The sequence below is a fragment of the Neopsephotus bourkii genome, unplaced genomic scaffold, assembly GCF_033783945.1.
Source record: "Neopsephotus bourkii isolate Nb327-2 ecotype Australia unplaced genomic scaffold, CSIRO-AGI_Nbou_v1 NB_1630, whole genome shotgun sequence".
In the NCBI taxonomy this organism is placed as follows: domain Eukaryota; kingdom Metazoa; phylum Chordata; class Aves; order Psittaciformes; family Psittacidae; genus Neopsephotus; species Neopsephotus bourkii.
In genome coordinates, this window is record NW_026902105.1 from 8,957,672 (window position 1) to 9,029,760 (window position 72,089).

General features: G+C 40.8%; 1 protein-coding gene across 1 annotated transcript; it reads left to right on the plus strand.

Moving 5' to 3' along the window:
- The first annotated feature begins 3,125 nt into the window (after nucleotides 1-3,125).
- SLC30A8 (solute carrier family 30 member 8) lies at nucleotides 3,126-24,374 on the plus strand. The gene is given in 9 exon segments (XM_061373430.1): nucleotides 3,126-3,405; nucleotides 11,491-11,699; nucleotides 15,564-15,710; nucleotides 18,807-18,960; nucleotides 19,479-19,681; nucleotides 19,874-19,953; nucleotides 20,073-20,178; nucleotides 22,440-22,574; nucleotides 23,578-24,374. Coding segments are annotated over 9 exon segments (1,260 nt in total). The 5' UTR covers nucleotides 3,126-3,325; the 3' UTR covers nucleotides 23,724-24,374.
- The last annotated feature ends 47,715 nt before the right edge of the window (nucleotides 24,375-72,089 follow it).

Genomic DNA, 72,089 nt, shown 5'->3' on the forward strand with positions numbered 1-72,089 from the left:
CATGCTCTCACTTAAGTGCAAAAACCGTAGTCTTCAAGAACCAGGAATCACAAATGCCTGAATCCCTAGGTTGGAGGCAATGCAGTGCAGAGCTGCTCGAGTTGATGCCAGAGAAAGCTAGAGAAGAACTTTGTGGATGATCTCTAAGATGTGTCATGCCTGGTAAAATTGACTGACTTCACTGGCATTTTCGATTAATAGATGCACCAAATTTCGCTCTGTACATTTAAGCTGTCAGTATCTACTCCCATAATAACAAGATGAGAAGGTTTTTGTGATGGGCTGGGTTTCTTTTCACATTTAAAATGTGGCTTATTAAGGTTGAAATGGGATCAAGGATATGCTTTTTCACTGATGGAGATTTTGGATAATAGTGACGAAGAGCTTTCATTTGTGAAGTGTGATGCCTCACACGTCTGTGTTGGATGCAAATCTTGAGAAATGTCCTTGAAGAGGGTCATTAGAACTGGTGAGATTGGATATGTGACATTTTTAATGTAGACTCAGAAACAAGCTTCATTATTATTGAAAGCTGGAGATGAATTTATTGAGATGGTCTGAATAATTTCTCTGAAGCAGAAATTCACAGACAGCTGCTGTCTCTCTCTTAATGAGTTTCAGAGTCTGTATAAAGAGGAAACCCAAGTCTTTGTGGAAAGCTCTGAAGAGATTTCTTTCTATCCTGCCTCACAGTCTGTCTCATGAGAAGCATAATCATCAGTACTGACAACAATAAACACAAAACAAAGGTCTAGATTGAAGGCTGGGAATGATCTATGGCGTTGTTCTGCTGGTATGCACCTGAGGCTCAAGACTCTTTTGCAAAATGGTGGAAACTCATCTATCTCCCTTAAAAAAGTTACATGCTTCCAGTGATTTGAAACAGAAACAGGCTTTAACAGTAATCTTCTGGGCTGGATTTTAAATTTTCCTTAAGTTGAGGGTGCTTAGACCTGATAATTTTCTTATCACCTTAGGAAGACTGAGTTCCATTGTAAATCAGGTCCCAGGCCAAGATTATTTTTCAGGCATCCCTCGTCTATGATAGGATGTTCATAGAATCGATCATAGAATAGTTGGTGTTAGAAAGGACCTTAAGATCATCAAGTTCCAACAGCCCTGCCATGGGCAGGGACACCTCACACTAAACCATGTCACCAAAGGCCTCGTCCAACCTGGTCTTGAACACTGCCAGGGATGGAGCATTCACAACCTCCCTGGGCAACCCATTCCAGTGCCTCACCACCCTAACAGTAAAGAACTCCTTCCTTATATCCAATCTAAACTTCCCCTGTTTAAGTTTTAACCCATTACCCCTTGTCCTGTCACTACAGTCCCTAATGAATAGTCCCTCCCCAGCATCCCTATAGGCCCCCTTCAGATACTGAAAGGCTGCTATGAGGTCTCCACGCAGCCTTCTCCAGGCTGAACAGCCCCAACTTTCTCAGCCGATCTTCATATGGGAGGTGCTCCAGTCCCCTGATCATTCTTGTGGCCCTCCTCTGGGCTTGTTCCAACAGTTCCATGTCCTTTTTATGTTGAGGGCACCAGAACTGCACACAGTACTCCAAGTGAGGTCTCACAAGAGCAGAGTAGAGGGGCAGAGATGTTGGTGCTTTCTAACCAACAAGATAAGTTGAGAAGCACACAGGAACACTGCAATAATGGTGATATTTATGGGATGGGGAGCCAGCAGAAGCCCTTGTTGGGTATGAATTATAAGCCTGTGTTAAGTTCCAGGGTGCACAACTGGAAAGGCTACCTTCCTTGCCCTTCCTTCCTTCCTCTCTTGGCAGCAGATTAAAATGGCTACTTCATGGCATTTCTGGGATGGTAAATAATGTGGTACTTCTCTCTTGGAAAAATTCTGCAAATGTCCTGATCCTTACTATTCATCCTTGGACCTGACTCTCTTCTCAAACCAGCCTTGACAGTCATCCACATTGTCAGCTCCAGTAAGTGGCTGCAACATTAAAAAACATTAAAGAGCAAGTATTTGATGTCCAAAGTTAGGAAGTCTTAGGAATGAGTTAGAAAACCGATCTCTTCCACCAAAGGGTCTTATAAAGGTGCATAGTCAAGTATAAGCACCTGGGAAAAGGCTCTTGAGAAAATGACATTAGAAAGGCAGAGGTGTCAGCACATTGTGGAAAAAAAACACGTATTTCTGCCACTTGTCAGTGGCTGTTCAGGAAGGTGTTTGAGACACCATCCTCTCCTTGGCTCACAGCTTCCAGGGAGGTGTTTGTACAGCTGACATGCGGAGGCAGCATGTGGACCTCTAATGGCATAAACCCATTATTTTTGCATTCATATCACATACAAATGTGCACCCCTACCCACATATATCTCAGAGCACATGTTCTGCAAGTTAAGGGAGGGGGGATCCCAGCTCATCATACACGTATTAGGCTACCCATGGTAAAAAAAGACTGCAGTATTTAAACGCAGCACCCAGTGTTTGCTCACTGCCTATTTCTAATCTCCCCTGCAAAGACATGACACAGGTAAGGATCTCAATCGCAGTCTGCTTCTGCCATGAATACAGTAAAACAGACAGCACCAGAGCAAAATTTCCCATTAGAGCTGAAGAGCATGTATCGGGGCAGGCTGTGAGAGAGGTGAGGCTGGAGGTCTTCTCCTCCCCTCCAGGGACCTTGGCTGCCCACAGGACTAACAAACAGAATAAAGCAGAAATAACAACTGCCGTCATTCCTGCCGAAATGGAGATTTCAATAACCTGTGCCACAAAGGACAATAATAAGCAGACTTTTCTGCTTCAAACCTAGGAGCAAACATGCCGGGGTAGAAATAAATCTTCAGAGAGTTGACTTAGATTAAAAGGCTTGCACCAAGCTGGGTGAGGGAGGTGTACTTTCTTCCCAGGCCGAGGAAGCAGAAAGGCAAACAGTGGTTTGAATGTTTCCAGACAAATTGGGCTGTTTAATTACCTTACCTTCCTTCTCCCTTGACCTCAAGCCAGAGGCTGGGAGAGCATGCACCCCCCGCATGACTGGAGTGCGTATAACAGCATCAAACATGGATGAGAAAAAAAGGGAAAGAGGGAGGGAGGCCTGAAACGTCCAATCTGACAGGCTCAACAGGTTGCTGGTTGGAATGTTAGTGACGCCACCAGCGCTAGGAAAGCAGCTTTCTCTCACAGTGGGTTTATTGAGAGGATTATTAAAACCTTTTCATTTAAAAGCATTTGGCAGAGGCTTCTGCGTGAGTCAAGAGGACATTTTTTGCCCACATCTGCTTCCAAGAGAGAAAAGAGAGTTTAAGGGGGGGAAAAAACCCAAGCAAAACCCTACCAACTTTCCTCATGGCTGCCAAAAAGGGTCTTGAAAGAGCTTGTCTTGTGAGTGAGAGGGACACCAAGAAGTACTCCTTGGCCCTAGACAGGTAACACAACTCTGTTTTCTTCACTGCCATTGCTTTGTCTTTGAGAGCAATATGAGATCACCAATATGCCAATGGACTGCAGAAGTCAAAGTATGGGGTGTTTCACGGTGCATACTGGGAACATCTTTCAGTACTTTCAAAATGTTTTGTTTGATTTTTATCTTCCCAAACTTTCTTACTAAATGTGTGATGCATTTACTAGACAGCAAGCCTGATGTGTCTGCATCTGTGATGGATTGAAGCAATCTACTGTTGACAAGCGTCTCCTGCTATGTATTTCATAAGCTTAGCAGATTTATTGTAAGATGCAAAACCTCATGGATTATGCTGCAACTTTAGGCTGAATTATAATAGTGCTGTTGACACCACATTTGATTCAAGGCTCCTTTAAGCTTGAACGCCTAAATTATCTATTTGGTCTGAAAGAAATGTGATGGTGTTAAGGACTTGATCCTGCAAAACTTTATTCATGTATATGGTCTACCAGACTTGGAGCTGGTGTACTTCTCATTTGCCAGAGAGGTCCTGTGAGTAAATGCTCACCTGAGTGAGGAAGGACCCTCTGAAAACATATAACGTAGCTTGGGTTAAAAAATGAGTATAAATGTCAATCACAAACTAGTTTTGCAGCTGAACTTCTTTTCATTCTTCCTCTTGACTCAGACCAGAAAGTATATTTAAAAGAAAATAGCTGCTCAGTTACAATTTAGCACCTCTTGACATTTCCATTATCTCATTGGTTTTCAGGTTATTTATTGCTTGGCTCTCTTAAAATGCGTGGGACAGAAACTTGGCATAAACACTGTCAGTTCAAATGGAAATCTGTCTCTCCATGTTCTTATACTGGGGTCACTGCCATCGTATGTTAGTCATTTGAGTGTCTGGGTTGCTATTTAAATATTATTACATGCCTCCATAAATATACATGGCACTGTCCAAAATGACTTTTGTGGTAATATTTATATCTTAAAAAGATCCCATATGATTCTGCAATTTGTTCTGGTTAGTGAAGACTCTCAGAGCTTTTTTGATGGTTTGCAATTTTGTGGGCATAGCTTCAATGCTTGAGGTCCTTTGGCCCTTTGCCACCTCTAGATGCAAGGACATCTCTGGACAAACCCTTTACATGGTACGGGGTAGGGTGTCCTGAGACAGGGACAATTTCTAGGCTGACTTGTGGGGATGCTCACATTTTCCCAGGTTCACCAAGAACAGAGAATATCCCCAGTGAGAAGAGGGGTATGATGCACACTGGGGACAAGAATCCCTGGCAGCTCATCCTCCTATCTGAGAGCTGACTCACTTTCTGGAGGAGTCGATTTCTTTCTGATAATTATATCTCCATTTAGGATTGAAGTTATTTGGGGTGAATAGCTGCAGCAATTGCAATTGTTGGGCTGATTGCTGCACATAAACCCAACAACCCCTCAGCTCAAGGGTTAGTCCCAGGAGGGCTCCACAGCAGAGGTCCTGAGATGGCTGAGTTACTGCAGTGGTAACACAGCTCTCCAGGAGAAGGAGTTCTTGTCCAGGCATGTGGCTTTTGTGCCGCACCTCCTCTTGGCTTTTCTTACCAGGTGGAATTTGATTAACTACACAATCTCATTACTCTGTCCCAGCAATAACCAGAAACAGGGGCTGAGAACTGGGGTGTCCCTCCTGTTTGAAGATCTGGCAGCTCATGGCAAGCCCTCGTCCTGCTGCTCCTTGCAGCCAAGTGACCCAGGATGCCAGCCTTGGGGCCAAAGTGTGGCAGGGGGAATGCAACCTGCTGGGCTCCAGCTTGCACAGGCTGGCTGTGTGCACAGCTTCAGGTGCCTTAAGCCGATCAGTAGAAATAAGCTCATCTTAGCCTTTGGTATAAATTACCGCATTTTTCCATTCCCTGTGTGTAGGCTTAATGAACAGCTCTAATGCTTTCAACAGAATTTATTTTGCACACAAATTGCCAATTTCTTTGCCATCCCCCAGCCTCCTTCTTTTTAATAAATGCCATTATTACAATACACAGGGAACAAAACTGTTTTTATCTTAACCATGTGAGTAGGAAGTCTGAAAACAGACCCCCTTCCCTGCACACAAGTCTGTGTGTGGGAGAATGCTCTGTACATTCTGGACTTGCCTGTATTCACTAGTGGGTTTGGATGCACTGAGGTTTGCCATGCCAGACTTGAAATGCTTGCAAGAGGGTGAGTTTTAACTAGCCCCTCTAAAGAATCAGGTCAGCTGCAGGCTTTCAGGGTCATTCATGTTGTAAAGGAACTGAGGAGATTTCTCGTCCAACTTCCTACTCAAATCAGGGTCAGCCAAGAGATTGAACAAAGTTGCTCAGGCCTTTTACCTGGTTCTAGCTCTCAGGATGGAGACTGCACATCTCCGGCCAACCTGCTCCAATACTGAATCATCCTCACATTCAATTATTTTAATTAAGTTCAGTCTAAACCCCTCTTATTTTAATTTATGGCCATTGTGCACATTCTTCCTCCATGCACAGCAATAAAGCTTCATCTTCCTCTTCAAAAATACTGGCAGGCTGCTTCCAAGTGCTCAAGAACCCACTTTTTTCACTAGGCTGGTCAAGCCCAGTTCCCACAGAAGAAGGGCTCCATCCTTGGTCACCATCTGCTGAACCTGTGCCAGTTTATTGATCTTTCCTGTACTGAGCACTCCAAAACTGGGCACAATATTCTGGATGTGTCTCAAAAATCTGTCCCAGGTGGAGGACTTTGCATTTGTTCCTGCCAAATCTCAGAAGGCTCCTGCTGATCCCATTCTCCAGCTTCATTATGGCAGCATTTCCCTTCAGTGTGTCACTTGCATCCCTGGACTAGCATCATCTGCCAACTTGATCAGAGTGCACTCCAACTCCTTCCCCAGGTAACAGAGAAAGGTATTACATGGGACTGCTCCCAGGATAGGACATCACTTCTCACCAGCCTCCAGGAAGGGTATGAACTTGCATATAATGGCATCAGGGTCTGAAGCTGAGCACTCAGAACCTCCTTCTTAGTGCAAAACATGCTGCCTGTAAGTCATGTCAGGAAAGATTCATATAATGTCTCTTTAAAGTAGGTTTAAATAAGATGTCTGAATAAGGTGTCTGAGATAGTTTTCTATGGTCTTTTTACAGTCAATGCTGGTGGTGGGAGAGCATATCTAGTGGTCGAGATATCCACTTATCAAAGTCTAGGGAATATCTTGAGCATATTAATGAAGTTTCCATGAATGAAGGCAGGCCAGATGACTTTATTTCTTTCTGACAATAGATCAGAGCACTATTGGACAGAAATATTCAATATCCCACTGCATAAATCAATGGATTTGCATTAGATTGTACCAACTACACTGTGAACTAGATTTTGGCTTGATCCAGCATGGGTTTCTGGATCTCTGATTATGTTCTTTATATAACAGTATAGTGAGATTTGAATACCATCACACAAGAGAAGCTCAAGACTTCTGGTTTCAAGGTCTTTATTTGTCTCTGAGTCAAGAGACAAGAAAAAGAAATAAAGGACAGCAATGCTGAAAGCAGGAAAGATGTGTCAAACCTTAGGGCTCGTCTTCATGTAAAAATTTTCAATAGAGGACATTAGTGTGACTTGTAGTTATTCCTATCTGTTAGTGAAGCCTTAGGCTTGTAATTGATTCTTGTCTCCCAGGTTCATTCCAGTAGACAAAAAGTTTGAAGTGACCCTGGGGGACGATTTCTTCAGGTGGAGATTGATTTTCTATAACAAGCACTTAGGGAATATTTTCTTCTTCTTCTGCCTTCCTGCAGGCAATATGAAAACTCTTATAAGATCAAGAGTCCTCATCAAATAAAGACTTTCCAGCACTTCTTGCTTTGCAGAAGTCAGTGCTCAGGAAAACGTTAGGCATTTCTTGTGACTTTTGAAGAGTTTTAGCTGTGGGCTCTGTGGTTATTTTCCTTTGTACTGGCTTGCCAGCCTGTCCCAGGAGCATACAGTATCTTAGGGGACTCAGCAAGACCCATTCCATTGCTTTTGTCCTCAGGTGACATTAGTACCCTGTAGAAAGGACTGTGTCTACCCAGTACTGGCCACACACCGTCTCCATTATACTCACTTCAGTTATAGCCACTTCATCTCAGAAAAAAACATTAGAACCAAGATAGTAAGAAGTATGAAACAGAAATTAAATAACAGGGGTATAACAATGGTGCACAGCATCATGAATGATGTGATGAAGGTAAACAGGGAATAGTTATTCATTATTTCTGATAGTACCAGAACTAATTAAAAGAGCAGGCAGGCAGCTTAAGGGTAACAAAGGATGCATTAATTTTACACAAATCATAATTAAACTGTGGAACTCAACACCTTCGAGTCAGCCAGGTTTGTGGAAGAAAGATGTGTAAAAGGCTATTAGACACAAGCTTTGGTTCAGCCATCTCCCAGCCTCCAGATTTGGGCAAGCAGGGAGCAGTACTGCTCTGGATGTGTTCCTTTAATGGTACTTTGTCCTTGCATATTCCCTCATGCTCAGGATGGGGTTCAGATATTTGGCTACATGCATTTTGGTTTAACTCCATGCAGCTATTGTTCTACTGTTATGCAAAAGGATATTTATTGACAATACATTTATGCAGATGGCCAGGGTCTCAAAATGCAACTAAATAAAAGCCATAGGACAAATTCCCATCTATTAGTCATCTAAATGTGTGAAGATACATAAATGTTAGCCTTTGTTTTGTGCCCACAATAAGGAAAAGGAGAATCTGGACAGTCAGGCTATAAATTTGGAAATGTTCAAGACTGGTATACCAGTTGGAATCAGAGTGGTGCCAGCATAAGGGAGGTGACTATGGATTTGATAAATTTTCCTCTGAAGGCAGTTTTATTATCCTTTCAGGCACCAAAAAAAATTACTATGTCCCCTTGTGAAGGAGATGATCTCCTGCGGGATGTGCAGTGATTTTGTATTTTGCTCTTTTGACTGGGGATCTCATAATGGTCTGGGAGGATGGCAATTATTCCCATCAGCCTGCAGATCAAGGCACCCAACTGATCAAGTGAAAACAAACAAAAGGAAGTTGCAATCAAAAGCTCTTGCTAATGATTTGTGTGGAATCTGCAATATGTATTAATATTTCCTACTTCCCCCCTTCCAGGCACGACTCAGTGGGAGCCCTTCTGTGACATTCCCCTGACTATCCCTGTTACAAAGGAAAGAGAATTTGAAATGGAGGAAAGATTATTTTTTAATCTGGGACTCTGCTTGCAGTGTGCTTGTGCAGAGATCTGACGCTCAAAGGCTACGTGTTGCTCTAACACACTCAGAAGGGGTTTATGGTTTGACAGAGCTGATCTCTGCACCTCGAGCTTTTGATTCACACATTTATAAAACTGCCTCTTAGATTCTTTTAATTAGTGGCAGGCTGCTCTTGGAAGAGAAAGGTAATGGTTACGCATGGGAGCTGGCAGGAGTCTTCCTAACTCATCGGGCCAGATGCAGCTCTGGAAGTTCAAAGGGAGCAGCAAATGCTCACCACCTCTGACAGCAGGGCCACTTCTGTTTAGGTACCCTTTAGACAGAAAAAAGTGACATTTGTGGATTTATGCTGTCTCTGTTTGCTTTTGCACATGCTCAGCAAGATCTGTGGATAGTGGTTTCCTACCCCTCATGGTACTCTGAGGTTTTGATAGCTGATGGAGGGACTTGAAGATTAAAACAGGGAGGGGGATCACAAAGCGTCCTATTTTGATAACAGCAAGGAAAGGATTTGGTGGCTCAGAAATACGCAGGGGTAATTTTGGCATCCCTGCCCTGACAGGCTGTTGAGATGATCATGACTCATGTTGTTAAGGCGATTTTAACGTTCAATGCCAGCTGATGAAAATCGAGTTAAAGGGAAATTAATTTTACATTCAGACTATAGTAAAGTTAACTCCAGAGAGGGATCACGAGAAAGAAGAACTTGCATGCCCTGATTTTCAGGAGGGAGTGGAAGAACTACAGTATTTTATCCACCCATCTCAAAGGAATCAATTTGTGGTACCTTCTGAGGAGCCTGATGAATATAAAACAAAGGACTAGAGAAGGACTGGCTACTGGGAACCTCAGCTGCCAGATGGGCAGCCCATTCCCCAGGCGGCCCAGCTCCATTTGTTTATTGTTATGGGGAAAATAGAGGAAAACACTTACAAAAGAACTAAGAAAACTCAGTCTCCAAGCATCAGGCATTAAATCTGACCAGTTGTTCTTTCATGCAAGCTCTTCATATATGTACAGAGGGAACCAGTTGCCTCTACTGAGCAAACAGAGACCACATGCTACCCTGGCCGGGAAACAGGCTGACTCAGGGGGACATGCTGCATCCTTGGAACATCTCAATAATGTTTACAAAGCTAAATCCATGCTGATTATCTACAATTACAGGGTTGGCTGCTGATGTGGGTCAGCTCTTCTCCTTTTGCCAGTACCTCTGTGGTGCTGATGAGCACGAGGGGCTGAGGCATCTGCAGATGCCTCAAAGTTCTGGTGGGACATTGAACTCACAGAGCAGCTGCAGCACCTTCAAGCTGCCCAAAAAGGCAGCTGGAAAAAGCTTGTGATTTCAATGCAGTTTTTGTCTTGACAGGAAGATTGGCAGCCACTGGCATTATTTCTTTCCATTGAGATTTCAGGCATCTTGATACTTCCATAAACAGTGCAGAAATGCTACAAAAAGTTGCCAATATCCATGTACTTCCTGGAGCGCAGGTCTTTACACACCTGAAGAAACAATTCTTACTGGTCCCATAGGAAAGTCCTTGGTCAAAATGGGGAAAAGAAGCTGTCATTGCTGGGGCAGCTAAGCCCAGCCCCACATCATTCCTCTATGCTGATTGCAGACTTGGAAACAGCAGCGGAATTTGCTGCATTCCTGGGTGATGCATGTGGGCTCTGTCCCTGAACACACAGCTGTAGCAAGTGGATATATAGATGTTATGCATGTGCATCTGGGCAGGATTCACCTTTTGATGCCACAGTGCATCCCTCAAGTCTCAGTACATGGCAGTGCATGTTTTACCAGTGGAGCTATCACGTTAGGAGCAGCTGTGGCAATAAGTGTTGTATCTGGAGAGGCATAATGGTTTTCAGTTGAACATCCTGGGACAGGGTTTAGGGGTTTGTTTGGTTTGCTTGTTCCTATTTGGGGTCTCCTCAGTTGAGAGATGAGGAGGGAATGTCCTTGTACAAACCACCCTGGGGGAGCCTCTGTGCTGCTGTAGTGAAGGCACCACATCATAATCATCCAAGAGCTCCCGCTGTTGCAATGCAATGTGCTCCATCCTGGGCTTCTCTATTGCAATCCCACATTTCCTGCACATGATCCCTCAGAAGAACAGCACTGAGATCTTGTGGCAGAGCACATGTGGATGGGAAATCACCTTGTGATGGAGCAATGCTCAAAGAGCCACTTCTGAGGAACTTCTTGACTTTCTATGATATCAGTGTCAAAAAAGGGTCAGCATACTATGGAGAATTGATTTATTTGATATTGTCAAGTCCCTTTAACCTTTTTGGCTAATATTTTCTATGCCAGGCCCCTCTGGGAGATTGATAGTTTTTGTACATATGGGGAAATTTGAGATAAAATAGTTCCATATGCAAAGAAAGGAAAGAAATATCTTTAGTCACTTATACTTGAGAAAAATAAGACATTTCTTTTTTTAGTTGTCTTCCCAACAAATCTCTTGGGAATAAAAGAATGAACTTTTCTATAGAATTGTCTCCATGCTATGCTGAATCCAGCTACTGCTTGCATGAGGTATGACTTTATCACACAGTGTGCATAAAATACACAGCTTAAAACACCCCATGCTTCAGAAACTGCTACAGGATATAGGAAAGCCTGAAGATCTGGGATCTATAGCCAGAGCAGTCATTTCATGAGCAGCTCGCTCCTGCAGAGCTCTGCCTGTGCAAGCAAGCCTCTTCTATGCCCTGCTCTGCTGTTCCCAATGCTGCTTTTATCTTTTGAAAGCATTAACTACATAGTTTCTGGGGCTGCAGGTCTAGATGCCCACATCACCAGGGTTTTTCTGTTTTAACCTTCTCTTTCTTTCAATCCCAAAGGATGAGCTGGCATCAGAAGAATTTAAATGAAGAGAGGCAGCAGCAAGAAGCAGAAATTGCCGAAGCTAATCCAGCGTACCACTGTCATTTCTACTCACAGGCCTACGAGAACAGAAAAAGGGAGCAGCATCAAGCTAGGAGGAAGCTCTGTGTAGCATCAGTAATTTGCATCTTCTTCATGATTGCTGAGATTACAGGGGAGTATGTTTGTCCAAAGAGAGCTCAGTTTGGTGCCCAGCAGAGCTATATTCATGCCCTTTCATATGCACTCTGGCTGCAGGGACCCCTGGTGCACACAGATCAGCCTATCTGGGCTAAAACAACTCTTTTCTCCTCAGTTAAAAAAAAAAAAATGTTTGTTTTTTTTTCTTAATGTGAAATTATCAAAACATTTTCATATATTCATTTCATGATTGCATCTGTGTAGGAATACAAAGATCACTTAATGGTCTGAACTGTTCTCCCAGGTCTTCAAGCTGAGTTAAAAGTGGCTCGCATGTCTTAGAATTGTGTCAGAAAAGGTTTCTCATAAATTAAGCTATATTTTTTTGGTAGAGATTAAGAGATTTCTCATATTTATCCAGGCCAGTGAGACCTCAGCACTGATGAAGGTTGCTAGCAGCAGGGTCTGATACTAAATGCAACAGTCTTTGCAAAATCCATGGAAATTCAGGGCCAGATTCACCATCTGTTTTGCTTCAGTTAAGTCAATGTGTTTATACCAGGGCATGTTTGTCTTTTGAATTGGCCTGCTGGTGTGTCTCTGGATCAATGGAAGATTATTCCCCTGTCTAATTAGCTTTCACTTCTGGACCCATCCTACAATATCCAATTCAAGTATTTGGCTTATTCATAGAGCATTAGCTTTCATTTTGTCCCACCAATGTGCTTCCTGCATGGCTTCTGTGGTACTTATACCCACCTGATAGCTCCTGGCTCTTTAATTTCCCCTTCTCTTCAGTGAGGTGAGGAAGGGTAAGGCATAAGGAATCCCACACACTTTTGCCACTCCTGCCCCTGGGGATGTAGCAAAAATCAGGAAGGCAGGCCTCTGAAACCCGTGTTTTCACAGCTTCAACAGCTCTGGAAGCCCCATGAAAATAAAATAGGAAGGCTTTCTCTTCCCCACAGGCAAGAAGTGAGACTCTGAGAGAGCCATTGCATTTCTTTCTCCTCCCCTGGCTGTCAAACCCATCAGGGGCTTCTCCCACTCTTCTCTCCCAGGCACTTCCTCTTCATGAAGCCCTGTTGTTTGTAGGTCATCTGCATTTCCCCCACGAAAACTGGTGCATACCATTAATATCCATGCAGTCATTTCCAGTGCTAGAAGTGGTGCATTATTAACAAAACCATATAATCATTAGGCTTAAGTTTGGTGAATGCAGCAATGCTAGAGGATAATTGGAAGGACAGATGATACGTTAACTAAATGTTTCATTTTGCTTAATGAATCATACAGCTTTTTTGCAGTGACAGTTTAAGTAACAGGCTTGAAGACCATTTTGCTTCAGACCATTAAACTTTGACAAACCAGTTATTAACTGCCGTTACAGACAGCAGTCTATGGAGATTTTTGTCATTATGAGCCATATATTTAATTTTTGTAATTGTTAGGCTGGACTGGCTCTGCCTGATGATTGACCATTGAGTGACTGACAATTTCTGCTGCTTTGTGGTATACAAAGCTATAAACATCCACTGTAGGCAACAGTAAGCCATAAAGGCCACTTGTTGGGATCATTGATACACAACAATAAAAGCCTGTAACTGTTAGACAGCCTTTACTCTCGAAAATGAAGAATATGTTCCCCTTTCTGCTCCTCTTAAGGGCAAACAGCTTCTGTGGGCTTTATTATGCTAAACAGAAGAAACAAAGCTGCATCACTCCCAAAGAGGTTGAACAGTTGTGCTTCCTTGAAACCCTAGATCTTTCCATGATGTTTTTTCTCAAACCATCTGTGCTGGTCCTCACTGCTCTCCCAAAAGAGGCACTGTTGGCTGAGCCTGAAACACCAACTGTTGCCGAAAGACTATTATCTTCTGTTTTTCTAATGCAGATCCATCACAGTCTCCGTAGATCTGGAAATACTAGTCAAACTGATTACACCCTATGTACAGCCCTGACATGAAAGTGCTTTCCAAGGATTTTTAGTGGCTAAGGACTAAATGTGGATTTCAAAGTAGTTTATTTCCATGGACTCTAGAAAGAGAGACAAACCCTACATATGTCCTCATATCTAAAAGGAATATAAAGACTTGACCACGTTGCTAAGATAAGCAGACCAAGATCTCAGAAGCTCACCCAAAGCATTAATTAAGCCAGCAATACATAAAACAATAATTGCATAACGTTTTTGAAAGATGGCAGGCTGGAAGCAAGCTTTTGTAATGCTGTCCCACAGAACACGGAAATACAGTGTTGAAAACGCAATAGGGTTTTGCAGGCAGCTTGTGCTCTACATATTTGTTTGCTCAAAGATAGCTGATGCCTTGGTTGTTAACATCTGTGTGCTGTCAGATAAGCCTGCTTCCTTCTGCTATGCAAAATTGCTTCCCACTTGAGAAACAGCTACCCTGTAAACAGTGAAAGCCAAAGAGCTGTGCTGTGGGCAAAAAATACACGTGCATTTACATCTGCATGCTCTGGGAAATCCCTATTCTGTTGAATTTTTAATTTCACTGCAAGAAATGAGATGCCCCCAGATTCCACAGTCTTGCTTGCCCCCTTTTAGAAAGTAACTTTCAGCTGTAAATGGGATGGATATTGAGGCAGCAGAGAAAAATAATATATGTCCTGTATGTGCAATATACATTCTCCTGTGGTGACAAATCGTAGTGTTAGGTATTCTAATCTAAAATCTGTATGTGGGAGGAAATTAAACAGATAGTCCATCCTGCTGGCATGAAGACTTTCAATCTATAAGGAAATGAGAGATGTCTACATGTCCCTCTGGCAGAAGTATCTTGCTAATGGTTTGAATGAGGCATTTTATGATGTTTTTCAGGATTCATTGATTCTCATATGGGTTGTAGTCAGGAGAAACAGGTGAACTGAAATTAATTAAATGGCTGAAGTATGGAAATATATTGCCAAAAGCAGAAACCCAATGTTTTGGCTCTAATATTTTACATTTCCCTTTTTCTACATTGCTACTCTGATGAAAAGATTCCCCTCCTATAACAAGCTCACAGGACAGCTTCCTGCCTGTGATTCTTGTCATGTCCTGCAGCCATCAGCAGCTGAAGTAATTTAGAGCAATCTTTTAGTTCCTTTGGATTTGCTTTTAGCTCTGAACATGGTTAGAAAAGTTTGGCAAAATAACGCTATTTGGCTTACTGGGTAAAAGAAATGTGGTTTCAGACTGAAATGTTGATTTTTTTGTATTTTTCACAGAATTCACATGAAACCAAAACCCCCCCAAAGTAAAATTAAATTCAGCCACATTTTTTGAGCTCCAGAAGGAAAATTAAATCATGCATTACAGATGCAAAATGATAGATTAGTCCTATGAGCAGAACATTTTTCTCTATGCCTTCACCAAAATGGCTGGTTGTTTATCACAGCTTTCTACTGGGGCCTTTCCTTTTATTCCAGTTTTAGTGTTGCCTGTGACAAATAAACAGTTGGGCATCCATCCATACAAAACTCAGGAAGAACACGCATATTTTCCTATGACAAATAGGAAATTACTCCCATAAGCTAAGTCTGAGTTTCTGTACATAAATAAAAATATCAGTAATCTGTGAAAAGATAGTGGGAGGATACTGGAAATGTGATCACTAATACTTTCCTGAAGAAATCGGATATGAAAGTAGACACATTAAAACTGTCCAATAGTAACATCACTATTCTTATTGTCCTTCTCTGACAAAGAAGTTTAGTTTATTTCTTCCTGTTACTTCATACCTTTCACCACATGAGCAAGGTATGAAATGAAACTACCATTGAAGAGTTTTGAGTCATGCATTGAAAATGGAATGTTCCCTTTGATTCACAGCAAAGCAGGTCTCGAGTTTGATCTGATCAACTCAAATGTCTGACCAGAGCCATGATACAGATGTGTATTTCACAGGTGGGCACATTGCTGGGAGCCTGGCTGTGATCACCGATGCGGCACACATCCTGGTGGACCTGACAAGCTTCCTCATCAGCCTCTTCTCACTGTGGCTTGCCTCCAAACCTCCCACCAAACAGCTGACTTTCGGGTGGCACCGAGCAGGTAGAAAATATGTCGCAGTATGAACATGTGGAATGGGAAAGGGAAGTCATCATAGCCAAGGACTGGAAAATGTACTGATGTCCCACAGCTCTGCAGATAGAGATAGTGTACTACTGCTCTCAAAGACTCCAGGACACATGGCAAACAGACCAAGCTAGTAAGCTTCAAAGAAGTGAAGGGCACAGTCATGTCTTACCTACAAACATATATTTCAGTTAATTTATGTAGTTTTGGGGTGGTGCTAGCTTTGTCTGAGATAACAGCAACTTCCCTCAGTGACTTGAGTGTGAGGAGGGCTAAGTCCTCAACCTACTATGAAACACAAGTTTCTATAAAAGTAGTAATACCCATTAACATAAGGGTCTACTCCATTTATAGAACAATTTATCATTATTATTACTATTATTATTGTTATTATTATGTTATCCTTTAGACAATAATATTCTACTTGTAGAAAAGTGCTATCCTTTAACATTTACCAATTCTCAAATGGCTCTAGACACCTATGCACCTGAACTGAGGACTCAGATGATAAATGCTTCAAAGCTGTACACTATGAAGGTCCGGAAGCAGCCTCTGATGCAAGATGCCTGTAGGCCAAGGTTGTTTGTAGCTGCAGAATGTACCAGGGAACACATATGCCATAAGAATCATGTCTTTATATTCCTACATAAGTATATTCTACCAACTTTGCTGGAAACAAGCTGCTGGGTGAAGCAGGGGCTTAATATGACTGAAGCACAGCTAGCATTATATAGACAGCACACAGCTGAATTTTTCAGCCTTAGTAAACTCCTACTTGCCATCAGCTGACCTAGAACTACTTTTTGTGTTTATGTTCTCTTAGCCTGAGAAGAAAGGAAAACTTCTCTCTTGCTGACATGCATGAGGTTCATGATGTTCATGAAGCTACCTGAGGTTCAGCCACCTCATGCAGCTTCATCCTCAGTCTGTGTTAGATTTTTTGAGGTTTTGTTGTTGCAATGCAGAACTTCAGTCCCAAACTTTTATTGTCTTTTTATCCTGGTAGCAAAGAGAGCCTTGCATCAAATGTTAGTGGCTAGGTAATTGCATTCCATGATAGTTATCCTGTTTCTTGTTTATTTTCCCCTCTATATTTCCAGTTGAATATGTAGGTGCGTACCTTAATAGAGTAGCAGAGGGCAGTCAGGGGGCTGGCAAAGTCACTGTGCGATGACTACCAAGGCTTTGCAGCTGCAGCCCACCGTGACACTGGGAGCTGTTTTTTTACTTCTTTTCTCAGACTGATAGATAGGGTTTGTCAAGCAAAGAGTGTGTATGACAGGGCTCAGGTTTAGCAGAAACCACCTGAATGCCTCCTATGCTCTAAGCCAGAGCCAGGCAGCAGAAACAGTCAAGTGGTTAAAATTCAATAAAACCCTTTGGGTGTGCACATACTTTCAGAAACGTGGCTGGAAGCACAATATTGAATAAGACTGATAGTGTGAGCCAGACCTACCTCCAGGTAGGAAAGCTCTCTTCAAGCTCAATTTCTTTATTTCTGGCATGATTCAGAGATTCCCAAACAATCCCGCACTATTGTTTGCTCTGCTCTGTCAGTGTCAGTAGTGCTGAAGAAATGTAACAGAGAACATCATGAGTAAAGCAATTAGTACTACTGAACTGGTTTGTAAGCTTAACTAAACATTTGCTAATACACTACATTGAAAAGTATTTTTACCTATGTAATACTGATGACCTCTAACACATTCAGTTGTGGAGTATATGCATGTATGCACACAGGTTCACTCGGGTGTTCCCAAAAGCTGTTGAGTCCTTTCATGCCAATGATAGGATAACAATCAACACCTTCAGCTGGGCCAAATTTGCAGGGTTTTAACCTGTAACTTGCAGAAAATATAAATACCAGCTGTGCTTTATGTTAGCCTTCCTTTAAGCAAGACTAGATTGTCCTAAGAGTGTGCTTTCATTTGTTGTCAATTTTAAACAAAATAGTTATTTTGATAAGCGTTTGAAGCCTGGCCTGCTGCAAAAGGTGTGTCCCTCATAAAAATATATTCAAAGCCATAAGATGAGTTTCAGCTGCTTTCATGGACTGTGCCAGTGCAAGTTTGTGCAAGTGTTCTGCTCTTTATGGCTATCTACTGCATTTCACTTTACTGTGAGCTTTCATTTACCTAAGTATTGTCTCAGCTGCGCTCATAAAGTGACACATTTACCCATTCAAGTCACATGGCAATTACTAGTCCCACATTCTATTAAAAACGTGCTGCCCATCCATATGAGCATCCTTGGACCTCTCCTCTGGCAGTTCAATAAGAGGTGGCCTTGGGGACTGGATTTATTTGAGCCCAACTCAGAGCCAGTAGAGACAAAATTAAATTTCACTGCCCCAGGGAAAAGAAATAAATTCTTTGTCCTTTCATGCTGGTGGCACAAGAATGATTTTTTGCCATTGGCAGGATGAGTCCCAGGAGAGAGGAAGAAGAGGTTTTGCTGGCAGGACCTCACTGGGGGCTGTCACTGGCTTTCTGAGGTGTGAAGTGACAAGAGGTGTGCAGAAACAAGGGAGGCAATTGGAAAGGGCTCATGTCTGACCGCGCATTTGAGGGAGCCAAGCCTCTCTGTTTCCCTCCAACCTCTTCCCCCATGACCAAGACAATCTTGTTTGAGAAGGAGGGCTGGCTCTTGGGGTCTTCACACCAAACCAGCAGGGCCAGGCAACTACATCAGATGTAAAAGAATTGCTCTTTTATCTTTCCTTCCTATTACAGCTTCTTTTGCTGTATCCCCAAACTCCACAAATGATCTTTTTCATCTCTTCTATTTCTCCAAATGCCACATGAAATCAACACTGGAAAGAGGACAAAAGTAAGAGCAGATAGAACAGGGTTAGGCCATCACAGGCATAGGGCTACCTTTGGCAGCCACTGGATTTCCTATGAGCAGAAAGGGTTTTGGCCCCTTCCTTGTGAGCATCAGGGCTGCAAATATAGAAGAAGTGACTCTCCTGGCTATAAAACTCACAAACTTGGAGCCATTACTATCAGACTTTTATCATTTTTTGCATTTCTGTTATGATTCCTGCTAATATCAGATTGTTTTAATTCCTAGAAATTCTGGGAGCTTTGCTGTCTATGATAATCATTTGGATGGTGACTGGTGTGTTGATATATTTGGCTAGCTTGAGGCTGCTACACCCTGATTACAATATTGATGCTACAGTGATGCTCATTACCTCTGCTTGTGCTGTGATCGCCAACATAATGTAAGTTACCTTTCCTCTCCAGTATAACTTTTGAACTTTGAACCTGCTGCTGCATTTCAATCAAAAACAACAGAGAGATATTAATCTCAAAAATATTAAGTGTTTAGGAGCTTCATGAAGATATGGAAAAGGGTAGAGAAGAGACATCTTGCTTCTCATTGAAGGATGAAGTTGCTCTCTTCCTTCCTGTTAGCTGAGACACTGGGAAGGGAGATTATGAATGCACAAACTCCAGGAAAAGATTAATCTCCACCTCACTTTTTACTAGATGCCAGAGCATTCAAGAAATTTATAGAAAATGAGGCCTCATTAATTACCCCATTCACAGACTTTGTGGTTTGCATGCAAAGCACTGAAACACCTAGGAATTATCTGCTTAGCCATTCTGCATTTTTACTTAATGTGTCTGATTTTGCTGTTCAGCAATCAGAAGTGAGAGGGGTGATGATGTGTGTGACATGGCTGCTTTCAGAGGTGCTGTAACCCCACTGATATTTGCAGCTTTACATCTCTTGCAGACTAAGCCTGATTCTGCACCAGACTGGACACGGGCACAGCCATGGGGCACAAGCCAGGGAACATGTGTCAGCCCCTCTGGAAAAGCCAGCTCTGAGCAATGCCAGCCTGAGGGCAGCCTTTGTGCATGCCATTGGAGATCTGTTCCAGAGTCTTAGTGTGCTAATCAGTGCACTTATCATCTTCTTTAAGGTTAGTGTTATTGGTTCACTTGCCTTCTTTGCTATTAAGGATAACAGCTATATTTATAGAATTGTTACGCGGGGTACTATGGAAATGTTTTCTCTGTCTTATTGATATACATCGTAATTTAGTCAAAGACAACTACACTTATTCTTGGTAATTGAAATGGCTGCTGAGAGTAAAACAGTTGCTTCTTGATGTTTCAACTGCACAGAGAATACTTTGGAGTCTCTCCATTTCTTCATCTGTAGTGCCTTCATTCTCTGTGCTGAGGCTCCCTAATTGGCAAAGGATGTCAACACTCATTCTGGACTAGATGAATGGAATGTATTATTCTTTGAGATTAACTAATTTAAAATGGCAATAACCAACAGTAATGTAATTAACAAAATGATGTGTTCGTATTTTTCTAGCCAGAATACAAAATAGCTGATCCAATCTGCACATTTGTGTTTTCCATCTTTGTTTTGGCAACGACCATCACCATTTTAAGGGATATTTTGATTGTGTTAATGGAAGGTAGGACCTCATTCCAGAATCAATGCAGTTACATTTTGAGGTTTTTTTTTCTCTCTCTTTCTATGTAATGCTTATACTCCCTGACAAAAGCATAACAGCACACTTCTGTATCAGTTTCCAATATTCTTGTAATTCTGATCGTACTTTGAACCTAATTACAATTTTAATCAAAACTGTTTTCTACAATTACACTAGAAGTTTTATGCATATGGCAGTTTTCATGACAACTTATGTACTGGTGTTCTGTTAACGAACTCCCAATGTGTTCCTAAAGCTGAGTTGGTTTTGTTTGTTATATGTGTGACATTGCATTTTACCACCTCTCATATCTTTTGGAATATGAGAGGTCTACTCTCTTTGTTCATTGTGTAATTCCTTTACCCAGGTTGTGCTTTTAACTGTGCCTGTGAAATAGGCTGAGTGCAAGATGCAGAAGTTTAAAAGATTTTTAGTTATGCATTCCAGAAAAGCAGGCCAATGGAGCTTTCCAGTCATGTACAGGTATACGGAAGTAGACAATCCTCAGCACATCACAGCAAGAACTATGCTGAGCAATATTGAATTCTATCAGATATGGGCCTAATCACTTGGTTTGCAAGGCTAAATGACTTGAGCAGCCATAGATGCATGTTTTTACTTTCCTTACAGTGAATAACATAATGTAACCTCTTTCTCAGCTAGGAAGACATAAGAATTAAAGGGAAAAGTAATTGTAATAGAGTAGGTTTAGAATGGATGTGAGTTACTCAGTGACTGTCTGCCTGTTTTTTTACTTCTCTCTTTCACTTTGTATCTACTTTTGTTTCAAGACAGAAAATTTCCAATATTGTTTTTTTATTCTAGGTTTGGCTTGCTTTCAGTGATTGTGAGATAGAGATATATTTATATATATATGTGTGTGTGTATATATATATATATATATATAGCTGTGTACTTAGAGTGCAGCAACTGTCAGCATCTTGTCTGCCAAAACAATCAGAAGATCCCTTGATTACTGCAAATAAACACCAAAGCTCCACTGACACTCAGGGGTCTCTTTCTCAGGGCACTGATTCCCAGAAGTGCTTTTGTTCCAAGACTGGCAATGCTTAGTTCCCCTCTGCAGCAAGCCCTTACAAGCTGTGCTTCTGAGGAGGTCCCTGAAGCCAGTCTCCTGCCTCCTACAGAGCATATTGTGCCCAGAATTTTCTAAAGATAAATTGGATGCTGGAGTTGGTATTGAAGGTGGCCCGTACTGCAGACATCCAGTCTGTCCTGGGGTGTCAGCCACACAGCCCCTGCAACTGACTGTGTTATGCGGGCACTGACTGCCTGTGGTTTTCTCCAAAAAGCATGTAGCATGTTCCTGTCAGCATCAAATTCTTCTAAATCAATACTCCACATAGCATATCATTGTTGTCATAAATTGGTAGGACAAAGCATAAAACACTGAAGTCATTAACAGTTACAAATAATTTTCATTTATGGCATGACAAAGTTAGAGCAATATTGTGCTTGTCATTATTACATTTCATAACTGTTGGCATTAAAAACATCTTTCAATTTGCTGATGCAAGTGAAACGTGAGTGATGAGCATAACTGTTCATGAGGGCATAGAGGTGCATTTCCCCACTGCCAGCTCGTACTCCAGGGAAGATCTGTAGTTAAATTCCTTGGTCAAATTTGGATTTAGATTAAATTCTGACTCTCATGTTGCAGCTCACCCTGTCACAATTGTCCTCACTTTGAATGAGGGCCATCACCATCATCCTCTTTTGTAAGAAGGCTGATCTAGGAAAATCACTGATCTACTGAATAACTAGACCTGGGATCTAAACTCATCTAAGATTCCCCAGTCAAATCATTTTAATCTTTATGTTTGTCTTTCCCTCTCTGCTAAGCAGATGCTTTTCTATTGTATAAATGTATTGAGGGTAGAATCCCTGAGACATGTTAAGGTGATGCCATAAAATCTGCACTCACAAAAGATGTTGGTGAAAAACTAAGACAGTATCAGGCTAAACAGCTTACTTCCCTATGTAAACTGAGCCCTCAGAGTATCATCTCCTAAGACATGCATGAGTCTCAATCTTCCATGGGGAAGTATATAACAAGAGATATGATTAAATTTCACAGTGAACTCTGAAATGAAAAAGTGCTGAATATTTTTATTAAAATTATACATCTAAGTAACTAAAGGTTCATGATGCACTTTAGTCTAATGATCATTATTCTTATCTCTCACTTATTTTTTTTTTTCCCCACCAATTTCTCCTTTAAGGAACATCAAAAGGATTTGCTTATGATGAAGTGAAGGCAAGAATTTTAGCAGTTGAGAAAGTGGAATCTGTTCACAACCTTCATCTTTGGTCTTTGACAATGAATCAAACTATTTTATCTGCTCATGTCGCCACAGGTCAGTAAATTTCTCTGAATAGGGAGTAAGTATTCAGCTGCTGCCTAGTAAAGGTCAGCCTCTCCTGACTGGGATACAACTGACTCTATCACTGTTGCTTTTTAAAACAAATGTCATCATTTTGTTGGCAAAATAACAACAACACCAACAACAAAAGCTCTCAAATCCTTCTCACAGAAATCTTGCCAAAACAACAGGGGCAGCTACTTAGCCCAGAACCTGAAAACTGCAGAGACTGTGGAGCAACGAAGCAAGCTACAAGATATTTTAAATAAATAAGAACTAGACCCAGGCTGATTTTTTTTCATGATATCAAGCAGGGTTTGGAGTGCATTTGTTGAACTTGAAAACTGTTGATCCCTGTAAGAAGAATTTACAGGGCAAATCTGCATTCCTGATTCATCTCTAACTGTAAAACAATCTTTAAACATAGCTTGGAGTGTAGCTGTAACTCCAGGGGAACAGCTAGTCTTTAAATGCATTTTTTTAAATGTAGACCTTGTCCCTGCTGACAAACTCCCCAATATCTGTATCAATTTTCTTATTTATCTGTTTGCTTGCACATGGTATGTTTTATTTAAGAAAAAAATTCCACCCTGTTTGGCCAAAAATGGGGTCAGAAATTAAATCCTTTATGGAGTTTCCACTCCCACAAAAGACTGGGTCTATCAGCCACTTGTATCTGTGTGTATCACTTGGCACTGTTGTTACTCCCTGACTGGATGAACTAATCTTTATTAAGTAGTCCTGCTTTCCTCCAGCTTTCTGCCAAACTGATTGTTTTTGGTGATTACTCTTAGCTCAGCTCTTGCCAAAATTGCATGTTCTGACCATATTTGAATGAGCAAACTTCTGCTGATGTGCAGGTTCCTGAAAGGAGGATAAAAAGGACAAGAAACAAACTTATTAGGAGTTTGCTTATAGTTTCTGTCAGTAAACGCTTACTCTTCTTTAAAGTATTATATTATATGCATTTTGATTATTTTCTCCTTGCTATCTGTAGCAGACACAGAGGACAGCCAGGAGATTTTGAGAGATATTACCCAAGCACTGTTTGAGCACTACAACTTCCACTCCATTACCATTCAGATTGAATCGGGAGAGGATCAGAAACATGACTGCATCTTCTGCCAAGAGCCCAGGGATTAAAGGGAGCAGTATGCTATGCATCCCTCTTACAGGTCAGTGGAGACTATATGTGCTGGTTGTACATAATTGATTAACAACAAATGGTAATTAACTGAACTAAAAAGCCTTGCTGCTGCTAACAGTGGATGGACCTTTATTTGTTGACACCACCTAGCAGCAGAGAACATGTATTAGGTCCATCCATCAGCTAATTTACCTGTCCATCAGGGGTTACTTTCAATTACAAGAGAAAGTATCTAAATTATTCTTGACTAGAGCAGCAGATTGGCACAAAAGCAACATCAAGTGTGCCTGTTTGTAATCACAGGCAACAAAAAACTAATCAACCTTCAAATTACCAGCAGACCAATTAGCACAAAATGTAATGAAACGTAAGTTTGGTGTCACCAAAGATCAATGCTTACTCAGGATAAAAGAAAATTTAAATTAGCAGGAGGGATGAAAAGGTCTGGGAAAGAAAAAGATGGTGGCATGTGCTTTCCCTGCCTTTTGGCAGACACCCCTTCTCCTGCATACTAAGGTGAGTATCAGATGTGCACCATACTCTGCAGTGTAGATCACAAAAGAATTCCCTCCATTCTCATTTGGCAAATATTGCTCTTATTGGCAAATAAATTATTGGCAAGTAAAAACTCTTTAGTTTTTAGCTACCGCTATCTATTTTACAGCTACCATCAGCCAGCCATGGGCAGCATTCTCTACTATCAAGACAAGGGTTGGAACTGGATGATCGTAAGGGGCTTTCTAACCCAAACCTTTCTATGATTCTGTGATTCTATGATTTTGGGTTGTTTGTGTCACAAGGTACCTCTGGGTCATGACAATAAAATAAAGCAGAAAAAAAAGAAAAAATAATTAGGACAAGGAAAGACTGGGGGCAATTGTGAATATCATGTCTAGTGTCCTCCATAGCATGGCGTGTGGGGTGTCAGTAATGCTACATCCCTGAAGCTATATCAGACAATTAAAAAATCCTTTGGTGTATCACACAGCTATCCACTGTATCATGTTCCTTCAGGCAGCTGATACCCACATTTCCTAACAGGACGTGTTAAGTCTTTCTCTTCAGCATACCTGGTAATGGTTACTGGGGAACTGTGAGCAAAGAGTCAGATCTTCCTGCAGTGTTTCTATTTGTGTTCAACCACCTGAATTAAACTCTTACCTGTTAGCAAAAACAAGGGTTGCACTACAAAATGCATGCTCAAGTGGTTGTTCACAAAACAGCTTCACTTCTGCCCTTGACTATAACAGCACAGCTTCACTTTCCATGCAGAACTACAGGTAATATTTTCCTACTCCACAATCCTCACTGCTACAGCTGAAGGGCTCATATTAAGTAGCAAGTTTGTTAGAACAGAATAAAGTGTGTGGTACTGAGTGGTACTGAGTTTCTAGGCTGACAGCTGGAAAAAGCATTGCATTATTAAGCTATAAAAAGGCCTTGCTTTTGAGGGAATTCAGTTTTATTTGCAATAGGTTCACATTGGTTTTCTACTTTATCATCCTAAAGAGATTAGGATTTATTATTAGGGCTTTTGGTTATGGATAATAAGTAACTATGTGATGATAGATTGATGTATTAAGCAGGCATTTGTTACCTGGTAGGGAAACAGAAATTATTCTGCTTTGTGGAAGCATCCCAGAAGATTGTAGTCAGATAAACCTCCCGCTGAAATCAGATAAAGGTATTAAAACACAACACCCGCTAAGAATTTCATGAGTATCTCATTATTTACTGTCTTGAAAGAGCTGAGACCGTAGCAGTGGTATTCGGTACAGTGATAGAGACAGTTCTTGCCCTTTACAACTGAAACACAAGATGGTAAGACACAGATAAATCAAAGCACAGCAAGAAACATTAAATGAAGAAATTAACTTGCATTTTGGGCAGTTTCTCTGATGGTATATTTTAGCATAGTTGCCTCCTACCAAAGGCAAATCAGCTGTGCTTGTTAAGTAACCTGAGCATTCTTTTCTCTGGTTGGGGAGGATAAGTTAAAAGTGTTGCCTTTGTATGGAATAAAAAAGTATTTCAAAATGTTTTGAATAAGATGAGGGCACAGCATCAGATGTAATAGGGAATTCTGGGGAACAGACTTATGGTCAAGGACAATGTAAAAATACTGATTAGGTGACAGAAGCATCCATATAGGACCCAGATTCTGATCTGAGATTTAGGCTGAGGTGGAGGTAAAGACCAGGAGTTTAAGAGCAAGTCTTCATTTCTGAAAAAAGATTAAACAGACAAATGACATGGTCTACCAAGAAAGCTGTGCTGAGCAGCAGAGCTGAGGAAAAGCTGGGTGGAAGCAATACAAGGGGGGCTGGAAGAAGATTCATAAGCCAGGACAAGAGGACAAGGACTGATGAAGCTGTTGTCCAAATGAATCGGAAGGATGTGGAAGTCTTTCATTATGTTTTTGGAAAAAGGAGCATTGAAATATAAAGGTGGGAGGAAAGAAGGAGTTAATCCAAAATAAGGGTCCTTAATTACAGGGGGTGGGGGAACATTGTAAAATAGAAGGTTTAAGAAGAATAGGGGGTAGCAGCTGCCATCCTCAGTAATCCCAGTGGTCTACCAGACCCTCAGAATGGTAGCCTGTGTATACAAGTAGTAAAGGGCAAGGCAGAAATGAGGAGGGGAGAAGTTTGTGTTTGTTAGCAGCAGTAGACCTTGTATTTCAGGCAAAAGAATTCAACCATGTATTTTTAGTAAAAACTAGACAGTGCAATTGCCTTTACTTTCTGATGTGGAATTTGCTCTAGCAGACTACTGTAGCAAAAGTAATGCAATGGCTTATGAAAACCTAAGGGAATTTTACCTAAATACTAGGACAGACTGAAGATGAATTTAGAGCAAATATTTACCTGTAGTTATGAATACTGCTACAAGAAGCTGAATCTTTAATGCTCCCACTGTGTATCTGAATGTAAAATGCAGATTTGCTTTTCATCCCCATTTAGTTTGATCCTCAGGGATTTTATCTTGGTACAAGGTTGCAGAATACTGTCTGACTGGCTGGGAAGGATTTCTGCAGAAATGCTTCTGCCATACACAGAGGTCAGGGCTGAGAAGTTCAGAGACAATTTCTAGACTTCTCTGCTTTTATTAACTTTACATCCTTTAGATTGTCTGCAGAATAACTATAAGAAAATTGGCAAAATCTGCTACCTCTAAATCATTCTTGGAACTAGTGTGAAACAGAAGAGTATTTGTTATGCAAGTGGTCTGTTTTCCATGTCTGACTGGGTTTTTTGGTGAAGTTCTGTTCACATGGGCAAGTACATGGCTTTATTGACTAGCACTGAAATTTTAGGTACATATATATAATATTTTTCCTCTGATTTTGAAGTAGTCATTTTGCAGCTTGTAAATTATATAGTTCTTCTTTCCCTCTGAAAGCACTTTCTCACTTGCAACAACCAAAATCTAACACGCTGAGGAGAGCCTGAGGATATGGACTTTGTAGAAGCTCAAGATTTTTTGGAGCAGAAACCATGAAATGGGCAAATGCAAAGCTAAACTTTCCTATCCAGGACTGACAAAGGGCTGAAGTGCCAATATTATCCTGAGATCATCAGGTAGCCTGGAAAAGGATGGAAGAAGTATTTATAATTATTCATTATAATTATTTATAATTATTCAAACTGGAAACAGTTAAGGCACAAATCTGTCATTAGCATCAATGGAAGAGTCCCTTTCTGTAACTATAGCTGTAGACTTTGTTCTGCATTATCCTGTCTGAAATATGATGTGAACTTACAAGAACTGGATATGCAATTGAGGATTATATTGCCTACTTAATATGAGACATCACAGGAGTAATTCATCATCTCCACAGGAAGGCCAAACAAGATGTCCCAGTGTTGCCGATGGCAGCAAATGGTGACCTAAACAACGAGTACTGTGTAGGTCTGCAGTATCACTCTTAACAATGTCAAGAGGTTATATCAAACAATTCTGGCTCTGTTGTAAAAGCTAGCATGTTCCAACATGTTTTCCTCAGTGCCTTCCTCTCAGCTATAGCAGATGTACCCCTTCCTTTTTCATCCCCTTTGACTGCTGCACCCCTCTATCTCTGCTCTTCTGTTTTTCCCCATTTGTCTTTTATCAGCAATGCCTCAAACGGCTGCCTATTCAAATTTCAATGCCAGCATGAAATCTCTTACATATTCTTTCTGCTTACAGCCCTTCCCACTCCCCTTCAACCTGTGTGGTTAGATAAAAGCTCCTCAGAAATAAACTGCCTTTTGCTCTGTGTTTGTTGAAAACATGATACAATGAACCATCTTTTTTTTCATTTGAATCTATTGTGAGCACAATAATAACAGGGACTTAAAGTCAAAGAGCAACATCACATATTGTCCCATGTCAAACACCACTGTATATTTACTTTGTATTAAAGTTATTTAGAACTTTCACAGCCAAAAAATTATCTGAGCTGGCTCCAGCTTAAGGTACTCTTTCATGTTCTCAAGCCTGCTGATAATCTCTTTCAGCTAAGAAAAGTAAAATCCTTTCCCACCTGAGTACACACAGTTGAAGCAAGAAAGAATTAGAGACATCCAGTTGCTTAGCTGCCTCCTTTGACTTCTCTCTGCTCAGACTTCCTGTCTTCTAGCAAGAATACACTGCTGCAGGGGAAGCTTTGGAGCAGCCCATTGAGAACAGTGGCTGGAATGGAAGCACAGCAGAGAGTTGTTTCACGTGGTTACTAGTGCACATTCAGAATTCTCTATCCCAGGTGCTACGATGCTAAGAAACTTTCTGCTTTTCACTGCAGTCTTGGAATTAAAACAAGCAAACCAACCAATAAACAATGAAAATAAATGAATGAACAGTAGAATGTTGTGAAACATTCCTGGTGGCATCAGAGGCCCCACTGCTTGCACTCTTCCCTAGCAGCAGGGCTTTGTAGCTTTGTCTCCCAGACTGCACTGCACTGCACTCTGTCTCCTTACCACACACCATAGAAGCTGCCACAGCATGCAATGAAAGGTGTTCTGCTGTGACACATGCCATATGACTCCTTGCATGATGTAGCTATGAGCTTCTCAGCTATTCGGACTCCTCCTGAATTGCATGGACGGAAGAATCACTCAGGCTTTGGTGAAGCACCGACTCCTTTTTACCTGCTGGGTAGTTATAATCTACTAATTTTTCTCTTGGAGACTTAAGCTGACTGGAACAGTTCATATACCTTCTGTCTAAATGAGAAAGAGCAGGAACTCATTGATCATGGCCCAACCTGCTAATCCACAAAGAGGCACAAGGCACTCTGGGCTAGATCCTGGTGTCTAGGCAGTAATTCCAAGTTCAAAACACTTGGAATCGGTGTGCTTCCCAGCAGCAGTGTGCAACCCAGATCTTAAAACTCTGCCTTCTGCCCTGCTTTCTGCTTTGCTGACAGGCAAGTATTAGCAGTGCTTTGAAGGTTGTTCTGTGCTTTGAAGGATGTGGTGTGCTTTGAAGGAGCAGAAGAAACTGCTGGTGAGCTGGTGAGGATGTCGCATCCATCCCTCCTCTGCCATAGGGTTGTTTTTTGCAAAAGTAGGAAGCAAGAATAAATGGCAAAGGGATAAATGGGAAATCCTGTGGGCTTCAAGGCTATCACAGTACCAAGCATCTGGGATATGTCTGGGAATGAGCTCCATCACAAAGGGGTGCGTTCCCCCTCGATATGCCTGAAGAGCAGTAACAATTCCACAGGAGTGCCAATAGAAGAGTGTGAATGTGAAATGAAATTTAACAACTCCCTCTGCCTTCATATTACATTTATAGAATTACAGGCAGAATTGGGGATCATTCAAAAAAAAAGGAGGGTCTCTTAAAAAGAACAGGGTCTTGACTTTCCCTGAGTACTTTCTTCACTGTGAGTGTTTTTAATAACTGATCAGGCACACTCATTTCTGTAGTGTATAGAAAATAGTTGGTCATCTATTAGTCCCCTGCTGGGTTTCAATTGCAAATATATGACTGAAAGCTGGTATTAACTGTGACAGAGAGGCTTAAGAGCCATATAGGCTTCAGTATTGTATAAAAGATGTGAGTCAATAGGGCTTTTCAGCTGCAGTTTAATGTCATTAATTTGTATTCTTCTAGCCTGTAGAGTTTGTGACAGGCACAGCTCAGGTTCTTGTGAAAAGAGATGGTCTTGATCCTCAGAAGGCTCTGCTCTACCAGGAGTGTATAGGCTAAGGATAAGGGAGAGAACATAATGGGGAAAATCAGTGTGATTTTCCTGAGGTCTGTGGTGGAGGCTGTTATACAAACCAGCTTTTTCTGCATGCTTTATTGCCCTGCCCAGGAACAGACATATAATCGTATATATAAACATATCTGTTAGCACTTACCAGTGTGGATGGGGTTGCAGTAAACAGCTGCTTTAACATTAATTATGGGAAAGAAGAAAGGAAAATCAGAGAGGAACCATCCTTAGCAAAAACCACCAAACACAAGACACAAGGAGGAAAAATGCAAACCAAAGGTTTCTTTTACAGCTGCTGCTAGTGTGTATTGGAACACATTGCCTTAATTTTCTTTAAACTCTATTGTTCATATTTTATTGATGTTGAACAGGTTGACTCACAGGACAACCAAAAAGTGTGCCTTTTTGCCTTGGGAGAGAAGGCAGTCTTACAGGAGAAGAGATTTGCTTTCCATGAGCCTTGTGTTATGTCTCCCATATAACATGCAAGCAAGGGAGTGAGCCTGCACAGTTAGTCAAGGAGATAGACAGGAATGAACAATATACTTGTCGTCATCAAAAATTATAAAAACCATTTATATATTTCATGGATATGTCCCTTCCACTCTCTACCAAAAAGAAGTATTGCAGGGCTACCCAGATAGGCACATCACTGAGCCTGAGATGCAAGCATAAGTCACTTTTTTTTTTAGTAGAAATAAGAAAAATGAAGTTTTCTTTTTATGATCCACTAAATGGTGAGAGGAGACACCCTGTCATGGAACAATAAATTCAAGCTTAAATCCTGAGGCTGGAAAAAAATATTTTATCTTTCCTTGTGTAATTCTTCAAGCAACTTTTAAATTTCCCGAGAGTATTTTAAGCCTCAGCTAACACAGTCTTATTCCACACAGTATTTGCCTTCAGAGCGGTGCATTTTGTTTCATCTTTTCACTTCTGTAATTCCAATTCTTCTGTAGCATAGAATTACCTTTTAATCAGGCCCGGGTTATTGTAATGGAGGTGACCTCCTGCTGAGCACCTTGTAAGAAAAAACTTCTGCAAGGGAGAGCTGCATGAAATAGAAATATTGCCACCATTTTAGGGCAAGGAAAGGGAGGAAGTCAGAGTTGGCTTTCCAGGCACTGTCTGTGCACACCTTACACATGGACAGGTCTCCCTTCTCCAGTATCCCTGCATCCCTGAAGAGCTCATCTGTATGTGGTAATTAGTGAAGGGTGCTCAGACTCAAAGTGCTCACCCCCCAAATCCCTAGGGGTATTGGGATTCCCTGTTGGTATTTTATAGTCAGGAAGTCCCAAGACTGAGACAGCTTTCATTCCTTCTTTTCACCTCCTCCTTTTGTGGTGACCCTCCTTGGAAACGACTCAGGCATCAGTCATGGAACAAGATTTCAGCTTGTAGGAAAGCCACCACTGGGACATGGGAAGAATTTCTTCTCAAGCAGCTGCCATTTACAGCGAACCCCAGGGGTCAAATACATTCTGCATAGCCACTGCACTACATCTCACTTACAGCTTTCCCTTTTCGAAAACACTGACCTGGGTTAAGTGAGCAATGAAACACTGAAGAAAACATATTTTTTTTTTTTAATCAGTGGAATTTTTATTAACTAGTAAAAACCAGCAAAACACCAGGAAGCTGCTTTGACTATTTTTCAATTTATGTAACAAAACATTATTGAAAAGAAAGAATATAATCAATACTGCGTAGCATTAATGCTAGCTGTGCAGCAATTTAATGCTAGAAATGGATTAAGGTGACAGGAAAAGTCAATGCAGTCTTAAATTAAAGGTGAGAAAAGTCAATGAAAAGTCAAAGCTGAGTAGGACTCCATCAAGTAATAGGGGCTAGAGATCTGGTTAAGTACAAAGTGCCTCAGTAACCTTACCTTATCACCGCAGCTCTGTGTCTTACACATAGGTTCAAAAGAGTGACTGGTTGTATGTTTGTTCTCAGTTTGAACCACTAAACTATTTGGATTCTTTGAGTTGTTTAAAAGAGGACTTGCCAATGGGGAGAAACCTGTGGTTTTATCTTTTTGTTTAGGGAATAAAAAGGTGGATTTTTCCATCTGGTTTTATTTTTACTTTAAGAAAGTCTTTTTCCCTGAAAGAATCTGCAAACTAAACTCAATGGAGGATAAACAGGATTATAACGTTACTAGTACCAGAAGAGGTACCTTTGGTTAAATAAGGGGGAGATATTTTTTACTTGCAGTTTTAACTTAAATTGTGGCTTTGCTTTGTTATATTAAAGGATAAGGGGAAAAGTCTGCTCCACTCCAGCACCATTTCTGCCTTTAATTCCCCGGGGTTAGAAAGCCTCTGATAAGATGAGAAAGCACAAAATAACTTTGCTCTTTTTTCTTAAACAAAAAATAACCTGTGTCTCTGAATTCTATCATACTACCCAAAACTATGGGTATTCAACAACCCTGGTGTGCTCTTGAAAGGCTCTGATGATGAGTTCTTGAATTCTCATACTCATTTGGGGTTGCTAGTGTTCAATTCCAGTTTACAAACAATTCTTGAACCACAATAGCAGGAGATAGAAAGACTTCTACAGATCTATCCTTTCACTGTAATCTTGCCAACTTTGTTGACTCCTCTGATTGATGTGGTTGGGAGAACAACTGCAAATGATGTTGGCTTTTACTCCAACAGCCAGAGAGCTCGCTGCAGCATTGTGTGCTTAGTTCCCACAGAAAATTAGGGGAGAAGGTCTGCAAGGTGAAGACTTCAAGTCTCAGTTTGTTCGCTAATTGTTTTTCCATCATTCTCTAGATCATTAACAAGAGTACACACAGGAAAGGCAATAGGCCACCATCAGGTCATAAGCACTGGTTTATTTACTTACTTTTGTTGTAGCAGAATATGTGAAAGACATTTGCTTGAAGATTGTTTCAGCGGTTGTGTTGTTTTCTAACAGAGAAATGCATACTGCTATCTAGAGGTAAATACCTAACAGAACGTAAGTAGCAACAGCCATCAGACTGCATTCATTGATGCTGGTTATATGAAAGAGTCTCTTTAAAGTGACTTATCCATAGCCACTTCTTTCTGCAGTGAAATCAGATCCAGACTTTCCTCTAAGTTTAGTCAGTTCATCACCTAACTCATGGGAAATTTAGGCTTAGGAGACCATCCCTGTTGACTTGTTTCTAAGTCTGAAAATGCGATGAAATGCATAGTGGGACCCTCAGTGATTACACTGATGTCCTTTATAGACATGACATTTGTATGGGAAACATGTTTCAGCCGGTCGTACATACCTCATTCACAGCTGGTCTAAGTAGCCTTTCAATGCTTTGGATGCCTTTAGTTTGGGGATGCCTGTGGGTAACAAATCTTACATCAGATATAGGACATGAGGCCTTTCTTGTCTGACTTAGAACCATAGAATGATAGAATAGTTAGGGTTGGAAAGGACCTTAAGATCATCTAGTTCTAACCCACATGTTGTGGGCCTAGACACCTCACATTAAACCATGTTGCCCAAGACTCTACCCAACCTGGCCTTGAACACTGCCAGGGATGGAGCATTCACAACTTCCCTGGGCAACCCATTCCAGTGCCTCACCACACTTATAGTAAAGAACTTCCTCCTTATATCCAATCTAAACCTTCTATGTTTAAGTTTCAACACTTTAATTCTCCGGGGTCCTATCACTACTATGACTTGTGTTTCCTCACTACCCCAAAGACAAAAAGAGGACCCAGGGGCTCAAGGACATATTCAGTGAGCTTCAGACTCACTGTTACTGCATAGCCTCTTCCACCAGTCTATGTTTTTGCCATGTTCAGACTAGACAACAGAGCATGGGGCCTGCCTGGAGATGTTTCCTTGTGTTTCTTTGGCAATGATATCACCAGCACAAAGCTGTGGCATCAGTGAGAGCTTTGTTCTCTAGACTTCCAAGAAGTACACATGAACCTGGGAGTACTCTTCTTGTAAGGGCATCCACAAGATTTGGCTTTGAGAAGAATAGATGGGGCTAGGAGCACTGATTACCAAAGTGTTTAGCAATTTTGGTTGCTTATGGAAGAAATAGAAACTAGATAGGAAGGACATGCCAATTTTAATGGGATGTTGCACCAAACCCAGTTTTGTAGAGATTGTAAAGTTCATGGTTTTTGAAGTGTCAGGCCTATAATTCTGCTAATATTGTTTACATTTAACCTTGCTTTGATAATCAGACTAAAATTGAATGAGTTTTCAGTCCACAAATCCATCACATATACATGCTGTTCTAATCTGACTCACACACCATGGGAATTCGTTTCTCTCACTAAATCCCTAACACAGCATTATATAGATAACTTGACAGCTTATGCACCAAACAGAATTTGGACTGCAAATGTGTATGGGGAGTGTAGAGAAAAGGAACAAAATAAAAAGTAGGTTCATATAGGAGGGAAAAGAGTACTGTGAATTATTCTGCTATATACATATTTTCTTGAGCTGCAAGCCTACCAGTGTGGAATGAGATGAAGCACTGAAATTAACTGAAAAACAGGGTAGAGTTTAGTTCTTAAAGGAAAACCCAGGTGAAATGCTCTTAGCCTTTATCTACTCACATTTACCTCACTTGCTATATTTCCTTCAGACTTCAGAAGTAGTCTTGGTCACAGCAGACTTTTATAATTTTGTATTTTATTATGGTTGTGCCAAGTGGCCTTAATCAGTTTCTTTGCTCCTCCTAAGGGACTGAACCAGCAGCTGCAGCTGAAACACACAGCATTTTACAGGACCACCAAAGACCTTACCCTTCACTTGAAAAAACACCTCAAGGAACAGCACAGAAACTAAGCTTTTATCCTCCAAATGCTGAATTCAGCTACCACCAATGATGCTGTCATTCAGTGCATTTCTTGTGCTTTAATGTGGTCTGGGTATTGCTTAGGACTATGAAGATCCAAGCAGTGGATGCTGGTACGCACTGTAGCAGAATGTGGGAGCAAGGATTGCTTGTCCCCCTCTGGTTTCCCTTCTGAAAGGCAGCATCTCAAATTGTGGAAACCACAAGCCATGGAATCAACCAATGAAAACTTCTTATTGACATGACTCATAAGCTCACAGAATAATTTAGGTTGGATGGAACTTGTGGATGTCACCTAGTCCAGCCTACTGCCCAATGCAGGACTAATTAGAGTAGGCTGCTCAGCTCTGGCTGTTTTAGAACTCTCCAAGGGTGGATATTCCACAGCCTCTCCAGGCAACTTATTCCGATTTGATCACAGTTACAACAAAAGTTTTCCCTATATCAAAGAGGAATTTCCCAAATTTCATATTGGGTATATTGCCTGCACACTTCTAAGGAAAGCCTGTCTCTGTCTTCTCTATACCCTCCCATTAGGCAGTTGCAGATAGCAGTAAGATCTCCCTGAGCCACCTCTTCTCCAGGCTGAGTAAACCCTGACCTCTGCCTCTTTTCCTATGCTATGTGTTCAAACCCCTGACTACCATGATGGCCTGTCCATTGACTCACTCCAGTCCATAAATACCTTTCTTGTACTGGGGAGTCTGAAGCCATAATTGCAAACAAGAACTTGACCAAAGGAATCAACCATTAAAGAATAATGAAATCTCAACAGAAACTTTGGGACCCTGTATCAATATTTTCTTTAGTCTTATATCAGGACATACCTACCCTAGTATAAAAATCTTAACAGGTTAAAAAGAGTATCTGTCATTGTGGAGCACAGGCTTTCAAGAAATATGAATTCTTATTGGAAGCTGAAATTGGGAAGTTACTCTAAATTTAATATAAAGATGAAAGTAACCCACATCAGTTCACTGAAGTTGTTTCTTTAATCCTCTTATGTTCATCAGTCCTTCTCCCTCAGGGGACACAACATGCACTCAGTGCTTCATTATCTCTATTCTTTCAAGCTTAAATGAAGTAACCTATTCACAGATGAGGGCAGAGTCTTTTCCAGGCGCAAATTTGCTGAAAGGACTAGAGGGGGCCTAATGCAGCATGCATGCCGTGCCTGCTTTTGTAAAGCAGAAGTTGATTTTGAAGGGTACTTGTTCGGAGGATGCTGTTTCGATTTTTTCACTAATATCATTATCAATTTCGTCAATGTACATCTTACATGCAAGCAGCAAGGTCAGTGTTGTGTGTTACGTCTTAAGAATCAAAGAATCATTTAGGTTGGAAAAGACCTTTAAGATCATCGAGTCCAAACATTAACCCAGCACTGCCAAGTCCACCGCTAAGCCACGCCAGCTGCATCTTTTAAATACCTGCAGGACGGTGACTTCATCCCTGCCCTGGGCAGCCTGTTCCAATGCTTGATAACCCTTTCAGGGAAGAAATTTTTCCTAATATGCAATCTAAACCTCCCCTGGTGCAGCTTGAGGTTGTTTCATCCTATCACTTGCTACTTAGGAGAAAAGACAGACCCCACCTCACTCCATCCTCCTTTTAGGCAGTTATAGAGATTGATAAGGTCCCCCCTGAGCCTTCTCTTCTCCAGACTAAGCCCCCCCAGGTCCCTCAGCTGTTCTTCATCACTTGTGCTCCAGATTCTTTGTCAGCTCCATTGCCCTTCTCTGGCCCTGCTGCAGCACTTCAATGTCTCTTTTGTAGTGAGGGGCCCAGAACTGAGCACAAGATTTGAGGTGCAGCCCCACCAGTGCCCAGTACAGGGGAATAATCACTGCCAGCACTTCTACCAGCTCCTTCAATAGCCTTGGATAGATCCCGTCCAGCCCCATAGGCTTGTGTGTGTCTAAGTGGTATAGCAGGTCACTGATCATTTCCCCTTGGCTTATGGGGGGTTCATTCTGCTCTCTGTCCCTGTCTTCCAGCTCAGGGGACTTGGTATCTGGAGAACAACTGGGTTTACTATTAAAGACTAAGGCAAAGAAGTCATTTAGTACCTCAGTCTTTTCCTCATCCTTTGCCACTGTGCTTTCTCCTGCAACAAATAAAGTATGGAGATTCTCCTTAGCCCTCCTTTTGCTGCTTTCTAAACACAAAAGGATGTAGAGATTGCCTCTCTGAGGGTCCTGAGGTTTGGTCAGGTTGGAGCTGACAAAACTTCTTGTTCACACTCAGTAAGCTGTGTTTGATAGCTCATGTTTGTTTTTCATGACCTTTTCTTTTACACTGCATTCTGTAAATCTGAACAGTTTCAACATGCTCTTTGTCCTCTTTGCTGCAAAAACCCTCTCCACAGAAATATTTTGCTCTTTAATTATAAGGACGCTTTTCATGACTTCCCATGAGGCACTCCAAACCACAGCAGCTCTTCAGGACAGCTCGAAGATCTCTATGATAAAGTTTCCCTTTACCATGGAATAGAATAGTTAGGGTTGGAAAGGACCCTAAGATCATCTAGTTCCAAAAAATTAAATTACGAATCCAACAAAATGGGGTTTTGTTCTAATTTTAAAACTTAAACTGCCAGTGACAAACGATTATCTACCATAGTTCCCATTTCAGGAGGAAGTACGCTTAACACAAGTTAAAAGAATGATGCCCATTTCTTGCCCAATGTATCTTTTTTGATCTTTATTTTCATTTTAAGATTGTTTGTTTCTCCAGTAGAAAAGATGGCTTCATCTGAGATAACACAGACAGAACTGATTCCTATTTTTCTTTTCTTGTAGTTTGTCAGCTATATTCAGTAATTCCAGTGCTGCTCTCTGCACTGATCCCTTGTCTACTGGGAATTTTCTGTGTACTTGTATTCAAAGGCTTGCAGAGTCAGTATGACTTCTGTGTTGTTTCCCTTTCTTTTTCTTTTCCTGACATTAAGAGAAAGGCAACTTTACTTCAGATTGCAACACACTTCAGAGTGTGGTGGTTTTAACTGTTAGCACCTCAGGTAGCATGAGGCCTGACCCAATGGGTAACCAGAGTGGTTTGGCATTTGTGATGGAGAACAGAAGGCAATTACTTTGTCCACAGGATCAGAGCAGGGTGTTTTCTGCTGTCCTGGATCCTTTCTGGGATTTTAAATGCAGAACACTTATTATTTGTTTTATCACTGCATCTAACCATCTGCACACAGCAAACCCAGAGTTTTGCTGTGGCTTCTCCCATGTAGCCATCATGTGGTGGGGATTTAGAACCCTGGCACTTATTTGCCCAAATGTCTCTTGGAACATGTCCATTAGGGAAGGAAAAAAGAAGCAATCTGTATGAGCCATTTGTCAAGTACAGGGGAAAAGAAGGAGCCAAGGGGACAGCTGTGACCTTCCTAGGTCTCTTCCATGCCCTATGGTGTAATGACACTAAACAAGTCCTGTGCCAGTTTCATAAGGTCATGAAGATGACTTTGTCAGACAAGCCTGCAACAGCTGTAAATGGCAAAGAGCCACACCACAGCACTGAATGCATCCTAATGATTACGTATGGCACACCACAGTCATACAAAGGCTTTCAGATAATCTTTTCAACAGCAAACTTAGGCCTCTAGAATGTTCTGGAAGACGACTAAATCTTCATTGTTGACAACGCATAATTGAGTTACGTGTTTGCTGGCTACCTTGGCTAACTGCAGTGCAGATAAGCAGATACTCAGGCACCCTTGCATGCTGTAGACCAGACTGAATTGTGTAAATCTTTATCAATGTATAATTTACATCAAAGAAAAATCAACAAATTCTTTATCCAGAATCTTCTTTCCCTTTCAACTGTGCCTTGTTACACTGATGAAATGAAGTCCTGCTACCGGCTATATAGGTCAATGCTGGGTACCTAGAAAGCCTTCAGTTTCTGAAATGAGTTAGATCAAGGCAGAATCTGGCTTAATGTTTTAGAAAGGAGAAGGGACTCCATACCAAAGACAGGGTGAACAAAAGTCTTCAAGTCAACCAGGGTACAGATTGACCATCTTGGGAAGAGTCTCAGCCCAGTCATCCTCTATGACTGTGTCTAAACATTGAAAGAATAAGAAATTTGCTTTGGAACAAACTGTTGGTGAAATACGAGTTTACCAACTCCATCTTAGCTCAAGGCAGCGGTAGGACTCTTGAGCTGAATAAGAGTGTGAGTGCCACATGAACTCCAACATATTCATTCTTACCTTTAAGGAGTTATTATCCCTGCTTCAGGTTACAGACAAGTGAGAGACAGGGAGAATAAATGATTTGCTCAAGGTCACAATCAAAATATATGGCATGGGTAGGAACCAAAACCTGATCTATTAAAACCAAGTTCTGCATTTGAACTGCAAGATGACCCTTTCTTCATTTATGGACAGGTAGTTAAGAGGACTTACCAATGAGAAAATAGTTCAGTAATCCCTGCAAAACTGCGACAAATCCATAGTTGTTGTATATCAATACGTCTCAGGTATCACTGCATATCCCAATCTTTCATTCCTTTTCCTGATTCAGCAAGGTGTCACATAAAATTACACTGAGAAGTTAACACATTAAGCATCTATTGATCTCAATAAGTTACAGTCAAGTATGATCAGTGCCTTAATGAAGAAAAATAAAAGGTCATCTATAATGCTCACACAGTAACTGTGATGAGGTACATAATAGTCATTTATTGAAACAGAATTTGAAAAGTATTAAAGCTTTTAACTCTTACAATACCAAATAATTAAGGTCAAGATCCCAGACTACCCCAACTTTGTCTGATCTACTTGTAAGACATCCCACATAACTAGTACATGGTCTGTTATCACTATAAAAATCCTTCCCTGAAGTCACTTACTTCTATAAAAAAAGATATTTCATTCTAAACTAGCAGCATCAAACAGGCAGTAGTCACTGCTGTGCCCTTTTCTTGAGAGGGTATCCAATAGCAGATTAAATTAGCTTTACAAAATGAAGCTTTTTTTTTTTAATAGAAAGCCTTTCTTCACTTTGGTTCCCCAGGAAGCCTGCCCTTGCCCTCTCTGCACACATTAGCAGACAAGAGAAGTCTCAAACTCTGCAGGTGAAATCTTTACTTTCCTCAAGGTGATGGCAAAATATCGATCAATTTAAAGCTGCAGTTTCACTCCTGGTACTTAGTGAGAAACAAGAGAAAAGCAGCCCATAATGAAGATCTCCTCCTTATAAATCCCATTCTGACATCTGCATTTGGATGGCCATCTAATGAAGCTACATGTTTTTGCCAGCTGCTTTGTGTGACTGGGAGCAAGAAGTATCTCTTGCCAAAGACAAGGAAACTCCTGTTAGTCCTTAGATGTCCTTGCTTCGATCTAACAAAAACTTTGGAACTAGGAGTGATGCAGTACTTACTGACTTAAAAACCCTTGAAGAAAGCCTGGGTGTAAGGCAGGACAACTCCTCTTCACCCCCTGAACCTTAACAGAAGGGCAGGTTAAGTTCTTTATTCTAAATGCTCAATTTAGTTCAGGGGAGATATGGCCTAAACGGCAACCTGATGACACTCAGTTTTATATTTCTACCTCTGAAAGCTCGATGGATGTGTTTGAGCACCTCAGGAAACCTCCTGGTGAAGAATTGGATGAGAATGAGGTAATACTAGGATAACAAAGAATTTGGGAAGCATAAAGGGGATGTGAACAAAATGATGTTGTTTTATACTGTTTCAGTTGCACTCAGTCTTTTACAAGTTTTCTTAGCACTGAGAATTCAGGTCTTGATCCTCAGAGCCATGGGTTTCAGTGAGAATTAGGGACCTGCTTGCATTTTGGAGAGCTCATTCTCTTCTGGCAGGTCCAAAATGGATTCTTGCTTGGAGGCTCTCACCACATGCTGCAAAGTTTCCCTAAAAAAAGGTACCCTGGGGACATCAGTAATGACATGTCTTGGTGTCCTTTAAGCTTCCTTGCAGCAGCCTTGCCCTGCCTGTTCATTAACATATGCCATAACACCATCAACCCTGTGGCTCTTCTTGACTGGAAGCCCCAGATAAACCCTTCCAGGTTTCCATTTCCCTCAGTGCTAGGGAAAGCAGGCGAGTGATGAACACTCTGTCATTCCTGCTGGCAGCGGAGATGTCAGAACTAATGAAAGATATCTTCACAGTAACCTGGTCATTTAAACTTTAATAAACCTTTTGTCTCAGCCCTGCCTTTCGACTGACTGCATCCACAGACAGAGGGGAGCTCAGCCAGTGTTGCTGCTGAATGCAAGTGAACTTTGGCATCTCATGGGGCTCTGCCATGCAGGGCTTCTGCTCAGGTAAAACTCCTGCTGCAGCACATGAGCAGGACTCTGAGGGCTGCAGTCATGCTGAAAGGATACATAAAGAATAAAACAAAGAAATTTAAAGTAAGAGATTTGTAGATGAATAGGAAGTGGCATTAAATATCTTTCTTTACACCAGCGCATCAGTGCATTCCACTTCAGCAACACTGTTTTGGGCTCACACCACAATCACTGAAAACACATCTTAGCCCACATCTGGCAAATAATGAGAATGGGAAAAGGTATTATTCTGTCAGGGCAGCCTTCTGTTCTAAAGGCTGTGAAATGTCATTATTGTATCACTAGATATCTACTTAAGACTAAACTAAGAAGTCTGTGGTAGCATTTATGTTAAACAAAACATCTTCCTCTATGAGATAACTTCCATGGACACAGAGAATCTTTTAGATTGCAAAATTCCTCAGCAAAAGACACTTGGCAAGTAAAACTTGATGATAAAGGAGAATATTCTCTTCCAACTACCCAAAAAATCCCATAACCAATAGAACAGTCTAAGACAGGCAGTTGGAAATGCAGCCATCTGGGAAGTAGGAGGGAGCCATGGGGAAATGAGAACATGAATCTGAGAAAAGGCCTTCTTGCCCCCAGTCCTGCTTGCTTTGAAATTGCACTTTGTATTATTTATTTCTGCAAAGCCAATGTCAGATTACTGCCACTTTCCAGTATAGCCTGTGCTGACAACTGTCTACATGTCATTGGTTCTTGCAGTGGTTTATGGGTTATCTCTGGAAATTTACCTCTGGAAATAAGTGACTCAGCACCAATCTCAGCTCCTTTTGCTAAAGGAAAAAAAAAAAAAGGCAGCCACAAGGTCCAACCCTAACGGTCACTGGGAAATTTGGCAATGTAACACAAAAGCCTCCTTGCCACCAGGCTCAGAAGTCAGGTAGTAAATACAATAAATCTAACCTTTCATTCAACCTTGACAGTTTCAAGCCAGTCTCATATTATTTGAGGCTTCAGCGTGACCTTTGAGCGCCTGGGGACGGGCAATAATATAGTCTTCTTGTCTGCTTTGACAAAAGTGGTGCCCTTTTGTCCTTTTGTTCTTCTGAGGACAATTTCTCTTCCAAGCTGGCAGCTTATCCTTGGCCCATGCGGCATTTAATGGAACAACTGCATTAAAAAACATCAGAAAAGTCCAGGCAATTGCATGGGAGATACCCATTTTCCTTCTGATTTAGTTTCTTCTCTCTTATTGTAGTTTTCTTATTCTGGTAGTCATGCAGCTCTGCTTACACACGAAGCTAGACCAGGATAATGGCAGGTTCTGCTATGGTGTGGGGGGGTTGTCCTTATTTCATTACTTCTATTCTTGCTCCCACTTTTTGCTTCTGTATAGATGTGCTCCACCCTGCTCCAGGGTGCTGTAATGCTTTCCTTTTGGATGTGTATTGCATACCTCTAAAAAAGACGTAAACTATTTTGGCAACCTTCCTCAGAAAACAATGGATATTTAACCAGTATCAGGCACACCAGCTTAAAATTAGCATTGGGAGAGACAGACATTTATCTTTACTGAAAACTGACAGCTATGATTCTGGATATTCATGTTTAAATTTATTTCTACTTATATTTGTTGTCAATTTCATATGTTTGAATGACACATATTTACCAGAATGGGAATTTATCTGACCAAGTAATGGCAGAGTTACTCATAAACTTTCCAAGAGGAACTGATGAATTCCTGACAAGCGTGAACACCATGAGCACTGGCAGACCACTCACTGGCAGTTCAGGAAGAGATCGTCTTCAGGAACTGATTGCCTTCAGGAAATTATGCTTGCTCATTATTCCAGTAATGAAGTGCAGTTTTCCCTTTATTTTCTGGTGCAATTACTCCTATGGAGATATTAAATATAATTTTCTTTTCTGATAGTTGCTTCAAATTGTAACCATTAGCACTTTGTGTAAGTGTCTTTCAACATTTGTATTGAAGCCCTTACCCAAAATACTTTTTCTCCAGTTCTGGAGACATTTTCATCTTTATGCTGTATCAAATGCTGCCTTCAAGACTGTATAGTAGCTCCTTATCAGTTTATTCAATACTCTTCGTTACTTGGAGGACTTTACCTTTCCATTTGCAGCTGTACCTGGAAAACTATCAACTGAGCAAGTATTTCTACTCCTAGTTTGAGGATGCCCATTAACTGTTGTAACTGGGGAAAGTGACTGCTCCTCATTTCTAATGAAAAATACAATGATTTTTGATAATAGAAGGTACAAAGCAAAGCCATATCCAAACATAACTTTCATTTTTTATAATCTCTGAGCAGATGATCTTAAGGTCCTTTCCAACCTTATTCTATGATTCTATGTTCTCCTGCTGAAGTGAACAGCTTTGACTCAGGTGTGTTCTGCAGCACAGCAGGGAAGAGAGGGGTTCCCTAAGCCAGGGAAACCCCAGGGGAGTGCTGAGACCTGCCAGGAGCTTGGGACTACCACGAGATAAAGCCCTGGAGGGAAGAGGGCTCAAGGAAGCTGGCTAATATGAAAAGATTACTTCCTCCAAACACCAGAACAATGCATACCAGCAAAAACTAAGTCAGGCAAAAATGCCTGGACACCTTAATGGGTGAGCAAGGAGCTTCTGGACAAACTCCAGCACACAAACGAAGCACACAAAGGATGGAAGCAAGGATGGGTAGCCTGGGAAGAACACAAATTGTCCAAGCAAACAGGGTTCTGGTTAGGAAACCTAAAGCTCTGATAGGGTAGTGAGACATTGGAGAGAAGCTGTGGATGCCCCATCCGTGGCAGTGTTCAAGGCCAGGTTGGATGGGCTTGGAGCAACCTGCTCTAGCAGAAGGTGTCACTGCTCATGGCAGACGGTTGGAACTGGATGATCTTTAAGGTCCATTCCAACTCAAATAATTCTATGATTCATGGATGTTCAAGCTTCCTTGCTTTTTACATGTGTTAGCTGATTCCTCTACAGTAAAATTATGGTAAGTCTCCCCTTTATTGTGTATACATCATGCTGACTGCAATCAGGAAACTCTTCACTACAGCTGGAAATACACAAATCCTTTGTGACAACATCATTCCCCAAAGATCAAAACAAGAACAATTTGTTGCCTTAACAGTCTTGGACTACATCAATAAGAAACACAACAAATATGCAACAAGGGAAGATGCTCTTGAAACAGATCTTTTGCAAGATCCTATGCTCTGGGATGTTTAATTCCCATGCTGTTGTACTGACCAATTAGGCAATTTAATAGTACGAGGCTCTGAGTACTGCTCAGCGTAATACTTTCAAGAGCAGAAGTGTGCATTGCGAGAAGAAAAGGACACGTTTTATACAAAAATACAACTAAATAATTCTCAGTGTTTGTTTGGTGGGTTTTCTTTCCCCATCAAAGAATGTAATGAAAGACTTAAGTGTACTAATTGACTATGACTGATTAAAATGGAAACCCTGTGAGCCTGCTTGCATGTCCTTTGCTCTATAGATGTGGTAGAAAGATGATGTTCGTGGCATTCTTTCACTGAGGAATTCCCAGCTACACAAAGACACACAGTCTCTTCAAAAGTTAAACCATGCCATGGGATAGAGCACGGTTATGCCTGTGTCAGGTCCATTCATGTCTTGAATCTGATTTGCTTTGTCCTGCTTTATGTAAATAACTTGATAGTTTTATACATACAGGTGGGTGGGGTATGTGAGGCTTACACATATGGGAAAGACGAAAACAAACATACTGTTTCCCAGTATAAAACATACTGTTAAAAACTGCTTTTATGCAAACTAAAACTCAGGAAAGCTAGCATTCACACCACAATTTTGCTGGCGCTTACTGAGAAATCAGACCTAAATACAAATGACACAGTGTATTCCTGCTAACGACAGTCAACCAGAGTAAATAAAATCACGTTCAGTTCTTTCAAAAGGTATTTGTTGATTAAAGATTGTGTCAAAGTAGCATCATGAACATGGGAGAGAAATCAGAATGGTGGAAAAGATAAATCAAAACAGGCAATAAAAAAAACAACACCAAATGTAAAACCAGGAAAGATAAGAAGTTTTTGTCATCTGTATTCTCATCAGCTCCAGAGAAGAGCGTGTCCCCTTAGCACTTAAACTGCTGGAAATCCCTACTGCAGTGGGAAGGTTATTCCACATACAGGATGTCAGGCTGAGAGTGTGGTCTTGATGCAGGGGCTCTGGCAGTCATCAAAGCAACAGTGATGGATGGATTGTTGACTACAGATGACAGCAAGAAAATAACAAGAAGATGCGGCAGAAAGCAGCAATCAAGGTTTATGATGACAGAAGCTGCGGAACTGAAGATGTCTCGTACCCATGTGTCATGAATCAACAGCAATGAGGATAGTAATTCTATGGGACATGTTAATATTGAGTGTTTATGTAGTGTCTTAAGCCTATGTATGTTAACTTCGTGTAAATATATGCCAGCATAAATCAGATGAACTTTGGATTTCTGGATTAAAGGGTTTTGAGTATGAATTTCATTTCCTGACAAAAAACAGGCTTTGAGGGAAAGCAGATGTTTTCCACAAATGTTTCTGTTGTAAGATATTTTTGTTAAAAAAAGAGAAATGTCTGAAAGAACTTTTTTAGGACTCTTCCGAAAAAATAGACCAGGGAAAAAGATTATCCCACAGATACAGTTTTTGTAGTGTAAGAGGAAGCAGCTTGACGAAAACATATATGTTTGCATAGAAAAGAGATGCAACAGAAGCAAAGTTCACATCCATGTTCAATATTTTTTCTCTTCCCAAGATTTCCAATTATTTCACATGTATTTCACCTGTGACACCAGAATAAGAACACCTCTGCAGGTGTGGTGTTTGATTATAGCCCTGGAGTTTTATTAGAACTGTTGTGCAGGTTTTCCAAAACTTTGAATGAAAGGAAAGGTGAAGCCAGACAAATTTTACTTACACCAGCACATTATATTTTTTCCTCCCCTGCATTGCAGTATAACAACTGCTTTGGTTGGCAATGTGACATTTCATTTCCTAGACATATGGGAATTGAAGTAAAAAATAGCTAAAGAATGAAAGTACCCAATTAATAGTAATAGTTGAGCATTAATTCCCAGTGACTGAAATTTTTTACTAAGTCACATAAGTATGAACTGCATATAAATCCATAATGACTATCTGCCTACACTAATCACATGGAGGAGTTTCTAACCTACTCTTTTTGATTACTAGCTCAGGATTTAGACTTTTTATTCTACTTCTAAATCGCAAATGTCATTTCTTGTCATGCTGCAGCATCCCTGTGGTAACTGCAGAAGCAGCACAGGTCTCTTGACAACGAGACTGCAGGAGTTTCCTTTTTTCTGTATAAAATTTTGCGAAGCAGGGCTCCATCTCAGCAAACTCTTAAAGGGACCTGTGGGAATAGCACTTCAGGTGTTTTGAAGGGTAGGGAAGAGGAAAGACCTAAAAGCAAATCCTCTCACTCTTTTCATATGTATCTAGGGTGCTGGGAAAGGAAAGGTAATATTTAAAAGGAAATAGGTGCTTTGTATAATCATTGTCTAGGAGGACAGGGATTGGATAAAATTATTAACAACTGAAAAATAGTTTTCTTCACATCTGCCATGAATTTGCATAATGTTATCTTACTAGTGTTCAAATCAAAGCCAGTTCAAGTAAACAGAAAACTCCCTGATTCAATTATGTACAAGTTTCAGAGGCAAGAAAAGCTAACCAGCAAGTATTTTACAGGTTTACTTTGCAAGCATATTGTAGCTTAAACCACAGTGCAGTGAAAAATGTTCTGTTCATGCACAGTTTTTATAATTGCCAAAATGGTTGAGTATCATTTTAGTTATTAAGGCACTAATGAACCTTTAAACGCCTGCCAAGTCCCAGTGATGTTATGGATTTACTCACAGGATAAGGAGTGAAAACCTTTTGTATGTTTGCTTTTCCCGGAGTAGAAATGTTAATACTTTAAGAAAGAAGTTATGTAATTTGACTTTGTCTAAAATAAAGGCATCTAGCCCAAGCTAGTCACTTCAGCGTCTTATAAAATCAATTGGAACTGATAAAATTCCCAGCAGCAATTCATAAGTAAATGAAAATCTAAGAAGAGGAAGAGGAAAAAGACCACCTAGTTCTGCACTGTGTCTCCAGAGTGGTCAGCATAGGTGCCAGGTGGAAAGTACCAGAACTGCTCTAGGAAGCAATCAGACTTGCCCACAATACCACCAAATCCTGCAGCCCGCAGGCTGTAGGGCTCCCAAGGCAGCATCTCATTCCTCCCCTTGAATGACAGAGATCCAAGAGACAGAGCACAGCTCAGCCTCCTCCAGTGCTTCTCTCCTGCCACTGACCATGGGAAGAACACAGCTGCCTACAAAGTCAGTCAATTGTGATTACATTTGTCCATGCCCAGCCGTTTCCCACCAGGCAGCATCAACACAGCCAAGCAGCTGCTTTTACAAAGTTACAATGGTTATTAATTCAGCTAATTCAAAGTGCAACTGTACCACAAAACCTTCCACTGCATTGCCTGCAGGGTAGTCACTGTACCCACCATCCATCCCGCAGCAAACCAACACAAAAAGCCATCCCAAAAGACCATTAATGTCTGAACTCAGCACAGCAAGGGTTCTTTAATGCACAAGAAGTTACTGCAAGATCTTTACTGCAGCTGTGGATGTGCTCCCCAGCACATGATCACTGAATTGGCATATTATTTATGCATCCTTGACTAGCAATATGTATCTTTCACTGTAGGATGATCAGACTGGTTTGTTAGTTTTCTCTTGTACCTCTTGCACAAATGAATGTCGGTCTGCAGAAACAGTATCTATGATGTATGGCCATATGCATGCAAAAAATCTTACCAGATGCAGGGGGATGAATAGGGAGGTGCTAGATTCCACTAGATATATCCAGACACCTGGGTCTACTTGTGAGATGTCAGACTTTCACTCACAAATGGCTGTTGTGAGCTGACTCTATATATAACTTTATAATTAATTATGCTTTATCCTGATGGAAAGCTGAAGTTTTTAGCAAATCATTCCAGGTAAATAACAAACAGACCAGGTTTTTGGTTATTAAAGTATAAATAAAAATAGCTTTCCTTCAAATTATAGTTATTTTTAAGGTATTTCCTAACACGGCTGTCTGCTGTATGAGTAGTGACCTGATCCTGGTAACCTGGCAACTGCATTAGTTATTTTATATCTGGCAGCTCACACTGCTTGAAGAGATTGAACAGATTTTCTTTTCTAAAACCAATCTCATTTTCTAGTGTTGTTCTAATTGCCACACAAGTGAAGACTATTGCTCCCATCATTGAAGGGAGCTTAGCAGTGGCAAGGACTTTATACAGTCCTTGTTGCTGAAGTTGTGAATTTAGGAAAACTGCACGAAACAAGCATTTGTCCTGTTAAGAAGCACATCCACAAACCGCTCGAGGCACTGGGAGACAGAAGGATGAGTAAGGCCAGCAAATGTCTCCAGTTCGTGATTTAGGTGGAAGCTTAAATGTGTAGTTTGACAAAAAAAAAAGAAAAAAGAAAGAAAACGGGTGTTCTTTCCTCAGTCCCAGGCAAAGCATTGCCTCTGTCTCCAAATCACTCCCAAAACACTTTTCAGGCTGTCGCTGGGAGAAAGAATTATTTGTCAAATGAAGATCAGACAAATTTCAGACCCACTTGTTTCTCTGTTAAATGGTGAAGGCAATGGAATGGAGATTAACTGCCTGTAGCCAAGAATGAGGCTGGAAGGAAAAAAAGCAGAAAAGAAATAAATAGAGGAAAAGCTTAATGTTCTAGGAAACATGCAAGGTTAAATATCCTATCAACTGTCATGAGCGAATGGCAGTCCTGCAATTAACATTTAATCAAATCTGAGGAAGGGCCCCAAATGTATTGACTTTATGATCCCCTCTACTAATTTATTGGTTCTATCTATGAAGCGGAAATATTTTCTTGTTAAAATCAAAGTTATATCTACCATCATTGGATCTGATCTAACATTAGAGGAAATCTAATTATTATCTAAATAACATCTACATAATCTCCTGGAAGAAAGTTAGAAGAAAGATTAAGCACTGTTATATACACTCTGGAGATAATATAACTGAAGCAGAAATGGAGGAGAAAAAAACCAGAAAACCCATCTAGGCACAGTACATCTGGACACAGTGCAGTGTGTATCTTTCCCCTTCTCTGACTCCAACTGCTGAGATATGTTGTATTTTTCAAAGAATAAAGTCTGCATTGGCTGTGTCTATATTGCTAAATTGGACCGTGCCGAAGGTCCTGGGAATGAGAACTCATGCATTTGTAGTGGTAAACTCTTAGAACAAACTCTGCCATGATTTTGCCCTAAGCCAGTTAGTGTTCTCCTAAATATTTCCCAGGAAAGGGTCAAAACATGGAATGGCCAAGCAGTCATTCCCATAGGTGGTCTGCACATGGTTAATCTGTTTTGGGACTGCTGAATGCAGGGTATAGCATATCAGTTGGCTTCAGTGCTCGAGAAAACAGCCCTGGTCATATTTAGTTTACCTGTATGGTCACAAACTCCTCAGGGAACCTTGTGTTTCTTTAGAAATAATACAAACTGTAATTTCTGTTGATAGCAGTAAGCAATTTTAGGATCTCCTTACTCATTGCAGAAGCTACAAACAGACGCATTAGGGTGACAGAAAGGACTGAATTGTACTGGATCCCAATTTTAGATCGTGTTGAAAGTGAACGTAATTTTTCCAAGTGCCTTTCTTTGTAATGTTTCTGTTTTACCCAGCTAATTACATTTGCAGCACAGAAACTGCTAACAAAGAGCTAGTGGCTTTTTTCCCCATCCAGAATTGCTTTTTTTCTGCCCAACAGCCTTTGAACCTGACAGTAAAGACAGGTTTTTTTTCTGTTCCCAAATACAATCAATTCTAAGTCTAGACCTGAATTTATTTTATGACATTGAGAAAATTTATTATTTTTTCCTTTATCTCTGTTTCTGAAAATGTATCTCTTCTTAAATTAAAGTGTCTAAAATTTGCTAGTACCATTTGATTTATTCCTCTGGAAAGAGAGGGATACAGGTGTACAATGTGTAGAGAAAACCAATAGGAATGTTGTGACTGGTGTGAATGGAAATGAATGGAAACGTTTGACTGTGTTTTGAAGACACCTAGAGACTGGCAGCTCATCACAATCCTGGCATGCAGTGAAGTGCAGCTTCTCAGGAGAGCCCAGTCAAAGGACAGTGAGTAAAGCTTGACAACTCACAATGGTGGGATGAGCTGAGATAATAAATATCATCAGGCTCAAAAGGTTGCAGAAAGGCACATGCAGAACTCGGCACATGGATATCAAACCAGGAGACAAGACGAGGACTCAATAGATGGTGTCCTGCCCTCTAACAGGAACTGTGGACAGATCACCTGAATTCAGGCATTTTTGATGTTGGGCAGACTGCTTGTGTGTATAGATCCTGGTGCTGTCTGTGGAGTGTGAGACCACATGTCTGAAATCACTATTATTTTAAAGTAAATCACCTTCCAGACCCGTTTTCAGGGAGCAGTAATAGCAGGACAGTTCCATGAGGGAAGATGAGCCGGGAACTGAAAGTGACCATGCACAGGCAGCAAAAGACCCTAGTAGCCATGCTGTGGGCAATGGAATATGTATGTTGGTCTTAACTGTGCATAGCAAAATAAGAATGCTATGTCTAGATGTAGATCATACCTTGGCTACCAAAGATGCTACCTATTATGTGAAATATGCTATGATTCTACTATTCTATGCTTCTTTATTAGGTAGCACTTACGAGACAAACATTTGCATGCCTTTGGTTGAAATATTGAGCATGAATGCTGCCATTCAATGGCCACTTTATTGTGTGGTAAATCCAGAAAACCTACTCACTGTAAGCAAGACATCTTCTCTGGAGACCTCATATTCTCCTGGAAAAAGTGTAAGAGTTTGGATGCCTAAAAGGATACCCAGAATGTCTAGCAAGATAAGCCTTGAACAAGCCATCAGTTCTAAGATAGAAACTTATTGAAAATGACAACAAAAAAAGGCCAATATCCCATAAAATAAATAAGGTGGAGATTAAACAGCAAGCTGGTATTACAGAAAAAGTAGAAGTGAAATATATCCATTTTTTGTTCAATTTTGTTATTTATTTTAGGGCTTGTATTCCCAATTTAACACATGTAGAAAATAAATTCAGTAATATACAAGAAAATGAATGAAGAAAATAAATCTTAGTCAGAACTATAGCAAAAAGAATAGGAAAAGAACTGGAAACTTTACAAATAAGTCAAGAGGAAATAATAGATCGAAGTGTGCAAATATATGCTTATATATATCAACAGTCTGAGTGTGGGTGGTGAGTATGCCTGTTGTAAACATGCATGGATAAACAGAATGTAAAGCAAAATAGATTAAATCAGCAGAAGACATCTTAGCAAACAGAACTGTCAACTATTGTAAAAGGCTTCAGTATAGGAATAAATCATTAAAAATCCTATCCATAAAAACGGTGGGGGAAAGAGGAATAAAAAAGTATTCTTGGAAAGAAATACCAGTAGCAATATGCAAGATTTTATCAAATATTAATGCAGCATTTGACACATGAGGAGCTGTTAATATTAAAGCACAGCACTGAAATTACTTTTTTCCTTCTGATTTATTTTAGGAAAAATATTTTCTTCCCTTTTTTTCTTTTCCCTAGGGTTAATTTACAAATCAGATATCACATCTGTCATTCTGTGTCCAGTTTTTTGTACTTATTTAAAATTGGTGATTTGGGTTCGGGCCATATCTAGAATTATTCCTCGTCTAAGGTTTCAATGATGTGGCAAGTTAATTCACCCTGAACGTGAGCCCTGCAGAGCTCATTTCAATTTATTACTCATTTTAAGTGAACTAATCTAAATTAAAATCTCCTTGAATCAATACCTCATTTTTATCATAGGGTACTCTGACTATATCATACAAATAATTCAACTGGTCCTGTGTCTGGAAAAGCTAAAATGGCTTTTTGGTGAAGATGGGCTTTCTTCCTACCAGACTTATACACAAATGCCACATAAGGCAATTGGCTTTAGAGCAAAACTCTCCCCAGGCTGTACACTTCTCAGAACATTAGCTCTGTATGTTCATCAGCCAGCATATCCTATCATTTATTTCCACATCGTTACAGGATTATCCAAGTAAAACAGCAGTAAAATGCTAACAAGGTGCAGGAATTTATATCTGACACTGAAAAGAATTAATTTTTGACCCTTTTAGCTTCCCATTTTAGTTATCAAAATGAGCAGGCAGTTTGTGTTGCTTGTAACCAGCACCACTGTATTCAATTTGTGAGTGATTCCAATGCTTTTGTTGTGGGGATGGAGTGAAAGCATTTTCTGAACAGATATTTCTCTAATGTTTCATCTTTATGTAAGGGCAATGGCAGTTAGAAAGTAAGGGATGGGCAGGTTGTTCTCCTGGCAAAGTGCATAAAAAAACTTTTTAGAAGACTTAGTTGTGTCTTGTTCTTTTTATTATTCTTTTATGTTCTGCTTGTATTACATAGTCTTTCCACAAAAAACAGTGAAAAAAACATATTTTATAGACACACAAATTGGCACGGCTGCATAAAATAGGTGCTGCAGATACTTTATGTCTAGAATCCCAAATATCCCTGCATATTTCTTTCTCTGTTTTTTTCTCCTTTTTATTTCTTGATCTTCTCAGCCATGCTTGCAATTTTTGATGTGCAAAAAATATGAAAATGTATTTCAAAATGCCCTCATTCAGCAAAACACTTCAGTATATACCTACCTTTAATCATATGAATGGGTCCCTTGGACTTATATGCTAAAATATCTTGTTGTTTTCGCTCTCGGTACTAAGGAGAACTGAATACTCTGTGCACCAACAACACTCTTTCAGCACATCCTTAATCTAAGACAAGAGTAGTTCTACTTTAATTCCTAAAACTGAGCACATACTTGGAGAGCCCAGAGGAACCAGTGACTGATGCTACAGCTATGTTACTGCAATGAAGTTTTCTTTCCATGTCCAGGCATGCTTTAGTGAGGTCTTGATGCTCTGGGGAAAAGCCAGCCACATCCTTCCTCCCATCTCATGCACTCCAGGAGGTGTTTTCTGATTGATTAGCAGATGAGAAACCCAGCACACCTCAGGAAGTAAAACTCGCGCTGCACTGAGTGCTAATCAAGTTGCCGTCACAAAATCTGTATGTGTTAGAACTAGTAAGAGTCTGTTAGACAGGCATGAGGCTACAGAGGGAGGCACATGGACTGGCTATAAAATGCATGGGCTACTTAGCCCCACAGCTCACAATATGCAAGAGAATTCAAGGCCTCATTTTATAAAATGCCCATGCATAGCCCTAGGTCTGGGTTCCTTGCAGACCCTGCTACGTGGTCCTGCTTGTGCCTTTAGATCTGAGAAGGCAATGCGCTGTAAATAGACGTGTGATTGTGTGGTCACATTGCAAAAAATAAGTCACTTCAAAATAAATCATCCTAAGATTTAAGAATGTGCCATTCATGTCCATGAAAGTGTCTTCACTGAGAAAAACTATTGCACTATTTAGCTCTTAAAAGTACTATGTACAAAGTCTGCTCTTTTAGATTGATTGACTTGTTTTTGAGTTCTTCCCTTTAATAAAACGAATGGACTGTATAAAGCTAAACTGTGCCATGGTGTCAGAGTGTATGTAAGTCTTTAACTATATTCTGTGGTTCTTAGATTTCCTCCTCAGAGCACATGGGCATGCTATAAAAGAGAGACACTACTCACACCTCTTTAGAGCTTGTTTTGAAAGAGAACATCAATCTCTTGAACTGACAGGTTTTATAAGAACAAGTCTGGATCTTCCAACACCTTATTCCAGCTTTACAACTGTTCTTCAACACTGCCAACCCTTACCTCCTTTAGGGGAGAGAGTCTACTGGAGCTCAAAATAGAAGCATTTCCATCAGGTTTCTGAAATGCAGTTCCCCCCTGTAGTTGCCGTTGCCCCTAACAACTCTCCAAAATATGACAAGTGACAACACTTAGCTGCCAATCAAGCTATATTTAAAATTTGAGAAGACTAGGCTCAAAAGATACATGAGAAACACCCTGTGTTGGTCCACAGGTAAAGATCAGAAACAAGAACCTGCAAGTGCTTTTATGTTTTAATTACGGGATTCTAATAAAGCGAATTAGCACAGCCCCTTTTTGATAGACTAGAATGAACCACACCGTGAACTCCACTGTGCTTGTCTCTCTGCGTTGGCATTAAACTCAAGAGAGCAAAATGATTTCAGACATAACGGCTTTAATATAGGAGTCGTAAATAAGCCTATATGAAGAGAGCACATAGTTCTCCTGCTAGGTACGGTTGCTCTCTCAGCCTCTGCTTGGGATTCCTAATGCTGAAATTCCTAATTCCTAAATGTTTCAATGAAAACACACAAAAAGAAAAATAACATTCCCCAAGCTCTGGTGCCATAAGGAAAGGTGAAGAGATAACACACTGTCCACTCGGCATCAGCCTTTCTTTAAAAAAGGTATTTACCTTCCTGGGAGTAAGCGGGGTGAATGCTGGACCTTTAGTAGATAAATCTACCTGAGATTGGTTGTGCTGAAGAACAGGGAATATCGCATATCATGCACATTGTCACCAAGACCAGAATTCATAAGCATATAGGTTTTTTATACTGTAAGATAAAAATGCTTGTTTAGGCAGACATCAGATTTAGGCTCTCAAGGAGAATTTACTCTTCTGAGAAAGAGCCTGACCTAGATTTCTTTCCACATAAGTAAAGTTGCATAAAACAGAACTGAACCCGTTGAGAAATGTAGCAAAAGTGTAAAGTTTCATAACACATAAACCTTTGTCTGCAGAATTACAACTAAATCCTCTGAACAGCAGACGATGAAATGGACTGCAGTTTCTTTCTGTTTCCATGACACACACATTTCATTTTTCCATAAGCCCTTCTCAAAAATTCTTGGATAATCTGATACAGAAAAGTAACATATACCAAAGCAATGCACTAAGGAGAGCTGTTCTCCTGCATGGGGAATCTGCAGAATGGCTGGGAAGGATCTTGATTAAGTTCAGAAAGCAGGTCTCAAAGGAAAGGCACTGTAGGTTTTTGGAAAGGCAAGTTTTAAAGTGTTTCTGGTCCTGTTTATTTGAATTAAGTGTGGCTTTCCTCTTTGGGAACTGAAAAGTCTGAAGATATCTCTGTGGAAACCACCTTCACTCTCCTTCCCATATGCAGTATCAAAAGCTGTCGAACAGTGGGAGCAAAAGTGCTTTACAAAGTAAGAAACCACTTCTCCCTCATCTGGCCTGAGGTAAAAAGAAATGTCAATATACATGTAACTGCTAGCTGAACCTTGAAAGGCTGGGAGCACTGGTTTGGCAGCAGAATTACTCTAGTTCAAAGAAGCAAACGTGTTGTGGCCTTATTGCTTCAGGCAGACCTATTTATCGATGCTAGTGATAGGATCACACAAAGAAACTGGGCAGGCTTTCAAGAATCAGAGGCATTAACCATATCGCATTGTGTGAAACAGTGGCTTCTGAGGAGCAGTAGACAGGGATCGGTTGTCCTCTCCTAAATCTTCTGAGATCCTCCTCATTCCCAGTTGACTACTAAATATGCCTTTTTGCCTACTCTGTTCATGGAAAGAGTACTAATTACTCATTTTAAATCATCAAAAAGAACAATAGGTGCTCCTGTTGGAGTTTTGGCTTTATTCTACTGATAGAACAATGTTCTGAAACAAAACATTTAACGTTTCTGCTTGGTCTAGGAACAAAACCAGAGAGCAAACCAAAACCTGTGATCCAAGTCAACCTTGGGTATGAGATTTCATCTACGTCAAGAATGGAGCAAGGTCATCATATCCATGTGAGGATGGGGGTGAAGCTAAACCTAGAACTTGAATGTTGGAAGCTGACATTTAAAAGCATTCCCATAAGAGGTTTGAACTCTCAAGAAGAAAAATGACTAAGGGTGTAAATGTTAAGGAATATCAGGCAAGCCTACAACTGGTAATTCCATTGGAAGTTCTGAAAATCACACCTCCTACATCAGGGTGGCACCAGAAAACCACTTGCCAGCTGCTTCAGGGACCCCAGACACAGCCCGGGGCTCATACTTGTGCCCAGCCAGACCAGCAGATTTTCCTGTGCAGGACAAAGCCACATTGACAGTTAGGATGTATAGCTGCTGGTTGGGCTTCTTTCTAGTCCAAATATGCAAACCCCACTTCAGTGGATTTCAGTCTCAGATAAGAACCAATAAACAGCCTGAAATTTTGTCTCATACCAAATCTTGAAGCAGAGAGTTTCAGTTTTTCTACCACTGCTCAAGCTATGTCAGCATTGTTGATGCTTATTATGATGCTATTTTTATAAGGCTGTAGGCAACGCATGTATTTTAACTGGATGATTCATGTCAGCAGTCAGAAGTTTTTACTTTCTTCCTTCACCCATCATTCAGTACACACCACAAATCATCATCCCAAGTAATTGCAGCCAGACTTGATTTCTTACACAAAGTGTCATGAGTAAAGAACAAACTTGCCATTTGTTTGATGATCACTCACTGCTTTGTTATTGACAATTTACCCTACTGATTATTTGGGACTATGGCAAATGATACTGACATTCACTTCTGTATTTATATAAGCGAAATTGCTCAGGGACTGAGATGAAGGTTTTCAGTGGCTGAAATGCTTAAGGAATTGAAAATGAGAAGGTATGAAAACACATTGCCTGTCCTTGAGATACAGACAAGCTGTGCAAGTGACTGACTCAACACACGTCTTTCCTGTCTCTCACCTTCCTAAAGTAAGATTTAAGAGGGATTGATATGAATATAAATCTGACTTTGGTTCTCAGCTCTTACAGGATTTAGAAGATGTGTATAGAGAATAAACACTGATATTCAGGTGATCCTGTCTATGATTCTGCACAGAAGATGACTCTATTTTCACCTAAGAGGTTGTGTATGTGGACTGTTTGCCTCAGACAAAGATGGGAAAAGAACCAACGTCTTTAGACCAAATGACCTGAGCAAGGGCTCACCAATGAATTGAAAGAATTACTGTTCTTACTCCTGTCATGTTTTATAGAAACAGCTGATATCCAGGTACTAACTGAGGATACCCAAGGCATTGGAGTGCTGCCTCCATGGATCTTCAGTAGGCTTATTCATGATCTGAGTCCCTCATCACATTGCACAGCTAGCTCCAAGTGTATAAATGCCTTGAAGAAGACTTTGAGGTCCCCAAAAGAACTTCCTGATAACATCTCAGTACCCCAGTGGTCAGTGGTTGCTGAGTGGGGGCTCTGAAGGTATTGACACTTATGGGAATTTGGTGTCTAGCTGTTTTGCAGCTGAAACATCTATTGTGGTATCCTCATAACAATTCTTCCACACCAACAGTATCCCCCCTTTTATGGGAAGGACTCAGGAAATGGCTGTACCCATAATTCTCCACCTTTTATTATTTCCCAGGTTGCCAACCAAACTAATGATGAAAAAAGCAGCTACAATTTATGGTATGCCGAAGGCCCAGCTGTCGGAAGCTAATAGTTTTCCCTTAGCCACTTCCATATTTATTTTCTTTTTCATCATCTCTGTAACTGCATTTGAACCAGAGGCCATGGCAATCATGGCAACCACCCACACTGACAGCACATGCTTTTATTTTTCTTGGCAACAATTATTTATCCAGCTTGTCAAGTTGCTGATGACATTGAAATAGCATCTGTTTCACACTGTCTGCAGTACTTAATGCAGAAAGACACATCTCTCTGACCCATTTTATTGATTCTTGTGACGTCTATTTAAGTTTTCTGTTCTTGGCATCTTTTCATTTTCTTGGCCTTGGCACGTTAACTGCATCCTTGTTCATTTTATTAGCTTATTTGCTGCTGCTAAGTAACAATTTCATTCTTGCAACGAGCTCTTTCCAGAGGCCAGTTTCCAAATCTTTCCATTGTGCTGCCTTGGAGTTCTGCAATCCACACATAATTCCTGGAGCAATGATTTACTTGCTTTGTAATGAGTCTATGATAAAACACCAGATCACTCGGAAAACAGTATGAGACTACTGTGCAATAGGTAAAATTGTTGCAAAAGGAGACAGCAAGCCAGACCTGCCTGTCACCTTGCGTTGCTCTGTTGAAAGGTGTGACTCTCACGACCATCACAGTAATGATGACCGAGTGTTCCAGACATCCCTGGGAGAATGAGATTATGGTTTTGAAAGCCCTCATGTCTCAGAGGCTGCTCAATTCAGATGATAATGCTGCATAACTTGACGCCTACCTCACTTCTATACCCTTTGCCACCCACATGTTTAATCCTCTCTCTACCTCACCTGATGAACAGTCTCAGAGAACTGTAAGCAGCTGGGCTTCATGGTAGGCCTCATTGGTGGTGGCTCCTGTTTGTTCTGCTTGTTTCCCAATGAGGTTATCTTCTTGCAGAAGAGACACTGGCCAAAGTGGTAAGAAAAATCTTCTGGTTTCCAGAAAAATACCTGAACACTGCCATTGCAGAAGGACCTTGTTCCTTCCTCTGCTGAAACTGTTTCCCTCTGGACAAAGTACCTTCATACAGAAAATACAGGTCAGTGAGTCTAGTTATCAAGGTATTCACTGTGAAGATGGTAAGGAAGGATTCCAGGACATGGTATGTAATACAAGAGAACAGAAAGCTGACTGTAGTGTATTTGCTAGAGTATTTCACTTACAAAAGCACTACTTACTGAATTTGACATATTTCATCCAGTTTCATCTGGACCATATGTCTTGTACTTTAACCATCTCCAGCACCCTTTGGAGTACTTACAATGCTTGCAGTTCCTGGATTTGGAACACTTACTTGTGATGTCCTAACACAACATCTGAAATTGAAAAACATTTCTTGAGTTCCTGCTGGATTCATTGCATGACTGGACAGTCCCAAGGGGTTAGGAAGTTTGCTGGTACTAGCACACACTCTTATTTGCACCTATACATATAGAATGATGAAATTCTGGCTTTAGATGCAGTCACCCCAGATAGGTAGATGTCAAGCATGACTATGATACACTGGTACTACCTCTACTTCTTTAATTGTGAACTTCTTGTTTAATTGCCCTATTGTACACATTTGCCCCCTTAAATTTCCCCTCTGTGAATTTGTCTTTCAAACCATAATTTGAAACACTTGGTTTTGGCATTCTAAATTAATCCCTTTCTCTCCCAATGGGACCATATGCCTTAGACTGCCTTAAGACAAACGTGCCTTTATTCTTTGGAGGATTGCTAGCAGATTGATAAATTTTTTAGAGATATTAAAGAACAGATGACTGAATATAATAAATAAATAACAGAATTCTTGGTGTGCTGCATTGTTCTTAGGGAGCTGTATTGTGTAACTACTTGACCTCAGTACTGTTTTATGTCAATCCCTCACAAGGTTCAGTGCTGCATTCGGTATGTGACTACAGCATTTGATATTCAAGCTTAATCTGCCACACTGTAAATCACATACATGTGTGATTCTTGGCAAATTAATGAACTTTTTGCTTGATTGAAAATAACTGAAGTGGCCTTGGACTTGATAAAAAAAAGACTAACCCTACTAAATTTCAGTCAGAAGTGAGCTATACCACTTACTAGTCAACATAATTTGGTAGATTTCTGTGATTAAAACTTAACAGCCTCCTGAGCAAAGTCCACCATGAGGAGCTACTCTATTCCAACCCCCTTAGGCCACGTCTACGCAGGAAAGAGCAAACTGAACCATATTCCCTCTGCTAACACTCTGGAATGGCCAGATATAATCTAGCATGGGTCCAAAAGCAGCATTAGTGTGGCACTGTGCCCAAGCTAATAAGTCCTGCTGACAAGACTAGGACCAGATACAGAAGGAGGCTGGTGTTGCGCCAACACTTTCCCCCTCATGTCACCACTCATAGCTATCTCCTTTCACAGGGTATTTCCTGTTCACTCCCACATTTTGGTAATCATGGGTGCCTCAGGCTGCACATGGCTTGAACACTTGAGCAAGGAGGGTGGTCTAATTCCCTGGACTCTTTGGTTCATACAGCATCCAGGCTGCTCTCCAGCCCTATCCGCAGGATCAGATTTCCTGCATGTTCACACTGTCACATCACACTCTGGCAACCATGTGTGGTTGCTCTCTGTAAAGCTACATGGTCCATGCAGGGTGCTCAGTCATGTCTCGTATTGGCCTGACTGCACCATCACACAGACAGCCCTCCCAGATGGTAGGTCCTTCACTCTCTGGAAGGATCCCCCACAAGGCTACCTGCACAGAAGGGCACTGTACACAGCTACTCCCCAGGACCAAACTTCCTAAAGTACTAACCAAGGTTCTCTGCCACCAGACAGCAGAAACCAGGTGGAGAAGGCACTACATTGCCTTTTTGGCACTATATAGCGCAAAAATAACACTCAGAATTCATGAATGCACATATTTCAAATAGGATCTGTCGTTAGTAGGACAGACAACATTTTCCTGTCAGAGCCCAGCACCCGTGATGCCTCAAGCTTTCCATTTACTGCCAAAAGCTTGACCTTTCATTCCTGCATGCTACAGTGCCAGGCTAAAGGGAAAATAGCCAAGACCCACATCAAGCTGCCCTACTCTTAAGCCAGCTTATTGTCTGGTTGAGGCTGTTTTCACCACCCTCTTCGTGCTGCCTCCCACTTGTGCCTGCCTTCCTCAGGCTGGCATTTGCAGGGTTCCCTGCACTGAGACCTTTTCCTGAAAACAACTTGCCAGTGAGGCACAAATTTTCCATTGGCTATCTTGGTGAGAGGTCTGGCATTGTCTTCTCCAGTGCCTGTACAGAAGAATTCCTCTGCTGGGGGTTTTCTACAGCCACAAGTACAGGTATTCTCAGAACAGTGTTTCCTGAGTCTGAACATATGAGGCAAGCAAACCCCAGCTGTCTGAACCCTAACGTGATTTTCCCCTTCCAGTGCCCAACAGCACATATCGTCCATTACCCCTCCAAAAAAATACAGTCCTGTCTCTTCAATATTTTGGGTACTTTAATAGCCATGAAAGTGCTGTTCTTCTGGGACAGACTATGGGGTCTATTGCTTGCCTATGGCCTGTGTGATTGACTTCACATGCTAACATATTTAGGTTCTTGCCAGGAATAAAATGTGAGCTCTGGTTCTGGGCTGCCCACCCTTTTTATAATCTTGAAGGTGAGGATATTCTCCCAGGGAGGGATGACATTACATCATGATGCCATAAAGTTTAAGATGGAAAATCAAGGTTTGGGACCAGATCTACTGCAGGGGGTTCTGGGGTGCAAGTTATCACAGAAAATGTCCCAAGCATCATGCCTGGAGCCGCCCTGAGGGGCTGATGTTTGAACTAAACATGGCTGGTTCTCAGGACTGACCTGACAGAGCAACGTAAATTGTGATTCTCACCATTTCTAATAAGAAAAGGGTCAGTCTGAGACAATGTTTGCTTCAATTAATTTAGTTTGAGAGATTTAGACTGCAGTGAACTTTTCCGAGGAATCTCTTCTGAATGTTTGCAGAAAATCCATATAACTCTTTGAAAGACTTTTGTGGCCACAGATAATTTCATTTTCTTATAATGGCTGCAGAATTAATTAGTTAACAGTTGGCTGAGAACAGCATGGAACCTCAGGGATTCAGCAAGAATCATTCTCCACACTTTATGCAATGAAACCACAAACTAGAGGTAACTATAAGGGATCAAAAATGCACTTCTGAGCAGTTGACTTGATGGTTTTCCTAGGTGCCACAGACTTTTCCCTTAGCAAATGAAGTTTCAAGGCTTTCTGCAGTCAGATAATGACTGGGCACCATGAACCCATCATCGGGAAGCAGATTTTAATTGCATTGGATTGACATGAAGTGAATCATGACAGTAAAGAAGATCTCTGGATGTACTTTACACAAAAACTGAGCAGACACACTCTGACCTCCAGCACTAAAGTTACAATGCTCCTTTACTGGGTGGCAATGATGGGATTAGCATTGCAAAAGTCACTGTAACTGTGCTGGAGTGGTATTCGGGGAAAGGAACTCAAAAGTGGCAAGAAAACAGAGATGAGGTGGAACAGAGATGAGTGTAGCAACTTGAAAGAGCCCCTGCAGCTGGAGAAGGAAACTGGATGGAAACGGTACATTATGTCTCAGGGCAGGATGGATATTCAAGCTGCCATAGACCTGAATGAACATGGGGCATGATGTTCCCTGAAGTTGATGAAACTCCTATGGTTTATTTCACTGGTACAAGATTGAGTCCTGGGGTCAGTTCTGTGCAGGGGAGGGTGAAGAGAAAGTTCTATGAAAAGAAAAGAACACAAAATAAAAAGCAGAAATGAATTTTCTGACTGCCTTGATTCATAGACTTGAGCATTAAGTTTGCATTACTTCCCTGCACACAAGCCAGGGCTCTTTGGTCTGTTGCAAGCAAGTCTGGAAGCCAGATGTGGCCCTGAGAAGAACATTCGCACATGTCACTCAGCCTCAGTTAGGTCCCATAGTCTCCCTCTAGTTAGTGAAAAGCAAAAAGCATCTCCACAGGTTACTCAAAACACCCTAAGGAAGATCCTGCTCTGAGAGCTCACCTGCTATGGAAAGCATCTACACATTATTCAGGCATTCAAGATGGGTGCTTCAAAGACAAAATCCAAAGAGCTTTTTTTTGAGATTTGGGGCCTACAATCTTTTGCAGAGGTTGTCCCTACTTTGCTAAAAAAGTCTGAAAATTCCTCTGATTTTGTATGGCATGTGCACTTGGTACGACTTTTGTGATACAACTGCTAAACACACAAAAAAGGCAATGTTTGGTTGGATCAAAGGTCTTCCTAGCCCAACAGCTTCTTTAACAGCAGCCATAAACAGATACTTGGGTAAATGTAAGAACACAGCAAGCATGTATGCTATCATTCTGCCAGTCTGCAGGCCTTGTCAGCACAGGACATCCTAATCCAAACATGGGTTTCTATGTGGTCTGTTTCTCTTCCATTAGCATGTGCATTCTCCCCAGAACCTAGAGTAATTGATGTTACACAGCCACAAAATCAGCACCAGCTCTTGCAAAGTGAAGATGTGTGTCAGAAACTGTCTCAGCCAGGAAGCAAAGTTAAGTGGGGATGACTGTGAGCCTTCTTACTGCAGAGGGAAGAGAATTCATCTTCTTTTAGAGAGTTTTTTCTTTAACTCTATCTGTACTCAGCTTTCAAGATAGATTGTGGAAATCATGTGCTGCTCTTCCTCTATCTGTATTATGAATAACAGTGCTAGAAGAGCAAAACATTAATGCTGCTAGCCTGGGAAAGCTGTGCAGTTCCTGTAAAACCTCATTTTTTTCCATGCCTTTCCATCAGAGATGTAAAAGGGGGCCAGTTGGCTAAAACCAGTGGATAAGGAAGTAGATAAGGACCCCTTGACAGCTGGGAACTAAGAGGTCCACATTAGGATTAAGAAACTTATTTCAGGAGGCTGAACTTCAGTGGCAGCCAGACAGGGGTCTACAAATCAAAAAATCTTGCAGACTACTGAAACAGATAAGGAGAAAAACATCAGCTTCCTGATAATTAGATATGATCATATAAAGAGTACCATACTAATCACAGATACTCATAGCTATTCTAGTATTCATTACTTGACTGCACTAGCTTGATTAATGCATAGTTCCCTATGGGTTAAAATATGGGGGTGTGAGAAATCAGAACAAGTGACTCCAAGCAATACAGGAGCTTGAAAAAGCACATAGCCCTAAACTTTGTCATTCCTTGGAATAAATGCTGTAGGTCTTCCAAAGAACTTAAATAATTAACAGCATAAAATATTTACTTACACAACTGTATAAATAAGATAGCAGAGTTGTGCTGTGGTCACTATGAAAGCTAAATAAATTGCCAGAATTCCTTCACAAAGCTCTGAAATATGCACCTGGAAAGCACAACATACCAAAAGCAAAACAGGTTTCTCATTAAGGCTTTTCTATCCTTTAAGTGCCAGTGGCTAAACTGCATAAAATACTCACTGAAAACCTCTTCATAGGTCTTTTCTTTGTCATAGTCAGAAGAACACTGAACCGCGACTGTTGTACTTGGCAAATAGTATTAGAACCTGCAAGTGAATTCAAAATATCTATTGCTAAGAGTAAGAATTCAACTGATTGTAAATTGAAAGTGCATGAGCAGGCTGAAGAGAACACTTGTCTGCTGCTACAATAATTTTTGCATGCATGTTTTTTAGCAGGGTGTCAGCTTTATGGGCGTAACATCATTACAGACCTCTCGCTGGTATAGCAGTCCTTGAGAGCTTGCCACTGCTGTTGGTCTATGGAAATAGCAGATGTACATTATAAACACACTTCTTCTTAAATTAATGACAGACCATTTTGGAACTGTAGATACATAAGGCTGAGAGAGACCTGCGGGGAAGGGGAGTTGTCTTGTCTCTCTCTTGCTCTGAGACAGGACAAATTTTGCCAGGCATGCCCGACAGATATTTGTTTTAGCTGATTTAAAAGACCTCCAGTGGGTGGGATTTCACAATTCTTCCAGCGAGAAAGGCTGCTCCAGCATTTAACTTCCTATAATGGAACAACTTTTTGCTTAATATACTCAAACTGGATTGTTTACTGCTTTGAGATAGTCCACATGACTGTGCAAATTTATCTCTCTGTGTCCTGGGTTTAAGAATCTGTCTTGAAAAATCGTATTTATGCAAGTTCCAAGTTAAGGTGCTTTTCTAATTGTCAGTTTGTGAAACTTCCCCTTCATTTCTGAATGGAATTCAGGATGGAATTTTATACTCACAGTAACATAACCACACCAATATGTACAATCTCACGCCACATCCAGAAGCCAAACCGGCTGGGTGGGTGTTATTGATGATGCTGCAAATCTGAACAAAAGCTCAGCTCAGTTTTAAGATTGGAGACTGGGGTTTTAGGCTGCAGGGGAAAATCCGTATATATTACACAGAAGCAGGGAAAACTGGATGTTATTCAGTAACCTTTGGAGCAAACACTTCTACAGAGAAGAAAAATAGCTTTGTGATTTGAAGGTTTTTGAATGCTTAGTTTATCCAAATGATCTGACAGTGTGAATGTCTGGAAATCTGACAGAAAAATGAAAGGCATCATATCGGAAATAGGATAAAATTATTTTCAGCCCCTGTATTTACAGCTTAGGCTGCTTCATTTGCAAATTTCCACCAAGCAGTTCTTGAATACATCCTCATGCATGGACATGAATATGACCTGAGCGATGCTCCATGCTGTCACATTCACCAGAGCAGAAATTGAAAGCGTTTTTCATAGCCGGAAAAGAATTCACTTCAATGGACAGTTTACACAACCGTTTGACAAAGACTAATAATTCTGCTTCTCAAGCATTTGTACTTGAGGCAAGTGGCTGTTTAGCAGACAATAAACAAACAACCTTATAGTGACAACCACTCCATTACTAGATGTTAGGGAAGCACTGACCTGGACTTATGCTTTTAAGGATGTGACAAGAGTGCTTCACATTCAGTTGCTGCCTTGTTCTGGGACAAACCAGAAGTTAAAGAGAAGAATGTCTTTTCACATCCATATGATGATAGAAAGAAAGTTTAATCATCTCTCTCCAGAAAGATTATCCATGTGAATGAAAGAACACTGTACACTGCTTTTATTCTCAGGCACAGATGATAACTCATTAGAGGAGTAAAAATAAGCCTGCAGCCTACTGCATAGTGATAATGTGAATACAGAGTTAAGAAAGTGGGAACCTGGAACAGAATTTTTAACATGTGAGACATGGTATAATGCATATTGCAATGAACAGCATTCACAGAGCTCCAGGCAATTGGTATAACCAGCTCTTCTCGCAGTACAAGATAAACGCTATGCTCAGTTGAAGTAAAAATGTCCAATCAGTACTAAATAGAAATACACTTTTTTTCTTTTATTCCTTGGAGATGGGGAATGTGAAAAGGGCCTACGAGATTTTTAGGTTTCCATGTGATAATTCTCTTAAATTATAATTTTCCAGTTTATTTTCTCTCTTTAAAAAATGATTCAGGTATGTCGCATACTAAGGTTTCACAGTTTATTAGTTTATTTCTCAAACAAGTAAGCAACAGTTAGCTAATATCTGCAACTGCATCGAATAGCTATGATTGTTAGACTAGTAAGTACGGTGGCTTCTATGGTTTTTGGGTCCTGTTACTTTTTCTAGAGATGAATGAATACTGTCTATGCATGAACAAATGATCCAGTTAAGAGTTTTACAATGGAAGTAATTCTGGGCTTCCATACAGCGCTAACTGCTCTTCATGAAAACCATGAGAGGATTTTTATTAAGAAATGACATTTTTTTTCCACTCCCAATTTTACTTTAAAAGACGAAGTGATTGAGAAATTGAGAAGAAAATTCATTCTTTCCCATCCCCCCTGAAACTCTCTATGTGTACAGCCCAATTTTTGTCAAGGACTAGAAGGACCCCCCTGGGACTACTGCTCAACAGGGAGAGAAATCATAAAAGCAGCCTCAGAATATGCTACCACAGTACAGTGAACTTCAAAACCTCTCTTGGCAGAGACTGGGAAAAGTGATTGAAAACCAGGCTTCATGATTTCATTTCTCTCTTATTCTCTTCCTTCTCACCGGAAGAGACCTGATATATATTTATATTGCTAATGAGAAAGTCTGAAGCTAAATTTAAAGGGATCATTATGACAAGAGATGAGAGAGCCTCTTTTTTCCTTTTGGGCTTAATCTAACCACACTCTGATGGGACTTGTATTTCCTTGTGTGCTGATTTACAGGACATGGTTGAATTCTTTTGACCTGGGGTTCTGCAGTGCAAGCCTGACTAAGTTTTGCTATTTTGCTCCAATTTATGCAGTTACAGGGGAATAGCCCTCTGCTCACATATTAGAGTAGGAAGGATTGAGCACAAGTAAATGGAAATGGGATTGGTGGATATCCATCCCTTGCAGACATGTCTCACTTAAATATCTACTCTTATTATGAAGTTATTTGTATTCTTTCATATTATATGTCATGTGCCAGCAGACGGAAATCCACCTGTGACATCACTCCTCTGGACCTCAAAAGGGGAAATCAAGGACAATTTTTGGAAGCATTTGTAAAAAGAAAATGGGTAATTTAAAGTAAAAATATTCCATGTTTCTGATAACATAATCAACTACTTCAACTGTATAAAACATGTAAATAGGTCATAAACTAGTAACATTTGGTTATCTCTAGGTAGGCTCTGTTCCAGTTCTCACTGAATTTAAGGTCAGTATTTTTGCTTATTGACTGAATCAAGCATTGAATACCACCCCTTCACTGAGTCATCTCAGTGTGCACCTAACTTACAGCAGAAAGCTACAGTTGTGTTAAGTGTGTTTATAGAAAGTAGAGCATTACTAGAGCAGTGAACAACATGCTGACATTTTGGAATGGAATGGAACAGAATATTTCCATTGGAACAGACATGCAACGATCATCTAGCCAAACTGCCTGACTACTTCAACTGCTTGACTTCTTCAGGGTTTACCAGAGTTAAAGCAATATTGTTAAGGGTATTGCCCAAATATTTGTTAAGCACTGACAGGCTTCGGGAATTGGCCACCTCTCTAGGAAGTCTGTTCCAGAGTTTGACTACCCTCTTGCTAAAGAAATCCTTCCTAAGGGTAGCGTTATAGGCATAACTTTAAAATCTCCCATATTCTTTACAGATTATTTGACTTTTCTCTCTAAAATTTTCCTTTTCTGTTCTCCCTAGAAAGTCTGTTGAGTACAGAAAAATAACCAGTCCTGAAGCTTCTTGTGACTAGGCTAGCTCAGGATAATGTAGCTAAGAATTTAAATTCTCTAGCCCAACTCTTGCATGTGTGAAACATTCCCCATCACTCCTTTAAAATCCAGCATTGACACAGGCATTCTGCCTGAGGGAAGAATCTCAGCACAGCCATCGCTTATCTTGAATCCAGCTTTGAACAATTTTCCATTCCCCTGCTCTACACCCAATAAATACACAGGCAAACAAATTTCATGACCTTCAAAAAGCCTTTAAGTAGCCTGAGCCCTTCTTTTCTTGCTCCCAGCCCTCAGCTTGTTGATTTTTCAAGCATTATAAAACACAAGAAATTTTGTGAGGCTAATGTAAAATGCAAGAGGTTGGCTCAGCAGTAGAGGCAGTCACAAGCTTTTCTTCATGCTGTCAATAAAGGCATTTTCATTCCAGTCTTGCAAAGCACATATATTCTCATGTCCTCGATCCCCTCTGTTCTGGCCACTGACAGTTCACCTACTGCCTTCCCATCCCCACCAATCTAGAGAGGCTTTTGGTGATGTAAGAAATCTGTTTGCTCTCCCCACCAACAGCTAGACCTTTGGGGTATAAACCTTCAAGCCAGACTGTCAGATGAGGAGTTGTCTCCCAGCTAAGTACAGTCCCATACATGTGTGCATGGAGTAGTTGTGCCTGAAATGACTGGCAGAAAGTTATGTGTGTCCCACCTAGAACTGCCTGTGGCTGGAGCCGTCATTTGAGATGCAGAAGACCAGGGCAGAAGTCCTTATTCTAGTCCCCACATCACAGGTTAATGTGAGCCAGGGTTTCAACATAAGTCTTCCTTTCTCACCCAGTGCACATTTAATTAACTTGACAGAGTCACAGATTTGCAAGAATGAAGGTGGTGAGAGCACCTCCCTGAAACACAGGATCAATCAACCAGAAGGGAGATTTTAACCTGAATTTCCTGTGTGATTTTAAAACTAGGAAGCTGATTGATCTCAGCAGCATCCTCCATCCTTTAACAAACCCCTCATAGACATGTCTCAGAATTGATTCTTCAGTGCCTAAATAGCCTGGGAATTAGCCATTACAGAACTGCAATTAGGTTTTGACAAGGCCATTTAAAACAAGCCTCCTCTGAGAGCAGAGAGCAGGTAGAAAGAGAAGAAAACGATGCCCCAATGCTTAAAGCAGGTTTAGTTCCACTTCTGAATGGTAAATGAATTTGGAGCACAAAGGTTTTTGCTCAGACTATTGTCCCTGAATTTCTTAGGTGTTTGAACAATTCCTGTTTCCTACTTCTTTCTCTCTAAATTCTCTCCTGTATTTCAGCCCCTTGCATCTATTTCCATAGACTATTAGGTGCGAGTTTGTTATGCTTTAATGTAGTTCAAAACAGAACCCCATATCCAAATATTAATAATGGGAACTTCTAAAAATTGTCACAGAAACTTTTGTTGAGTATGAATAAGTCTCAGGTTCATATACTACATAAACAACTTCCCTCTCTTCTAGCTGCATTTTGGAATGACATGTCACTTAAACCACTTCCAATAAGTATATGAACCAAGATTCAAAACCTCTTCCCACATTGGGAAATTTTCAAGCAAATTCCATGCTAGCCTGAATATATAACATTCTGTTCCACTTCACTAAGGTTTCTCAAGTATTTCAGTCTCTAGCAACTATATTGTATTAATACATAATGGAAGGTACCAGTTAAGTTTGCACTGTTTTCCTTTGTTCATGTTTAGTTCTTTCAAGTCCTGATGAAAACACGTTTCCTTTTTCCTTTATACAAATTCCCTTATTTTATAGCCCAAAATTGGTCAGGTGAGACAGTCACTTGTCTGGATGAATCCTTTCCTGCAGTCCCCTGCAGTTGGGTGCTACCCACTCATTCAACACTATAAAGGTGGAGCTGTTCTGCAATCAGTTATTAATAGTGCCCGTTCACCCTTTAACGTGTTTGCAGTATGACTGCATAGGATTAATGCAATAGAGGGAAGTCTGGGATGCAGCACAAAGGCAAGGCATGTAGACCCCAACAGCATGCAGCTATCAGAGGGAGCCAGGAGCTCTGCTGAGGGCAGCGTATGTGGGCTGAGTGATGGTGGACCATTCCCAGGAGCCTCTGGAACATAGGTCCCTATAACACCAGGGTCTTGGCCCAGGTGAAGATCCCAATGGGGGACACTGTCCTGCAGCCTGGGGCTGCAAGGTGCCTGGGGCCTCTCTTTAGATCTGGAGCTGTGGTGGGAGTTGCCTGCAGCATGTGCTGGTGGAGGGCATTTTTCTGATCAACAAAGAAGCTGGGGGAGGAGATCTGCAGACTGCACAGCAGCAGAGATGATGAAATCTCTCTCGTTATCTTGTCCAGATCTTCTCCAGAGCCTGAACATCCAACTGTACTGAAGGAGACACAAGGAGAGTGTGAATTTGTCTGGTTGGGAAATGAAGACTCACATAATGACCAAGGCTGGAAGCTTCTGGCTCCTGGCACCAAGACGATGGGACATCAGCAGACTGAAGAAATGGGCTGATGGCACATTGGGAGCCAATTATGAGAGGTGATCACTATTCTCTGCTCAGCAGTGGTGAGAAACATCTGACTGCTGTGTCCAGCACTGGGCTCTCCAGGACAAAAGAGACATGGCATACTGGAAATAGTCCAGCATAGGACCATGACAGTGATTAAAAGTATCAAGCATCTGCCATGTGACAAGACGCTGGGAGGTGGGACTGTTCAGCCTGGAGAAGACCCGAGCCTTACCCAAATACTGATGGAGGAGTTTAGAAGACCAAACCAAGCTATTCTTCACAGTGTTCAGTGAGAGGAAAAGAGTCAAAGGGAGCAAATGGAAATACAGGAAATTCCACTCAAAAATAAGAACAAATATTCTCCTGTGAGAGTGACTGAGCACTGGAGCAGGTTTCCCAGGGAGGCTGTGGAGTCTCCGTCCTTGGACATCTGACTGGACATGACCCTGAGAAACCACTGCAGCTGACCATGCTTTGAGCAGGGACGTTAGACTAGATGAGACTAGAGTTGCCGGCCAACCTCAGCTGTGTCTTAAGAAAAACTGCCTCTTGTCAAACTTTTCAGAGCTGCTGAGGATGCTGAGATATTAGATTACTTTCCTGCTGAACATTCAGGACGGTCAAACCCCAGGAAAACAGAACAATTACAATTTAGCAGCATTGCAGAAAAGGGCTTCTAACTCTTGGCACTTATTTATGACTCACCTCAAGGCACTGTATGGTTGCAAGCTTGATGGAAACTGCACAGAACTTTTCTAGTTTTAAACTTTTTTCTTTTCATAAGCTCTGCTTATGTTGCAATATACTTACTAGCTTGGTTTCAGGAGGCTGTTTGCATGCTGTGAACAACTGCCTGCAAGGTCCTTAAGTGGAGAACCTCTTAAGTTCAGAGACATGCAAATGACACTGAGGATATAGTAGAATGTCTAAGAATGTGGGAAAAGCAGAATTCTACCCAGAGTAGGTAACTTAATTAATTTTGACATGAGAAACACATATTCTGTACTTATCAGGAAGAATCAGAAGTACCAGGATGGGGGACCAGCCCATTTTGTAAGAATGAAAAATACTTCTTGTTCTTTTTGACCTTCCAGGAGATAATAAGGAGATTAAAGCTGTTGAAGTCATTTAGGTGATGCCAGTCACAGGTCTTTCCTTTCCCATTTTTATCAGTATATTAAATGAAACATATAAAGAATTTTAAGATACATTCATATATTTGACTATCAGAGTAATTTTAATTAGTTTTCAGGCCACTGTTTTCCTGCATAAACTTTAGAAGCAACACCTTAAGACTTTTATGCCACATCTAATTTGTATCTTGAGTCTTTGTAGTTTCCTGAGTTACGCTTAGACACATATATAAATATGAACTGAATTTTGGCTCATGCAAAGGAGTTTTTTTCAATCCATCACTTTTCTGCTGTGCATTAGAACTGTGATTAACTTGTTCTAATTGAACCAACTTACAGAAGAAATATTTATTAAAGAAACTTCACAACAACCAAAGACATAAAATATTCTTTATCCTAAACAAAGTCTCTCACCATTATCTCCACAGACACCTGGCTCCATAAGGGATAGCAGAATGCTTAGAGATGAGCACAAATCTTCAGCAATGCAACTTTTCATCAAAGAAGCAGGTTTAAGGAGTGGG